We start from the raw sequence: 69,397 nt of genomic DNA on the forward strand, positions 1-69,397 counted from the left end.
TCTCTGCATTGAGTCATAGTTGTTATTAACTTCTGTCTCTCTTCCACAGCATGTCTTTATCCTCTCTAATTTCTCTCACCCCAACCAATCACAGTCGATGGCCCCGCCCCTCCCTGAGCCTGGTTCTGTTGGAGGTTTCTTCCTGTTAAAAGGGAGTTTTTCCTTCCCACTGTCGCCAAAGTGCTTGCTCATAGGGGGTCATATGATTGTTGGGCTTTTCTCTGTATCTATGAAGCGCCTTGAGGCGACTTTTGTTGTGATTTGGCGCTATATAAATAAAATTGAATTGAACTGAATTGAATTGTACTGATGATCTGACTTTGTTTTTGGAAGCGGACCTACACAATCGATGATTATGTGTTTTCCACTGACCTGGCAAATGTGGCAAGAACGGCAGTACTTAGTTACATCAGACTTCAAACCTGGCCAGAAAAAGTGACGCAGAATACGATGGTAACAACTACCTGTTGAGATACATTCCAGCTAAGATCACTAGATGAGGGAGGATGCCATTTGCGCATTAACACGTCATTTTCAATGCTGTAGACACGGGGATTCTGATCGTAAACATTTGGCTCATTTGGGTTGGGTTGAGTTGGATCATTCTGTTGCACATGAACAAAATCTGTTCTGTTTATCTCAAAAGACAGGTCAGGTGTAGCAGGTAGCAGGCTGTCAGACACACATTTTTCAGCTTTTTCCACAGGCAGTTCAGCTTTCTCAGGAACAGCTTTAGAACATAGAAAAGAATCAGACAAGTCAACATCACCGTATTTGTGCTTGTGGGCGCACGTGACAACACAAGCAGGAAAAACAGAGGGCAGACTGTCAGCTGCACATTCAGAAACAAAAACAGAATCATCGGCGGGCTTTTCAATTACCTCAGGGATTGGGAAAACTTTCCTGTTGGCTAGATCATTCCCCAGAATCACAGTAACCCCCTCCACGGGCAAGCGAGCACCCCCACTGTTACCGGGCCCGAAAAGAGAGGTGACTGTAGGAAAACTGTGCAGCGGAGCTCGTAACACACTCATTTTCACTCCCCACATAAGAGCATCAGCACCACAAAATGAATTACTAGAAAAAGGCAGCGCGCTTTCCAAAATGAGAGACTGGGCAGCCCCAGTGTCACACAAAATTACAATTGGCACACCATCCTCCTCTTTCCCAGTCAGTGAGACGAACCCTTTTGAAATGAAAGGTCAGTAACTGCTGTCAAGACCGTCATTTCCTGGTTCATCACTGACGGGATTAGGAGTAGAGACCAACCGAACGAAACCAACACTTTTTGGTTTTTTCGATGTTTGAGTTTGCTCTTTGCGATGAAGTGACGGACATTTGGCAATGAGATGGCCAGTATCATGGCAATAAAAGCATTGTCGGACGGTCATGGGAACCGGATCAGGGCGTGTTTGACGCTTAGGAGAAACCCTCAAACTCCTCGCAGGTTTAGACAACGGAGCACATTCACGGCACACAGCTGAAAACGTAGCACGATGGGTCAACACAAACTCATCTGCGAGAACAGCAGCTTTAGACAACAAATCCACCTTTTGCTCATTGAGATGCACAACAACACTTTCTGGAAGACGCGTTTTGAATTCTTCCAACAGAACCAATTCTCTTAGCTGAGCAAAGTCCTTCACTTTACTTGCAGCTAACCACTTATCAAACAAGAGAGTCTTCTCCCTGGCAAACTCTACATGTGTTTGGTTGGCAGATTTTTCACATGACCAAAACCTCTGGTGAATTGTCTCAGGAACTAGCTCATAAGCCCTTAAAATAGTGGATTTCACAATTTCATAATCCAGACTGTCATCAATGGATAAGCTTGCACACACTTCCTGTGCTTTCCCCACCAATTTACACTGCAGCAACAAACTCCACACATCCTTGGGCCATTTTAAAGTGGTTGCGATGCGTTTAAAGGCATTATAGTAAGAGTCAACCTCACTTTCTCTGAAAGGTGGCACTAAAGCAATCTGCTTGCTTGCATCAAACTGGTCAGAGGAGAATGAATCACAAGTTTTACTGACAATTTTACTCACTGTAATAGAGGTAACATTACGTTGTCAGGAGGGATCCAGCTCCATAGCCCTTATACGGAGATGCATAAGCTCAACTTCTTTGGCTTTAGCCTCAAGCTCCACCTCTTTCAGGCGAAGGGCGAGCCTAAGATGTTGAAATTGTCCGGCTGGGCTAACATTTGGGACCTGAATGGCAGCAGGAGCCTCTGCCCCTGGTGTCACCCGTCCACTGGCAGCTTGTGGTATGGTTGCAGCCAGAGCGTTCTCACTCCCGAGGCGTAACATGTCGACGTTTTGTCACGTCCCGCGGCGTTCCTGAGGAACGCGAAAGGAGACCTTCGGCGTTCTTATGGTACGCGGCGGGTTATTGCTGGAATCCAGTGCAATGACGCTCCCGCGGTAGTAGACGTTCCAGCCCTGTATTTCAGCCCTAAACCTAACCTTATCCCTAGCCCTGACCATAACCTTATTCCTGACCTTAACCAGGACTTTAATGATGTTAAATAGCGTGTTTCTAAGCGATTTGAAGAAAAAGAGCGAACATGTGTAGGTTCAGTCCAGACGGTTCTCATATTTCCTATTTTTCCGAGGTCGTCATTTAGGAACGTGGTGGGTAGCCGAAAACGTAATATGGTGACGATTTGTCACCTAGCGTAAAATGTTACGCTTTGGGAGTGAGAACGGGTTGTTGCAGCAGCTTCTGCTCCCACATCCACCACCAAACCTCCAGTCGCATCAATCGGCCGAGGTTTCAACTTCGTAATTAACCCCTTTATCCAACAGCTGTGCTGTCAGACACTGCTTAGTTTCTAGCTTTTTAGTATTCAAAGGTTCACTAACATTAAACAACTTTGCCACCAACAACAAATCTGCCTTTGTGCATTGATCCAACTTATCCATGGTGGGTTGCAGTGCAAAATCATCCATGTCAAAAGTCATTGCGGCTAGTCTACCCCCAACACTACAAGAAAACTGCCAACCAAAAACTGTAGGCAACCTAAAAAATACAATGAGCAAAAAGAATGGCAAAAGAAAAGAGCGGACGAGCCCCCACTTTATGTTACGCCCCAGTCTAGGTGTACAGGAACGTAGCATAAGAGTTAAAGAAGGAAGTGACCCCGCCCTGGTCCCCAAAACCATACACAGAAAAAACAATTTCTTAGTGAACGGTGGTTTATTTGTCTACACTGAAAAAGAAGCTCCGGGGTGAACAAAGGCCAAAATAACAAACAAAATAAGCTAAGTCAGGAAAGGAGGTGTTGTCTAAAACCCTATGTGAAACAAAAACCAAACAAAAGACAAGCGCTACACCTAACTACCTAACTAAAATAAACAGGAGAAAACAGTACAAGGAAAAATAATAAGGCAGCTCACCCCTTCTGTTTCAGTGCTATTTACAAGTGAAAACTAATGTACACGCTATATACAAAGCTCGGTAAGTCACGAGAAGCTCAAACAGAATGATACAGGTTTTGGAAACCAGGGTCAGGTCTGCTGCTGCTGTCAGTGGCTCAACTGCTGGTAACAGATTTTCAAAGCAACCACATGATCAGGGGACCAATCAGCAGCCGTCAGCTTATCCAATCAGGGACCTGCAGAGACTTAAAGACACAGACACAAGAAACAGCCACCAAGACACATTATGACCAGGGCCGTAACAACATCTTTCAGTAAAAACTTGCTTCAGTAGCCAGCCTCTTTCAGTAAAAACCTATTTCAATAACAAACCTGTTTCAGTAAAAAATAAAAACATGTTTCAGTAAAAACGTGTTTCAAAAACAAACCTGTTTCAGTAAAAACCTGTTTCAATAACAAACCTGTTTCAGTAAAAACATGTTTCAGTAAAAACGTGTTTCAATAACAAACCTGTTTCAGTAAAAACATTTTTCAGTAAAAACATGTTTCAGTAAAAACGTGTTTCAGTAAAAACATGTTTCAGTAAAAACATGTTTCAGTAAAAACGTGTTTCAATAACAAACCTGTTTCAGTAAAAACATGTTTCGGTTAAAACGTCTTTCAATAACAAACCTGTTTCAGTAAAAACGTGTTTCAGTAAAAACCTGTTTCAGTAAAAACCTGTTTCAATAACAAACCTGTTTCAGTAAAAACCTGTTTCAGTAAAAACCTGTTTCAATAACAAACCTGTTTCAGTAAAAACCTGTTTCAGTAAAAACCTGTTTCAATAACAAACCTGTTTCAGTAAAAACCTGTTTCAATAACAAACCTGTTTCAGTAAAAACCTGTTTCAGTAAAAACCTGTTTCAGTAAAAACCTGTTTCAATAACAAACCTGTTTCAGTAAAAACCTGTTTCAGTAAAAACCTGTTTCAATAACAAACCTGTTTCAGTAAAAACCTGTTTCAGTAAAAACCTGTTTCAATAACAAACCTGTTTCAGTAAAAACCTGTTTCAATAACAAACCTGTTTCAGTAAAAACCTGTTTCAGTAAAAACCTGTTTCAGTAAAAACCTGTTTCAATAACAAACCTGTTTCAGTAAAAATAAAAACATGTTTCAGTAAAAACGTGTTTCAATAACAAACCTGTTTCAGTAAAAACCTGTTTCAGTAAAAACCTGTTTCAATAACAAACCTGTTTCAGTAAAAACCTGTTTCAATAACAAACCTGTTTCAGTAAAAACCTGTTTCAGTAAAAACCTGTTTCAGTAAAAACCTGTTTCAATAACAAACCTGTTTCAGTAAAAATAAAAACATGTTTCAGTAAAAACGTGTTTCAATAACAAACCTGTTTCAGTAAAAACCTGTTTCAGTAAAAACATGTTTCAGTAAAAACCTGTTTCAATAACAAACCTGTTTCAGTAAAAACATGTTTCGGTTAAAACATGCTTCAGTAGCCAACCTGTTCCAGGACTGCTAGAAAAGTTTAACATAACTAACTGTCTGTGCTGAATCAGTCTTATTAGGTAATGTTCAAATAATGTGATCATCCCAGTGTTTCCAGTGTGGGAGAAAGTACTCAGGGCCTTCAAGTTACACACTATGAAAGGCAGCAACAAGGTTAATGTTCAGAAACCTAAAGTCTGTATCAGCAGCAGAATAGAGCTAAAATAAATGTTGGTTTCAGTTCTATGAAGCTTTGAGTATTTTGGATCAGTAGCTGCTGTGTTTGTTGCATCATATTGCTGTAACTGTTTATATGCTTTATATATTCTGAGCTAAGTTGATCTATAGTGTTACATCATATTCTATAAGGATGTTATGTGTTTGTAGACTTTCTGCCCAGTTTGACCCATTTAGCAGACGTCAGCCTGTTTAAGGCTCTGATGTCTATTCTGTGTGACTTACAGCAGTTATGACATGGTCTGATTTTCTCACCCAATAAAGGAACATTTCATATATCAGTCTACTCTTCATTCTATCAGACACAGTTATCACAGCTCCTACATTTGCTTTTTACACATATATGTAAGCATTGAGCCAAATTTAGTAATGCCAACATATTAAAAGAACAATATTTGTCTCCTATATATAAAACATCTATATACACACTGTCACAGATGCTTGTGTTTGAGTGAAGATTTAAGGTGACAGGAAATATAAATAACTGCAACTTGAATCTTTGACACAGAGTTCAAGCTCACTGCTGTAATAACTAATAATGATTAATATACTAACTATAATATTGGCCATATTATATTTACCTTACCACAGTGAGATGATTTTAGTCTCATGAACAACATCAGCTAATTGTTATTTACTAGCTAATCTTATATGACTGTTCAGTACAGAAATGAAACCCAACAATCATGTTTCACAGTCCTGTGGTCTCAGATACTCAACTAATCACACAAAGCTCATGTAAAACAAACAAACAAATGGACAAACGATTTTCTCCGTCATTTCTGTCACACAAAGCTGTATGAAACGTTTCCAGCGGTTAGTATCATGGTTGCTAGGCAACCTGGGCAGCGTGATGGAGGCTAGACCGTCCCATTTCACTTCCGGCTTTAGCAGTCTTTGAGTACGTGACCGTTGTAGACTCTGAGGCTGCAGGCCCTGAATTGGGACACAGCCTCATTGATCTGTAGTTCACGGTAGAGGAAATGTAAACATTTTGAATTTATGGTTTACCAGGAGACAATGATAGTCCACATGACTAAATGTCTGAATTGAGCCAATTATAGTTCAGATACAGTGATACAGACTGTGGATGCACAACTGTCATAGGTCATTATTAGACCCCTCAAAAATGTGATTAACTGACGTTAGCTTCCTAACACAACTCATAGCTTCGATGATAACAGGATGTTGATGTATGTTAGCTAGGATGAATTAGAGACAGAGCGAGAAAGAGAAACATATCAAGTAGAAAACCCCATATCAAGAGGTCATGTGACATGTCATGTGACTGATGATGGTGTCAGGAGGTGAGTGGGTGACAAAGAGTCAAAGTCATCTTCATTCACACAAACTTTATTCATATCTGTTTGGGCCCTGATCACATGACACTAATACACAACAGATCTACACACACACACACTCTCTTTTGTACACACACACACACACACACTACAGTGTTGGCCGCTGCATATTTAGTTTAGCTTTTTGCTCACATATATATGGTACATTTCTATATCGTCATATTCGCTGCACATAGATTCATATTGAGAGCATACACAGGTAACTATGCACAAGCACAGGTGTGGGAGGGGCCGAGGTGTGTGGAGTGTGCCGCTGCAGAGCAAAGTGTAACACTTTACTGATTGATAAACTCATACGACAAGCATGCAGACGTTAATGTAGACAACGACGACACGGCACAGCTAATGCCCCGCGGCGGTGGCGGCGCTGAACGCTGCTCGGAGCTTAACTAACTCTACAAAATCACCACAACATGAAGAACAAACACAACACAGTGAGGAGATCAGCTGGTACATCCAAACAGGAAACACGATCACTTGACACTTTGCTCGCATGAGCAGCACAAAACCAACCCCACCTCCAGAGAAACCGGGCCACCTCCACAAACATTATCTCCTCATCGCTTCAGTCACAGTTTCCTCTGATCTTCACATCAGAGGAAGCTCACGGTAAACCAATGAGGAAATGAAGAAGAACAAAAAACATGTCAACCCTGCTGGCGTTAGATGAAGAGGTAGAACCAGCTGGAACCAGGAAAGGGAAGGAGGAACCACAACGATCCATTTGGAACCAGCTGGTAGCTTCGTGGTCCATGCAATAGCTACACTGGACAAACATTTGTGGAACAGATGTAGATCAGAGGTAAGACGGGACGGTTAGCTGAAGGTGGGTGAGCTCAGCGAGCACTGTGCTGCTTTTCAATCTTTTCTCTCTCTGATGTAGATGTGATAACAGCTCTCTACCTCTAACAGCCCGATTACTATGTGAAGGGTTCAGGATATCGGACCGAATTTGACCTTTAACGGAAACCGCATCAGCAGGATTTGATTTGTGGAGGGATCAAATTTGACCTTAAGCTACCTTTATTCTAGCTAACTCACAGCTAACTATCCCACCTTAAAGACGGTATAAAAGATGGACATAGCTTCTGGGTCTGAAACGTGACGCACTAAAGCTGCAATCTTTGTAATGGCCACCAGGGGGCATTAGCTGTGGTAGACTTGCCAGTCCCACAGAAGTCTGAAAAACCACCCTGGCCGTGACCTCTGTTAACACTTCCTGGTGAGTTTTTGGTCCCTGCTGCTCGTCTCAGTTCGAACCCAATAACAGATCGAGTCAATTTCAAACATTTTGATCGTTGTATGTTTCTGAAAAACTCATCGGGCCTCTTGGCTCCACCCCTCAATCGTCACACATGTGTCAACACACTGAGATGGCCATGGTGAGAGAAGCTCGTCTCATGGCTTCATACTGGCATTCAAAAATATAAAACATCACGGCAGCTACGTCCATCTGTTACACCGTCTTTGCTGAACCGCTCATAAAGTCTGAGCACAGACTGATTGAGTCCCTGGATCCAGCTGAGAGGTCACAGCCCATCTCTGGAAACATCTGGATTCAGTACTGTCCATAACTTTGACAGTTACAAACGCACAAACTGAGCCAGTTACATGACCGTTCACGAGGCCTGTGTACAGCTGGTTTCAGCCTATGTTTGTGCTTAGAGGATGGTGCATGGTGATCCACACATGTCACATGTTCAGTGCAGCTACAGGTGGAAGGACAGACGCCAGCAGAAACAAACGTGGAATTCCAGCAGAGTAAAATAAATAATACAATAAATAGATAAATACACAAGTTAAAACTGTAAACTTTACACTGTAAAGAAACGGCACCATGGATCAGAACAGGAAGTGAACATGAAGATGATCTCAGCCGGGACATTCAGAGCAGAGACCTCCTCCTCGCCTCGTCTCCTCCGGAGTCGTCTACAGTACTGACCGACCTGCTGAGGTCACATGTTTCTGTCTGCGGCGTGACCGAACGTCATATTTACACACAATGTATTGCTGATCAGCTGCTATACAGTCAGAATAAGTGCTGATAATAATCAATATGTTTATTACTAGGAAGGTTCACAGTAACACAGCTTCAGTGAGACACAAACACACACTCCGTTCAGCTTAACCCTCAATCGAAGACTGGGGACTCTCTCCGTGGGCGGGGCTACCTTTACTGGGACGACTGGGAAAAAAATGACAGAAAACAAAAGAGGAGAAGAGTAAATGAGGAGAAAGGCCAACTGGTACAGGGGTCAGAGGTCACATGAGTACAAACAGAACTGGCTAGAACCAGCAGTGATCCTCATGATCACGGTAGATCTTGATGGAACCAGATGGTACCAATAAGCAGGGCGTTCGGTGAGCAGCTTATACATTTAAACCAGTTAGAAGATCCAACAGACTAGAACCAGCAGAAACTTGTTAGATGTAAAGAAACCAGTTGCTGAAACTTACCGGAGCCAACCAGAACTGGCTAAAACAGCTGGTACTAGCATGTTGGGCAACCAGTCTGTTCAAACCAACCAGCCCGGTCTACATCAGGGCTGGATTTCTCAAGAACCAGTTGGTACCGGTATATCGGAACAACTGGCAGGAACCAGTGAAACCAGTAGATGGACCCAAACAAGGAGCAGGTTTGGAAAGCAGTCCATTCAAATATGGCTGAGTTAGAACTACTGTGAACCACTGAAGCCGAGTTTAAAACAAAAACCATCAGGACCCGCTCGGATCATCCTGCTGGTACCAGTAACCCATCCATCAATATCAAGCTGGAATTAGAACCAGTTAGAACCAGTTTAAGCAGGTTGGAATAAGTCTGAGGTTTGAACCAGTCAGAGCTGGTCTGGTGCAGCATGTGACCAAAGGGAAATCTGAGTAAAGTGTCCATGCTGTGAAACCACATATGGAGCACTGATGGAACGGCCGTTTCACACGGGTCACGTGTTTCGTATGCTTGTGTGTGTGACTGTCAGGGGGCGGAGTCAGAGGCTGGTCTGGATGGTCGGGATGGAGATGCAGGAGCCCTCCGACTGGAGACAGACAGACAGACAGAGAGACAGACAGTCAGTCACGGGCCGATGGAGCTGGTAGTCACACTGATGCTAGGAAAATGGGCGGTACCACACGGTGAGCGCAACAGTTTGATTGGGCGATGAGACAAACACACAGGGTGGAAACAGTAACATCACACAGACATCTGACGTACCATTGGTGAACTCCTCACTGGTCACTGATAGAGATTCTGAAAGAATAACCAAATATGGTCAACATGAGGGAGGCGGAGCTACCTGCTCTGACGCTGAGAGATTCCTCCCAAACACTGAAGGTTTGTGAGTATGTTTCAACATTTCTGCATAAATCTGATCAAATTTTCTAAAAGTCCAAACATAGAACCAAACAGTGGTGACTATCACTCATTCACTAAACTGATCCAACATGAGTGAGGCTCCCGCGTCCTGTACTGGACTGCTAACACGTCCTATTTCAGCCACACATGCTCTGTGGGTATCAGTGAGGACCAGAACTAGCTGGAACCGTTACGATCCCTCTGGCAGGGGCAGCTCAGACATTATTCAGTCTGTTGCAGCCGGATGATTATGTTAGTTTAAATGAATCAACACCCCCGAGTCATTCTAACTACCAGAAACCTCGAAGCACAGGCCGAGGGGGAGGTGTGGCAGCAATTTTTCACACCAGCCTATTAATCAACCAAAGACCCAGACAGACTTTTAATTCATTTGAAAGCCTGATGCTTAGCCTCGTCCACCCCAGCTGTGAAACTCAGAAACCAGTCTTACTTGTTATCATCTATCGTCCACCTGGGCCTTACACAGAGTTTGTCTGATTTCTCAGACTTTATATCTAATTCAGTTCTGAGCTCAGATAAAATAATTATTGTGGGTGATTTTAACATCCATGTAGATGCTAAAAACGACAGCCTCAACATGGCATTTAATCTGTTATTAGACTCAATTGGCTTCTCTCAAAATGTAAAAGAACCCACCCACCACTTTAATCACACTCTAGATCTTGTTTTAACATATGGCATCGAACCTGAACATTTAACAGTGTTTCCTGAAAACCCTCTGCTGTCTGATCATTTCCTGATAACATTTACATTTACAATAATTGATTACACAGCGGTGGAGAGTAGACTTTATCACAGTAGATGTCTTTCTGAAAGCACTGTAACTAAGTTTAAGAATATAATCCACCCACTGTTATCATCTTCAATGCCCTGTACCAACACAGAGCAGAGCAGCTACCTGAACGCTGCTCCAACAGAGGTCGATTATCTTGTTAATAATTTCACCTCCTCACTACGTACGACTCTGGATACTGTAGCTCCTGTGAAAACTAAGGTCTCTAATCAGAAGTACCTGACTCCATGGTATAATTCTCAAACACGTAGCCTAAAGCAGATGACTCGTAATCTGGAGAGGAAATGGCGTGTCACAAATTTAGAGGATCATCATTTAGCCTGGAGAAATAGTTTGCTGCTTTATAAGAAAGCCCTCCACAAAGCCAGAACATCTTACTATTCATCACTGATTGAAGAAAATAAGAACAACCCCAGGTTTCTCTTCAGCTCTGTAGCCAGGCTGACAAACAGTCAGAGCTCTGTTGAGCCAACCATCCCTTTAACGTTAACTAGTAATGACTTCATGAACTTCTTCACAAATAAAATTTTTATCATTAGAGAAAAAATTACCAATAATCATCCCACAGATGTAATATTATCTACAGCTACTCTTAGTACCATTGATGTTAAGTTAGACTCTTTTTCTCCAACTGATCTTTCTGAGTTAACTTCAATAATTACTTCCTCCAAACCATCAACCTGTCTTTTAGACCCCATTCCTACAAAACTGCTCAAAGAAGTCCTGCCATTAATTAATTCTTCGATCTTAAATATGATCAACCTATCTCTAATGATCAGCTATGTACCACAGGCCTTCAAGCTGGCTGTAGTTAAACCTTTACTCAAAAAGCATCTCTAGACCCAGCAGTCTTAGCTAATTACAGGCCAATCTCCAACCTTCCTTTATATCAAACATCCTTGAAAGAGCTAACAGATCATCATTGACAGAGTGTCCACTGGCCTGTAGGTGTGAATAGACTGAGTCCTGGCACTTATTGTCGTATGTGTTTACTTTGTTATTTTCCTTTTTACATCAAATTTATGCAAAAACATAGAAAATCATAAGAAACTGTCAAACACCTCTGAAAGGTACTGTTAGAACAGGATCACACAAACACAAGAGACGAACGGACAGAAAGACAGGAAAACACACACAGACACACACACACACACACAGACACACACACACGCACAGACACGCACAGACAGGAGGACAGACAGACAGGAGGACAGACAGACATGGCTCCGTGGGCTGTGTGGGAGTGGGCAGGTGCGCAGACCTCATGCTGGGCTAACAGACACACAGGTGGGGACGGAGAGTCTGAGGAAAGAAAGACAGTCTTTCTTTTTCATGTCTGTGCAGGTTGTTTGTTGATCGCTGCTTTTTGTTCTACAGTACCAACGAAGAAGAAAGTTGCTCTCAGCTAGTTTTTGATAAAACATCATCCGGGTCACACAAACACAAACTCTCTGCTTCAGGTTCAAACACTTTCACAGGTAATGCTCTTTTTAACGACTGATGTCTTTTACTGTAGCTCTGCTGAAGCCAGCTGCACACACTGATGACAATCCCTGGAAACATCTGGATGTTCATGGTACAGTTTAGAAACAGCATTCCAGGATACAGTCATCTGTTTGATGCTCCTGTACACTGCACGCTGAGACCGTCTTACACTGTCACACACACCCGTCAACCAACACCTGCAGTTCCTCCACCATCCAGCCGAAGCAGCAGTGAGTCAGTCCCACAGATTTCCATGTAAAACTTTACGTGTTTGGTGTCTGTGGATCATTTATTGGAGGATACGTTATTACGCACCTGGATTAAAGTTTCCATTATTAGGGGCGTGGCCTCTTTGACTGACAGGTGGATGATGAAACAGGTGGCTGCAGCTGATGGCTGTCTGCTGGGCTTCAGCTCAGCTCATGTCCCTGAACTGGACCTGTGGACCGTGTGCGTGCTGCCGGAGCTTTTTTAATGACATGGCCAATAACACTGCTGCTGTGACGTTACTGTGAGAGACCATGTGACATCACAGGCTCCTTTCATCTTTTATGTACAGTCTGCCTCCAGAAACTCACCTGTCCTGACTGCATTTGAACTCAGCACACGCTAGGAGCCTGTGACCGTGCTGCTGATCACCTGACCTCTGTGACCTCAGGTTTCCTGTTATAAACATGGATTAGGAGGAGCGTTACCTGGGAACTCCAGGTGGTGGCGCTCTGTTGGGTCGTGAGGGAATAGAGGGTGGGGGTCCAGGATCAGGTGACACCGCCGGACGGGAGGGGGGACCCGGGGCGGCACGACCACCTGGACGAGGAGGGCCAGGAGGGGCCCGGCGCTGGGGGGTCGGACTGGACATGGGGGACCTGCAGAGACCAGCCGAGTGTCAGCGATGCCGCCCATGGTCTGTTACGCAGCACGGCCCATCTGTTAGCGGCATACCTGCGTCCTGACGGCATCCCCGTCACCTGCAGCCACGAGTCGTCAACAGGCGGAGGCATCGCTGTGGTGATGGTGGAGGTGCTGATGTCACCGATGATGCTGAGGCCCTCGCGCAGCGCGTGGTACATCCTGAGCATCTCATCGCGGTGCTGAGCCTGGACGAGAGCAGGAAGAAGCAGAGTCTGAGTCTGATTGGCTTAAAACCCGAGCCCCTCCCACCTCCACCTGCTGCCTCACCTGTTCCTGGGACTCCTCCATCAGGGTGTTCTGGTCTCCACAAGAGTACAGCTGAGCCAGCAGGTCAGCGTGGATGAAGTCCTTCGTCTGAGGAGCAGAGAGGAGGTCACGTGACTCACAATATGACTTCCTGTACGGCCTTGTGCAGCGCCCCCCTGCCCTCCATCCAGGATCTGTACCTCTCAAGAACCAGGAAACGGGCAGGGAAAATCATCGCAGACCCCTCACACCCTGCACACAGACTTTTTGATCTGCTGCCCTCTGGCAGACGGTACAGAAGCCTGCAGACCAGGACCACCCGATACAGGAACAGTTTCTTTCCCCTCGCCATCTCCCTTCTTAACAGTTGACCTGTCACACTGCTCCCACTGCCAGACTGCAGCTGCACCTTATGTACACTTTGTAGTATTCATTCCACCTCATTCATTTCTGTATTTTATGTATATAAGTTTAGATTCGTTATTTATAGTTGGTTTACACAGCTTTGTGTATGCATGTGTAATGTGTATATATAGACACGTGTGTGTGTGTGTGTGTGTGTGTGTGTGTGTGTGTGTCGTACATTGTTGACCATTAGGTGCATGATGGTCTTGGGGATCAGGTCCCTGATGGTACGGTGGATGATGGCAAGGTACGAGTCCACCAGGTTCCTGACGATCTCCACCTGCCGCTCCAGCTGAGGGTCCAGACTGTGGATCTGCCCGTCGCCACTCGACTCCTCGACCTCCACCTGCACACGCTGACCGTTAAACACACACACACCACCTCCACCTGAAGTGCATCATGAGGCACTCACCTTCTCTTTATCCTGATGGAGGGTGTGGAGAGGACAGAATAAAGTATTTACATGTAATTGTACTGCAGTAATAAGTAATAACATCAGTAATAATATTGTTATAACACAGTACAAATTGGGCGTACCACGCTGCGTTCAGGGTACACTCCAGCACGTAGGAAGGACGCCTTCCAGCCGTCGACCTCGTCCTGAGACTCGCTGGCCAGCTCCAGCTGACGGTAGTCCTTGTACACGTTCCTACAGACACAAATCACAGGATCATCATCAGAACCAACGACACACACATATCTCATCTGCTGCTGAAAAACAAATCTCCATTTTCCATGTCTACTTCCTGTCACGTGACGGCGTTTGTCTGCGCCATCAGAGAGCCTAAACTTTGACTGAGAACAGTTTAACATCCTCCTCCTTCACCGGAAACATCTGCGCTGATGTGTTTCGAGCCGCTGCAGCTGGCACATCGCTGTGTGTCCAAATGGCGCTCCGTTTAGTTTCCATCTTCGCTGACCTTCAGATTTTTAACCACACGCTTTCATTCTCGGTTCGATCACAGCACATCACACTCAGATGGAAACTAACTCGTTGTTAAACGTTAGCGTAGGAGCTGGACGCTCGGAGCACCTCTCAGTGTGTGGACGTGGCTGATCACACTGACCTGTGCTCAGTGTTGAACAGGGCGAAGATGTGTTTGCTGGACATGAAGCTCTTCTCAATGTCCTTCAGTTTCAGGTTGTCTACAGGCAGCATGTACTTCTTCTCTTTCTCCTGTAGGAGGTGCAATGAAAGCAGTGAGATAAATAGCATAAAGCCTTTCGGGCTTCTGCCCTCTCAGTAAACCTTTATTTAACTAGATTTAACTTTAAATAGAAATAAAAGGTTTGTGCTGGATCCATGTGACACCTTCCTTTGGTATCAAAAAACCTGCTGATGGAAATGAGCAACAACGTGTTTACATGTGTGTGTTTGTCACGGTTTCCTCCTGCAGACTGTGAGGTGTTGAAATGACTCGTCCAGCCGCGGTTTGTACTGCAGATTGTGACAGTTTTGAAATACATGTCTGATGTGTAATGGCACGGCTCACCGGCAAAGCTCTGCACACAAACAAAACCAGCTGGTACATAAAAACATGCTCTGCCACACAGCGCTGCACGGTGCAGGTGTGAGCATGCGTGTGCGTTTGTGCAGGTGTCTGTGCCAGTGTGTGTTACCTCGTCATCTTTGTACCAGGACAGCGTCTCAGCAGTCAGGACGAACCAGTACTCTTTGGCTCCGCCCTTCATGATGCTGATGTTGTTGATGGTGAGCCAGCCTTTACGGATCACCTGCGCACGGCATCAGTAAAACATGTGACTGCTGATGATGTCACTAATCGCTAAAATGTGAAAACATCTGATGTTGGGCTGCAGTCTCCGCAGAAACCTGGACGTTTGGTATCAGGTAAAGATCAAATAACACCTGGACCAACATCACGAACCACCTCAGGAGGAGGATTCAAATCCAGATCAAAGGTCAAAGGTTGCTTTAAACCTGCATTTCACAGGTCAATGACACCAGTGTTTCCAGTAAACCAGCTCCAACACAGGTGCACCCTCACCCTTCCCATTACGCTACACATGAACACACACACTCACCATGATCTCATCCTGGTTGCCGTGGCAACAGAGGCGTTGGAGACAGAGGAAGAAAAAGAGGTTAAAGATGGCGTCCTCCCACACTTCATCGTGTTGCTCCTCCTTTCCCAGGATACCTGCACACACTCACCTGGTTTCCTGCTGCCTTCTTCTTGTTCATCTGACTGCTTTTCTGCTGAGCGCTGACACACACACACACACACACACACACACACACACACACACACACACACACACACACAGACACACGCACACACACACACACACACACACACACACACAGACACACACACACACACCCCAGGTGAGTGTTCACACAGCTCAGGTGGTGTATCAGACAGCTGACACACCTGTACCTGTGTATCAGGGATACAGGTGAGCCTGACAGGAAGTCGGTTTAAGGGTCTTACTTTGCGAAGCCGATGAAGTCCTCGTGGTTTGTGTTCACGTAGGCCAACTCGATGTCGATCAGCAGCATCACCTGAGGAGGGAGACGGACAGCCATCAGCGGCATGTGACACAGGTGATGTCCATGTATCCTGCAAATCTTCTATGACTTGGTGGCGGTGAAGAGGACGGCCCTGTCACAGCCTGCCCACCTGCTAAGGTGAGCCCCGCCTCTCACCCAATGACAGCTGGAATAGGCCACGACTCTCCAGTGCCTGAACTGCGATGGTCAGGATCATACCAAGATGGCGACGGTGTCATGTGACCAACCTGCTCTTTGGAGCGGCTCTCTCGGTCTCTGATGTGCTGAGTGACGATCCTCTCCATCTCCTCTCTGAGCATCGGATACTGAGCCAGCTGCAGGCAGGAGGAGGTCAAAGGTCACTGTAGTCAGTACTGTGTATTAGCGCTTAGTACTGTGCGATGATAGTACTCGTAGTATGTGTAGTACCTTCTGCGTGCACTGCCTGACGGTGTTGACGAGCTCGCTGATCACCATGTCGACACATTTCTGACACGGCTCTTTGAGCTGAGCGATCAGACGCTTCACGATCGTCTCGAATGCCATGTCAGGGGTGAACAGACCCGTCCTGAGCACAGGTGAGCGCACAGGTGAGCGCATTCACACTCACCCCTGTATTCAGTTTTCCATTTCACACTACAACCTAGGTTTGCCACTTATCTGTACTCTAATTTTAATAACTGTACAGTACTCTGCTTTGCTATTGTCCAAGATGTAAATATGTAAAAATTGTGTTTCTGTTTCTAGTCTGTTTGTGTGTTTTTGCTGCTGATACAACCAAAGTTCCCCCTTTGTGGGACAATTAAAGGATTAGAATTCTGCGAGCGCAGCGACACACACTCATTAACCTCTGTCTCTCTTCCACAGCATGTCTTTTATCCTGTCTTCCTTCTCTCTCCCCAACCAATCACAGCAGATGGCCCCGCCCCTCCCTGAGCCTGGTTCTTCCTGTTCAAAGGGAGTTTTTCCTTCCCACTGTCGCCAAAGTGCTTGCTCGTAGGGGGTCATATGATTGTTGGGATTTTCTCTGTATCTATTATTATAGGATATACTGTACAATATAAAGCACCTTGAGGCGACTGTTGTTGTGATTTGGCGCTGTGTAAATTAAATTGAACTGAATAGAAAAAAGATCAAAGCTATGCAGCACTTGTTACAGTAAGCTGCAGGGACGCACGTCTGCTGTCTGAGCACAGTTAGTGTAACTGTTTCTCTGTAACAGCGTCTCACACACACACACGTTCCCAGGATAACATTGGCAGATGTTTATGGATGAAACTCGTACTCTAATGTCGATTATTCAGCGGATGAAGACATCTTTGAGTGGCAGCGCCCTCAAAGATGACAAGCTAATAATCCATGAATACATCTGGATCCATAAACAGGAAGAACGTGCCGAGAGAAAATGTTCAAACCCAAATAAATGAACAGGTAGCATGCGCACTGCACCCCCTGCTGTACAGTGGAGGTACTGCAGACAGAATAAACGGATTTTTTACCGAGGTTTGATATTACAATCAGGCAGGACTTTAGAAACAAACCCACCTTATCCCGTGGATGTTCTTGATGGCGTAGCTGATCTCCTTACGAAGAGTCTTCTCATCACTCTCCAGCTGCACAAACACATTTATGACATCACTCGCCTGCCACAGGAAGTCCTGCTGCACACTGAACCGGCATGATGTCGCACATGGTGCGATGATGTCACCTGAGCGGAACGGTTACCTTGACCAGTTCGAAGGGGAAGCGTTCGTGGAAGATGCGGTTGATCTTCGCCCCTCCCGACAGCTCGTAGGTGTCCACCTGATCCCCGGACCCTTCGATGCGCTTCTCAAAGTCCACAGCGAACTGCTGCACCATCCTGCCGTGAATGTACAGCGCTGGTTATACCCAACCGACATCTGACACTTAGATCTCACACCTGTAGGCTCATCTAGTCGTGCTCCCTTCACCTGAAATCACACTCGTGACTCTACTGTCACCTCGACCCTTGGTCCTCTCTAGCTTACCAACACAGCCCCTCCTTCAGCTCCCTTCATAGAACTGTGGTCAGAGATTTCCGCTCGTCACAGGCAGGAATGTCGTTTTGGGCGTTTCTAACGAGTTCTTCGAACTCTTCCTTTTCCAGGGTGGACTCACTGCAGAGCACGACTTCTACATATATAGTGTCTCATAAATCTAATGATGGTGAGTCCCAGATTCAAGTCCTAATGGGACCCAAGAGGGTCGTTGACCCACTATTGATCATGTGCCTCATCGCATGTTCAAAGATGGTCGTTCACAGTGGACACAGATTTACTCCACTGTGAACGACCATCCTGGAACAGAGGGCGGGGCTTACGACACCAACTGCCATCTATAATCCAGTTTTGAGATCCTTCACACACCCACTCACATCCTGGGTCATCTGACCTCAGTGAGTCACATGATAGGGTGGGGCTAGGTTTCACAGTGGGTTCACCTGGAGCCTCTGCTGATAATGACCCACACCTGTTTTCACACCTTGCCTCATATGATGAGGCACTACGGTCAATATTTTGTCAACGATCTCATTAAGGGACACTCCCATAGGGCTAAAATCTGGGACTCTCCACCCTTTGGTCTGGAACTGGAGAAGCTTCTCGGAAGAAAATTTCTTTCCAAGCTCCTCAGATGTTCTGCGATATCTTTTTACATGACGAGGCTTGTTAACATCTCGTTAGTGATAAAAAGGATGTGTTTGATGCACTCGGGGTCACTCGGGGTCTAAAATCGGTCCAAGAGGTAAAGCTGAGGCTTTCAAACGCAGGAGCACTGCAGCAGCGAGCACGCATAGTGGAGGCAGCATCGTGCTGTTTGGTGCCAGTGGTACATTACACAAATTTGTTCAAGTAATGGAGTAACCTTCAATCAGTAACTACAGGGTTGAAACGTGGACACAGTTGGGGACAAACACACATTAACACTAGATCTGGAATGGATAAAGCGGGCTAACATTAACTGACTTCAACCCTGTTGAAAATGGGAGACCTTAAAAGCCGGCTGTGTAAAGGAACCAAGTTTAAATGAACTCTACCAAGAAGAGATGTCAAATATCATCTGGTAGCCTGTTGATACCAAAAGTGTCTGCTTGATGAGCAACTTGCTAAGAGATAACCAAATATCAGTGTGTATGTGTATACTTGAGTCTGTAAGTATACTGTAGACCCTGTGTGTCCAAAGTAAACTCAGACGTGTTCATTAGTCCTTAAACATATGCTGTGAAATCATTCATGCCAAGCTATGCGTTTTCTCTACACTCTACCAGTGTAGAGAAAACGCATAGCTTGGCATGATGCATGTTGAATCTTGACACGTTGAATCGTTGTAACTGCGTGTTAAAGAGAGCCGTAGGTGAATATCTGTGCTGGTCCTTACTGCAGCAAAGCCTTGGTCTTGCGGCTCGGGTCATCCGGTCTGAAGTTCTTGTACTCCTCCACCTCCTTCTCGATGGAAAGCAGCTGACTCTGCAGTTTACTGCGCAACGCCGGCAACGTGTCCCGAATGTGATTGGTCAGTTGCTGGAGGTAGCAGAGAGGTGCTCTGTTATTTATCACTGACATCAGAACATAGGTGGAATTAAAGGCAGGGGTTTGTATCATATCTATCTAATAGACTCCAGTTTGTGCATGTAAATGGAGAGTCCTCTTCACACACTGAGGTTAATTATGGAGTTCCACAGGGTTCAGTGCTAGGACCAATTCTGTTTACATTATACATGCTTCCCTTAGGTAGCATCATTAGAAGACATAGCATACATTTACACTGCTATGCAGATGACACCCAGCTCTATCTGTCCATGAAGCCAGATAACACACACCAATGAGTTAAACTGCAGGAATGTCTTGAAGACATAAAGACCTGGATGGCCGCTAACTTTCTGCTTCTTAATTCAGATCAAACTGAGGTTATTGTACTCGGCCCTGAAAATCTTAGAAATATGGTATCTAACCAGATTCTTACTCTGGATGGCATTACCTTGGCCTCCAGTAACGCTGTGAGGAACCTTGGAGTCATTTCTGACCAGGACATGTCCTTCAATGCACATATTAAACAAATATGTAAGACTGCTTTCTTCCATTTGCAGTTAATCCAAAATGCTGCAGCAAGAGTCCTGACAGGGACAGGGAGCAGATTTCTCCTGTATCGCCGTCCCTTCATTGGCTCCCTGTTAAATCCAGAATCCTGCTCCTCATAACTTCCTCAAAAATCAGACAGTGTTTTGGAAATGTTCTGGGGAAATTCAAAGAGTATTTATACAGTGAGGACCTTTAGCTGTGCCAGTGTTTGTGCTAAGCTAACAGAACTCACTGCCCAGCCCTGTGGAAAGACAGATTTGAAATCCTTGCAGTCAGAAGACTTGGGAGAGATCTTGTGCATTTACCTGGTTGAGAATCTTCTGCAGGTAGGCGGTGCCCATGCGGTCTGCCAGGTGACGGTAAGCTGGGTGAGATAGGAAGAACTTCCTCTCGGCCTGCAGGGCTGCGGTGATGTCTTTCTTCCCATCGATGTCTTTCTGACTGCGATTCACGACCCCGATGTAACCTGACACAGTGAAAGTCTCATATTGTCTCTGTCTGCTCAGCTGTAGCCTGTTCTGTCTCTTCACCTCCACATTGAGTGAAATTTGAAATGAAAGTGTTTGAGGTGACTTCAAATCTGACTGAGCAGGCAGCTGACCACCAACCAGTGAGAGGGTTTGGTGTAATGTCATGCATCTGTACCTCTTCGTAGCGGCAGCAGTTTGTTCTCCAGGATGTCTCTGGCGTCGGTCCCTTCATCCATCAGATCCAGTTTGGTGATGACCCCGATGGTCCTCAGACCTGCGCGACATTACCGAAACACTTTATTTAGTCCAGGAAAGAACAGTACAGGTGAAAGATGCAGGTGGAGCTGTCAGGAGCCTTACCTTGTGGGTCAACCTCCTTAGCGATCTTCAGGGCGTCAGAGTTAGCAAGGTCAGAGTTGGCTGGGGAAACAGCCAATAGGAGGCAGTTTTCCTTAGTAACGAACTGCATGATCATGTCTCTGATCTGGTGCTCGATGTCGGGTGGCTGGTCGCCCACTGCGACCTTCGTCATCCCAGGAAGATCCACCAGAGTCAGGTTCAGGACTGAGGACAGACAGCAGAGTCAGGACCAGGACAGGTGTGTATGTGTGTGTGTGTGTGTGTGTGTGTGTGTGTTACCATTGGGGGAGTAGACTCTGAGGTTGATGGGGACCGGACTGATGCCTTTGTTCTGCCCCGTCACTCGATCCGTTTCAGCTTCAATCTCCTGACGAACTTCATCAAAGTCCGTGAACTTCTTCCCTTTGCAGTGCAGGAACTCGGCATACTCTGATCAATATACATCACACGATCAGATCAGACACCGCACGGACGAACCACGTGTCTCTGCACTGTGAGTCTCACCTGTGGGACAGTTGATGAGCTGCAGCACGAGGGGACGCCGAGTGACGATGCCGGATCCACGAGGGAGGAAGTCCCTGAGAGGAGGAACAAAGATACGAGCTAGTAACAAAGGACACGACTGTACATAATTTTATTGATCATTAGATTCTGAACGATGTCTGTAAGCCTCTGGCTGTCTGATCGACTTTGCGAAGGACAGGCTGAGCCGTGTCTTTGGTACCACCAAAGTGCTTTTTCAGAGGTCGTGTTATTCACACTCGTTCTGGCCTTAAACCAGGCCCAGTTGTCCTTGGGAGACCCTACCAAGGGCAGGCTGAGCCCAACAACGCCGCTGATTTATTTGATATTTGTATTAATAATAAATCTGCACCTTTCTGCAGATGACGCTGTACCGTAGGCCGACTCACTCGACTCTGAATCATCCTGTTGAGGTGCTTTAAACTGCATTGCAGTGGCTGCAGACTTTATTGTGCAGCTTAAAGTTAGTTATTAATGCTAATAAAACCAAATTCATCCTGTTTTCCAGAAATCACTCACAGATTGTTTTTTATAAACTGGGAGATTGTATTGAAAGTGTGTAATCCTATAAATATTTGAGTGTTCGGTTGGACAACAAAGTTCAGACGGAGCACTGAGTGCAAACTTTAGATTTGACTTTATTATGAAAAGTTTTGGTTTACCAGTCAGCAGTTAGTAAAAACGTGCACAGGTTATATTCTTAACCTTGATTATAGTGATATTATTGATGTGCACGCTGCCTCCTCTGTCAGACTCTGCAGATCACAGCTCTTCACATGTCCCATCAAACTCATTGCACACATCACTGGACCGCTTCAGTTTAAATATGAACTCTGAATATCTTCAAACAGCTGCTATGATCTGAGCTTCTCTGACTGGGTCTTTTTTAGCCCTCTCTAATTTTGCACCTTGGCTGCTGACAGACACTAGCTCTGCTTTTAAGATTCAAACTTTCCTTTTTGGATCAGGTGACCCTGAATCCTCCCTTAGTTATGCTGCCAGGTGTAGGCTGCTGGGGGATTCCCATGATGCACTGGGTGTTTCTTCTTCACTCACTATATCAGGGGTGTCAAACATACGGCCCAGGGGCTCGATGTTTGTTAACTGTAAAGACTCCCCGAGGAATGAAATAACAGAAAGTTTATGTTTTCTTTTGTTTTGATTTTTTTTTTACAATAGATTCAATAGAATACAATTGAATACGTGCTTTCCCACGTCGTCTTCTACGTTGAGAGACACAGGAGACCCTCAAGGAGAGAGCGGGTAGGGGACCCGGTCCTTGTTAAAAGATACCTGAGCCACTGGGAGAAGCTGGTTCTCAACAACGGTGTGTTGTACAGAGTCTCCAGAGACCAGATATCAGGTAACAGACGACTGCAGTTCGTGGTTCCTGACTCGTTGAAGGCCGAGGTCCTCAGAGGGATCCATGATGATGCTGGTCACCAGGGCCAGTTCAGGAGTTTAGACCTGGCTAGAAAGAGATTTCTCAGGTTGAACCTTGGGCGTGACGTGAGAGGCCATGTACGGGGATGCCAGCGCTGCGTAGTCAGTAAGACCATCTAACCAGAGGGTCGTGCTCTTTTGCTCAGCATGTCCTTGTCCAGACTGTTGGAGTTGGTCTGCATCAACTTTTGGTCGGCTGAGGCTTCACACAAGTCTGTGGACGTCTTGGTCATCACAGACCACTTCACTGGATGGGCGCAGGCCTTCCCATACAAGGACCAGTCGGCTAAACAGCTTGCAAGGCTTCTCTGGAACAGGTACTTCTGTGTGTTCGGCTTTCTGGAAAGGATGCACAGCGACCAGGGTGCTAATTTTGAGAGTCAATCGATAAGTGAGCTCCTCAGAGTCTCTGGTGTGGGCTGCGTATAGGGAGGGAGATTTGAATGCCCCTGCTGTGAGCTGTGTTGGTGCTGATGGTGACTGCTCACCCGATGCCATGGATGGGACAGCTGACCTGGAGGTTGTCTCTGAACCTTTGGACCCTGAAGAGAGGACAATTGCATGGGTGTCGCAGTTGACGGAGTCCAGCCGGTCTCAGGGAGATGTTACTGATGTTTCAAGCATGGATTCAGTCCTGCCAGCCGCATCGGGCTTGTCTGTTGAAGTGGACTTTGACCAAGCTGGTTCTAGCACGGCATCCCAAGAGGTCAATATTGCTACGAGCTGTGGGGAGGGTGTACAAGTATGCTCTACTACACCTGAGGTAGCGGTGGATATAGTTGCTCATGCCATTGCTCAGTCCCCAAAGGTTGACTATGGCCAAACCGGGGATGCTTCCCAGATCAGAACCAGACTTGGGCGACTTGTCAAACCAGTGAATAGACTGATCCAAATGTTTTGTTTATATGTCTACCTGAGTGATGGGATTTGTACTTGCTGTTACGTACTCTGCATTTTTGTTGTTTTTTTCCCTGTTGAGCCGTGGTACACACCTTGTAAAGGGTTATTGGTAGGGTGTATTTCGGGCACTCTGCTGCCAGTTGCTGGGTTGGGAGTTTAGCGCTGCTCCAATCCCACTTCATCCTTAGGGATACGTTTAGTTGGTGTTTGTGATTTTTGACCTCTGTTTGGTTGGTGTGTACCAGTGTGGGTGCCTTTGGTACCTGAGGCTCAAATTTGATCAAATTCAGTGGGGCTGAGTATAACAGAGTTAAAAATACATCTGGAAAAACATGTACTTACCTGGTCTTAATTATTATTTTAAGTGTGAATTTTATCATCTTTGTTGTATTTTATTTTGAAAATCCTTCAACCGGATCTCGCTCTGGCGTTTAGAAGCTTCTAAGGCTTCTGTTCCTCACAAGGCCCATTTGCACTGTGAGGGTAAGTTCTGTAATGAAAGGCTCTGGCATCTTTATGGTTTCTGGTGTAAATGTTGTTACATAGGTTGTACATGTTGGTGTATATAGATTTGTATTGATGTTAGAACGCTACTGTGTAACTGAAACAAAGGTTGGTTGCTGTTAAACAGTGTTTCTGCCGTATCTATGCTCTTTTGCAGTAAGCTTTTGCCGGCCCCCTAGTGGTTGCTGCGCATAGCTGGACTTACTGTTTTTCTGCGCTTTTTTGTGACGTTTGCTTTACATTGCAGGAGCTACAATTGCTGGTGAGGGACCAGACAAAGAGCGATTCATAAGACCCTTATGAAAAGGACACCGAGGGAACAGTTTACCCTGCCCGGGATAGGGTTACCGGGGCCCCGCCCTGGAGCCAGGCCCGGGGAGGGTGCCCGAGGGCGAGCATCTGGTGGCCAGGCCTTAGTCCATGGGGCCCGGCCGGGCACAGCCCGAAGAGGAGACATGGGCCCATCCTCCCGCAGGCCCACCACCCGCAGGAGGCGCCATAGGGGTCGGGTGCATTGTGTGCCGGGTGGCGGCCAGGAGCGGAGGCCCTGGCGGACTGACCCCCGGCTGCCAAGACTGGCAATAGGGACATGGAATGTCACCTCTCTGGTGGGAAGGAGCCTGAGTTAGTGCGTGAGGTTGAGAGGTAAGATAAGATAAGATAACCTTTATTAGTCCCACACGTGGGAAATTTGTTTTGTCACAGCAGGAAGTGGACAGTGCAAAAGTTATGAGGCAAAAATTAGAATACAATAAGAATAAATACAGTACACAACTGTACAGAATAGAATAAAATAAAATACTATATACAGTAGAATAAAATAAAATAAATATACAATAAGATAAAAATAGAATACAAATACAAATACTATATACAACTGAGTAAAAATACAACGATGACAGAAAGGATTATTGCACTTAGTATTATTGCATATGTATGGATGTGTGTGCTTGATCAGTTAAAGTCTTTATTATGGAGTCTGACAGCAGTGGGGAGGAAAGACCTGCGAAATCTCTCCGTCCCACACCGTGGGTGCCGCAGTCTCCCACTGAAGGAGCTGCTCAGTGCTGTCACAGTCTGCTGCATGGGGTGGGAGATATTGTCCAACAGGGATGACAGCTTAGCCGCCGTTCTCCTGTCACTCACCACCTCCACTGGGTCCAGAGGGCATCCTAGAACAGAGCTGGCCCTTCGGATCACCCTGTTCAGTCGCTTCCTGTCCCCAGCAGAGATGCTTTAACTGAACAAACACACACATCCACACATGTGCAATAACACTAAGTGCAATAATCTTTTCTGGCATCGTTGTATTTTTACTCAGTTGTATATAGCATTCGTATTCTATTTTTATCTTATTGTATATTTTTATTCTATTTTATTCTACTGTATATAGTATATTATTTTATTCTATTCTGTACAGCTGTGTACTGTATTTATTCTTATTGTATTCTAATTTTTGCGTCATAACTTTTGCACTGTCCACTTCCTGCTGTGACAAAACAAATTTCCCACGTGTGGGACTAATAAAGGTTATCTTATCTTATCTTATGCTGCCGCCCCAGCAGACCACGCCATAAAAGATAGCAGAAGCCACAACAGAGTCATAGAATTTCTTCAGGAGTGGGCTCTCCACTCCAAACGACCTGAGTCTCCGCAGCAGGTACAGCCTGCTCTGCCCTTTCCTGTAGAGGGCGTCTGAGTTATGAGTCCAGTCCAGTCTATTGTTCAGATGAACACCAAGGTACCTGTAGCTGTCCACAGCCTCAATGTCCATACCTTGGATGTTCAGTGGTTGCAGTGGAGAATGCTTGTGCCTGCGGAAGTCTACCACCAGTTCCTTGGTTTTACTGGCGTTGATCTGGAGGTAGTTCAGCTGGCACCAGTCCACAAAGTCTTGGGTCAGACCTCTGTACTCCTTGTCGTCCCCATCAGTGATGAGGCCGACTATTGCAGAGTCATCAGAGAACTTCTGCAGGAAGCACTGGGTGGAATTGTGGGAGAAGTCTGCAGTGTAGATGGTGAAGAGGAACGGAGCCAGAACCGTTCCCTGTGGGGCCCCCGTACTGCAGACGACCCTGTCCGACACACAGCCCTGAGTCCTCACATACTGTGGTCGGTCGGTGAGGTAGTCCAGGATCCAGGTAGTGAGGTGATGGTCCACTCCAGAGTTCACCAGCTTGTCCTTTAGAACCGAGGGAAGAATGGTGTTGAAGGCACTGGAGAAATCAAAGAAGGGTTAGGGGTTAGGGATCTTCAACGCACACCTCCGGCAGAGCTTCAACAGCATTCCGAGGGAGACTGGGGACATTGAGTCCGAATGGACCATGTTCAGCGTCTCCATTGCCGAAGCTGCTGCATTGAGCTGCGGCCGCAAGGTGGTTGGTGCCTGCCGTGGTGGTAATCCCCGAACCAAATGGTGGACACCAGAGGTGAAGGGAGCCACCAGGCTGAAGAAGGAGTCCTATCGGGCTTGGTTAGCCTGTGGGACTTCGGAGGCAGCCGACAGGTATCGACAGGCCAAGCGGAATGCGGCTCGGGCAGTGGTTGAAAGCGGTGCTCTACCTGCACTGTGTATAGTGCTGGCGGAGCGCTGCTGACGTCGACTGAGAAAATTGTCAGGCGGTGGAAGGAATACTTCGAGGACCTCCTTAATCCCACTGACACGTCTTCCGAGGAGGAAGCAGAGTCTGGGGATGAGGGGAATGACCCGCCAATTTCCGGGGGCGAGGTCACTGAGGCAGTTAAACAACTCCTTGGTGGCAGAGCCCCTGGTGTTGATGAGGTCCGCCCCGAGTTCCTGAAGGCTCTGGACGTTGTAGGGCTGTCCTGGTTGACACGCCTCTGCAATGTTGCGTGGAGATCAGGGGCAGTACCTGTGGACTGGCAGACCGGGGTGGTGGTCCCCATCTTTAAGAAGGGGGACCGGAGGGTGTGTTCCAACTACAGGGGGATCACACTCCTCAGCCTCCCTGGGAAAGTCTATGCCAGGGTGCTGGAAAGGAGAGTTTGTCCGTTAGTCGAACCTCGGATACAGGAGGAACAATGCGGTTTTCGTCCTGGTCGCGGAACACTGGACCAGCTCTTTATCCTCTCGAGGATACTTGAGGGTGCATGGGAGTTTGCCCAACCAGTCTACATGTGTTTTGTGGACTTGGAGAAGGCATTCGACCGTGTCCCTCGGGGTGTCCTGTGGGAGGTGTTGCGGGAATATGGGGTGTCTGGCCCATTGCTACGGGCCATTCGATCCCTATACAACCGTTGCAAGAGCTTGGTTCGCATTGCCGGCAATAAGTCGGACTCGTTCCCGGTGGGTGATGGGCTCCGCCAGGGCTGCCCTTTGTCTCCGGTTCTGTTCATAATTTATATGGACAGGATTTCTAGGCGCAGCCAAGTGGCGGAGGGCTTTCGCTTTGGTGGCCTCAGAATCTCATCTCTGATTTTTGCAGATGATGTGGTTCTGTTGGCTTCATCGGGTGAGGGCCTCCAGCTCGCACTGGAACGGTTCGCAGCCGAGTGTGAAGCAGCGGGAATGAGGATCAGCACCTCCAAATCTGAGGCCATGGTTCTCAGCCGGAAAAGGGTGGAGTGCCCACTCCGGGTCGGGGATGAGTTCCTGCCCCAAGTGGAGGAGTTCAAGTATCTCGGGGTCTTGTTCGCGAGTGATGGGAGAAGGGAGCCGGAGATCGACAGACAGATTGGGGCTGCGGCTGCAGTAATGCGGACGCTGCACCGGTCCGTCGTGGTGAAGAGGGAGCTGAGTGTAAAAGCGAAGCTCTCAATTTACCGGTCGATCTACGTCCCTACCCTCACCTATGGCCACGAGCTGTGGGTAGTGACCGAAAGAACGAGATCGCGGATACAAGCGGCAGAAATGAGCTTCCTCCGAAGGGTGGCTGGCCTCTCCCTTAGAGATAGGGTGAGAAGTTCGGCCATCCGGGAGGGGCTCAGAGTAGAGCAGCTGCTGCTCCACATCGAAAGGAGCCAGCTGAGGTGGTTCGGGCATCTGACAAGGATGCCCCCTGGGCGCCTCCTGGGTGAGGTGTTCCAGGCATGTCCCACCGGGAGGAGGCCCCGGGGCAGACCCAGGACACGCTGGAGAGATTATATCTCTCGGCTGGCCTGGGAACGCCTTGGTATTCCCCCGGATAAGCTGGAGGAGGTGGCTGGGGAGAGGGAGGTCTGGGCCTCTTTGCTTAGGCTGCTGCCCCCGCGACCCGGCCCCGGACAAAGCGGATGAAGATGGATGGATGGATGGACAATTGCTGGTACCTTCAGAAGACACATGTTGAGTGTGTTTTGTCTGCTGCAGCTACGTGAGCTTGTTAACGGTCATTTTGTGTGTAAAGCTCAAGCATGCGAAAATGTAGTGCTCTACCGTAATTTGTCCACTAGAGGGAAATGTTGAGCCGGTGATACTGTTTACTGAGACTTCTGTTATCCTGTTATTTTGTTTTATACGGTTGTGAAATGTATTTTTATGGGTTATAAGATTTCTTTTTGTATACAAGTTCAGTGTGACAGACTGTAAAATGGGAGAAATGATTATTTTCCAACTTTTCTTTATTAAGAAGCAAATTGTAAGTCTGTCAACACAAGGTGCGTTTGCACTGTGAGGGAGCTACAATTGCTGGTACCATCAGAAGACACATGTTGAGTGTTTTTTATGTCTTCTGCAGAATAAACCACGAAAAGCCAACCTTTCTGAGCGTCTGTGATTTATGAAGAGCCGGAGGCATTACACCTGCAGGTGATGGGGGAGTTGTGTTCAGTGAAGGAGAGGCAAGGCAGAGTAACGTTGCGTCGAGAGAAAAGTGGACGAAAGAGAGGCAAACTTGCGGCTCCACAACTATAATTGTAACGTAACGCAGTAACATATTGTCACATCTCACATCTCGTATAAAAAAAAATATATCGATATATTTAAAAACACGATATATCGCCCAGCCCTAATATTTACTTTCGTTTTCTCATATCTTGGAGTTTAAAGTGCAGTTTCACTGGTTAACAGTGACAGAAAGGGGAAGTCACTGGTCTGCTCACACAGACGTCTGTGACTGAAGAGTGTAATGCTGTGCCTTCTAACTTGGCTCTGCCTTGAAAAAGACATGTTGATGTCAGGGACGTGCTGGTTAAATGACATAAGAGAGTTCAAACACACGAGTTGGATGATGCCCCGCAGGAAGCGGCTTCACGGACCCCGGAGGTGGCAGGGAGAGGGAGGTGCTACGCTGGGATGGATGGTTTTCTTTTGTCGTGCTGCATCACATCCCCTTCACTTACGTAACTGAAGGAAATGTGTTATAGAGGAGGCAGGACAGAGATGGTTCCACTGTGGCCCACTCAAGTCTGCATTCAATGAAACACACTGTGAGCTGTGTGATGGGATCCCTCCGAGAGGCTTGAAGAAAAGCATCGTCACGACATCCTCACAGTGTGATTGTGTGTGTCTCTGTGTGTGTGCGTGTGTATGTGTCTGTGTGTGTGTCTGTGTGTCTGTGTGTGTCTGTGTGTGTGTGTCTGTGTGTGTGTGTGTGTCTGTGTGTGTGTGTGTCTGTGTGTGTGTGTGTCTGTGTGCTGCAGTGTGAGTCCTCTGCAGTCAGCTCACACACATCACGCTGATATTGTCATACGATGCTGCCCTGACCAAAAGCCTCCTGACTCATGTGACCTGAAGCAACCAATAAGAGCAGAGATGCAGACAGAGACACCCCCACCCCCCACCCATTCTCAGAGTGAAGATAAAAATATTCAGCCAATCACATGCCATCTTCCAGCAGGACTCAAACTACAGACCTCAGAGACACACACAGTTTCTATATGCACAGATCCTCCACCCTGCTGCCACCTCCTCCTCTGCAGCTTACAAGTGCCTTCTTCAGTCTCAGCTGACTGCAGGTTTCCCCAATCTTATAAACAGGACGTTTGCATAATGACTGAAACCAGCCCACTGAAGAAACAATGGGCTGGGAGGTCAGTTCGTTATGTTACATCTCTCTTCACTTGCATCCCATTCACAGAAGCGTTGGAGTTAGTCCGTAAGAGATTACAGGATGACCCCAACCTCAGCAGCAGGACCACTCTCAGCATCCACCAAGTGTGTTTGAACTGTGTCTTCACTCCACCTACTTCACATACAAGGCTCAGTTCTACAGGCAGAAACATGGGTGTGCCGTGGGCTCCCCAGTTTCACCCATCGTGGCCAATTTGTACATGGAAGAAGTGGAAAAGAGGGCTTTGTGATCCTACCCTGGAACACCAACGGTGATCAATGGTCATGGAATTTGCATAATTATGATTAAGGAACTGACCTCCCAGCCCTTTGTTCCTTCAGTGGGCTGGTTTCAGTCATTATGCAAATGTCCTGTATATAAGATTGAAACCTGCAGTCAGCTGAGACTGAAGACGTCACCTGGATGATGACAAAACGTTTCTCCCACAAAACGCTACGTCCAGATGAACAGAATCAGCTTTTGGAGATTTACTTCCCTGGATGATTGAGATGCATCAAGACATATGACGACATAGCCTCTGTGACATCACGCAGAGCAGGAGTAGAAAAAGTGTGCCAAACAGAGTGTTGGGAACAGAGGCATGGCTCATTTCTGACGTTTTTCTTTTTAGGTAGGTCAGAATTTTATCTCAGGAAGTGTTTTCTGAAATATTACTGTCGCCTCTCACACGCTCTGGGCTTTCCATTCATCTCTTTCCACCTTCTTAGCAACAGGGTAATCAGGGCATTCCAGATGTCTTTCCTCCAGTTTTCCAGGTCCTGCTGTGGGATCTTTAGGCGCTCTCGGGCCAGACAAATTATATAATCTCTGTGAGTCGTGATCTGGGATCAGCGCCACAGACAAACACATCCTGCAGATGATGAGGTGAAGGTAGAGCAGGTCATCTACTGATCAGAAGGTTGGTGGTTCGATCCCAGGCTCCCCCAGTCTGCCAGCCAAATATCTTCGGGCAAGATACGGGGCGATCGTGGCTCAAGAGTTGGGAGTTCGCCTTGTAATCGGAAAGTTGCCAGTTCGAGCCCCGGCTTGGACAGTCTTAGTCGTTGTGTCCTTGGGCAAGACACTTCACCCGTTGCCTACTGGTGGTGGTCAGAGGGCCCGGTGGCGCCAGTGTCCGGCAGCCTCGCCTCTGTCAGTGCGCCCCAGGGTGGCTGTGGCTACAATGTAGCTGCCATCACCAGTGTGTGGATGTGTGTGTGAATGGGTGGATGTGTAAAGCGCTATATAAATACAGGCCATTTACCAAGATACTAACCACAAGTATGTCTGCGATGCATCCATCAGAGCGAATGTTACCTAGTTAGCACCTAAAGCATAGAAGAAAGTGCTTGTGTGGTTGCACGGGTGTTGGTGGAGGGATGGGGGGGTGTAGCATGTTTGAGCGTAGAAAAGCGCTGTGTAAGAATCAGTCCATTTACCAGCTCATGAGCGGGTCGGTAACTCTGCTCCACCGCCGTGACACCTCCACCTGAACATCACTCCACCTCCAACCAAATGTCACACCTCCACCTGAATGTGTTTTAAAGGGCTGAACAGAAGAAGAAGAATCTCCACCCCCAGCTCAAACAGACAGGTGGGCACACACGCATTCTCTTTTTCATATCTTAATGAGAGCCTCTAAGCTTTCCCAGCTGCTTACCGAACCATCAAAAAGAACCTAACCATAACAAGCACAGGAACGTTCCCATTTTTAGTACCCACAAAGATGTCTAAACAGGTACACACGCACACACACACACACAGGGGGACTCACTTGCCCACGAAGTTCTCGAGCACCGAGCTCTTGCCGGCGCTCTGACCGCCCACCACCGCGATCTGCGGCAGGTCGAGGCTGGAGTTCTGGCCGATGGCGGAGAAGGCATCCTGCAGCCGGTTCACCAGCGGGATCAGCTCCTCCATCCCCCGGTTCCCCATGGCGGAGAGGCGGGCGGAGACAGGCGGAGGCTGCTGGTGTGTCTCGCTGCTGCTGTGACCGATCAGCGGCCGATGATCGATCACAGGATCGATCGATGCTGATGATGCTGCTCCAGCTGTGACCTTCAGCTCGTTCTCCTCCTCCTCCTCTCTGCTCCGCTGCAGGGAGGCTCCAAGCACGCTCGCAACCACACACTTCCGGTGCAGCCCTTCACAATAAAACCCCAGCCAGACAGGTTTGTAAGTTCTGACCCGGAGTCCTGAAAGTTGATTAACGCCAGCGAGTGTTCGCTCTTCACCTGCTAAATCCCCATGGTAACGGATGCTGAGCACATCACCTGGTCAGGTGAAGGCCAGCTTTATAGCTCTAGCAGGTCTCACTGCATGTGTATTCATGTTCACATTGCCATGCTGATGCAGGGGAGGATTCTTACCTACTGCTGCAAACACAGAACACACACCTGAACACCTGATCAACCAATCACATTCATTCTCTCTGATCTGATTTCATGTCTCCTTCATTGGGCGGGACAGGAAGCTGTAATGTTTCCATGGATAGAGTCTCTAAAGTCTTGCAGCCGTCACCTATGACAGCAGCTCTGAGCGCTCAGACAAAGTCATTGTCTGCCATTCAAATCTGTATTATAGCACTCGGTCACAAATCACCAGATTAACGATACTCTGCTTGTTCTTCTGTCAGATCATTTACCTGGTACAGATTTTCAGGTTTGATCATCAGTGTTGTCTCATAACGTGTCCGACTGGAGTAGGGGGCGCTCGCAGGGATTGCTGCAGAGACTAAAACCCACTGGAGGCGCTGTTCGCACCTCTGTGGGTGGTAAACCCAGGCTAGCTTTCTGACAATGAACTAGAACAGATTTTGTGTGATCAAAGGTGTGCACGCTGTGCTTCTTTTTCAGGCTTCTGATTGGCCAGTATTACTGCAGGCTGGGTTGGGGTTATATCGCCCCCTGCTGATTTCTCTGAGGCACCTGTCCAGGTGTGACTTTGCCTCTCAACGCTGGGTTTTCTTCAACTGAGCAAACGACACATTAGTGGAAACAACGAGCTGCAGACATGACAGGAAGTGACACGTGCTCTGCTTCTTACCTTTGCTTGCCTCGCTGTCATTGTCAGTTTACAGACTTTTCTTGTCACAGATTCAGATTTTTGGATTTGTGTCAGGATTTTTACGTATATTTAACAACACGTTCAGACTGCTGTACTTTTACTGTGAAAGAACCAGGCCTGACGTCCTGTACTACCTGCAGCAGTTTGCAGTTCCCCGGTGGGACGACAGGGGCGCTGCAGATGATCTGTTCAATGAAACCAAAACTGATCAATAACGATCAGCAGGAGCAGCTCTGATGATGAAACACATTACTTACTGATTATGGATACAAGGAGCCAATCAGATTTTATTTTATTTTTATTTAGGACAGTGCATGTTAATGAACATACATGTAAAAAAAATTACAATGTATGTAAACATACCAGATTATTATATTTCCATCTGTTGTCCATAAAACATAAAAAAATAGACATAATGCTGTCCGTCTGTGGGGTATAAACACGTCTCTGTGGGTTGTAGCTCGAGTGGTCCGGTCTGAGCTTTCTTTACGCCTAATGAACTGCTTCAGTGGTGGTGGAGCAAGGGAGTGTAAGACTTTATATATTAAACACACTCTTTTAAGTTTCACTAAGTTATTGAAGTTCAGTAATTTTTGTTTTTGGTGGTGGGAAGTCGGTTTTTTGTCAAGTAGTTTTAAACGTCTTTTATAAATGTTTTCAATAGTTTTAAGTGTTGTTGGACAAGCAAGTGACCAGGACGTCAAACAATAGTCCATATGAGAGATGATCATTGAGTAAAAATAAGTTTTTGCTACATTCATATTTAAATTATTACGTATATGATTAAAATTTCGATTATTAAATTTAAGTACCTGGGACACTTTATTTATGTGACTCTTGAAGGATAATGTTGGGTCTAGAATGACCACAAGATATTTAAATTCTGGAGCTAATTCAAGCTCTGCTCCATCCAGGAATACGTTTGACTGCTTCAAGTTTCAGGGGCGTTTTGAAAAATATATGCAGACAGTTTTTGAGGTGTTCAACATTAGGCATGAGTCCTCCAGCCAGCTCTGCATTAATGCTAAAGCAGCTGTAAGATCTTTTGCCACCTGCTGGACACTATTTGCTTGCGTATATATAACTGCATCGTCCGCATACATTTGAGTAAATATATTTGGAAAGACTTCAGGTAAGTTATTGATAAAAAGAGAGAACAATAAGGGCCCAAGAACAGATCCTTGAGGAACCCCTGTATCACAGTCTAAATATGGAGATTTAACCCCGTCCAACACCACACACTGTTTCCTGTGTGAGAGATATGAGGCAAACCACTGAAGAGCCTGACTGGAGATATTAAACTGAGTCAATCTGGACAACAATATCTGCTGGTTTACAGAGTCGAAAGCCTTCTTCAGATCTAAAAATACAGCTCCAATACAGGGACTCTTGTCCAGCAAGCTCTTCAAGTTCTCCACTAACATACACAGGGCAGTATCTGTGGAGTGATGTGCCCGAAAGCCAAACTGCAATGGATGTAATGAGGGTTGGGTGTTTTCTAGGTGTGCAGTGAGGAGTTTAACCACCCACTTCTCAGCTATTTTAGATACGACCGGGAGTATGCTTATGGGGCGATAATTAGCCATGTCAGTCTTCACACCTGCTTTGAAAATTGGTGTAACTGCAGCAATTTTCCAATCTGTTGGAACAATGGAGTGTTTGAAAGACATATTCAAAACATGAGCTGTTGGACGTACGAGCAGATCCAGATGTTCCTTTAGGAAATTTGTGTTAATACCAAATACATCAAGTGCTTTTGATTGTTTTAAACCTGTAATTAGTTTAGCAACTTCAGTGTCTGAAATATGAGTGATGGTGAACAAAATCCTGTGTGGATGAATCTGCGCTGGGATCAGTGACACACACACACACACACACACTCTCTCTCTCTCTCTCTCACACACACACACACACTCTCTCTCTCTCACTCACACACACACTCTCTCTCTCTCACTCACACACACTCACTCTCTCTCTCTCACTCACACACACACACACTCTCTCTCTCTCACTCACACACACACACACTCTCTCTCTCTCACTCACACACACACACACTCTCTCTCTCTCACTCACACACACACACACTCTCTCTCTCTCACTCACACACACACACACTCTCTCTCTCTCACTCACACACACACTCTCTCTCTCTCACTCACACACACACTCTCTCTCTCTCACTCACACACACACTCTCTCTCTCTCACTCACACACACACTCTCTCTCTCTCACTCACACACACACTCTCTCTCTCTCACTCACACACACACTCTCTCTCTCTCACTCACACACACACTCTCTCTCTCTCACTCACACACACACTCTCTCTCTCTCACTCACACACACACTCTCTCTCTCTCACTCACACACACACTCTCTCTCTCTCACTCACACACACACTCACTCTCTCTCACTCACACACACACTCTCTCTCACTCACACACACACTCTCTCTCACTCACACACACACTCTCTCTCACTCTCACTCACACACACACACACACACACACACACACACACACACACACACACACACACACACACACACACACACACCCACCCTTTCTTTGGTGAAACTTTCAAGGACACCACGACAGACGGCTGTCAGCACTTTTATTGTCTCACACATGAAACTCTTCATCATCATCATCAATTATTCAAAGCTTTTTCATACTGTTTGCTCAGTGGACCAAAAGTATGTGGACAGGTGTTCCCGCCAAAGGGAGGAGTGACTTCGATGTGACACTCGCCATGTGAAAGCAGCAGGAAGTCCATCAGGCAGTAAAGTTTCATCCAGTGAAGCTGATAAACAGTTGCTCTCTTTCACCAGAAACTAAGCAACATGGTTGCACGGTGATTGACAACATTTAGGGCGGGGCTAATGATGAATGAGGACTCGGCCCCATGAGGGTTTCTCTGTATTTAAATGCGTGTTCAGCCAATCAGACGGCTCATTAACCCTGGCTCCATTCATCAAACCGCGCCCACACAGTCAGAGATTCACTGACATGTCACATGACAGGCATTGCTCGCTTTGACAGTGTGTTTAATCGCAGTTTCTAAGTGTAACGTGCTGACATCACTCCATGTGATCGTCCAATGGGAACGTCTCACTGACATGTGACACATTCAAAACTGGACTCTGACACCACTTCCTGTTTGTTTAAAATCAGCTAAAGACTAAAACCATAAATAAACGTGCTGACCAATCAAACGCAGAGTGACGCCGAGGTGTTCAGGTCGCCTCAGAAACGGCACCAAGACATCGGCCAGTTTTTCGCTATACAAGAAGAACTTAAAAAATCACTTGAAGACTCTGAATCTGCTTCTTCCTCCCAGGTGCACCTGCAGCAGGTGAGCCAATGTTTACATGTTGATCTGTAATCCAAAGTTCCAGGTGACTCAGTCCTGGTCCTGGGGCAGCTTGACGAAGGCGATGGCAGCAAGCTCCTTGCAGAACTCCTCGAGGACGATGACTCCTTTGAGCAGGGTCAGGTGATCCAGTCTGTGGACACACCCACAGGAGAACTCAGGTGAACACAGGACCAGCAGCGCTCACAGTCAAAACAGCTGAGTTCAGTACAGGTGGAGTCTGGAGTACGACGGCAGACTGCACAGGGCTGCAGCTACTGATCACCGAGTAATCGAGTAAGAACATTTTTGTCTTATTAATGAGCGATAATAAACACACAAAGAGAGAAAACTTCTTATTTGTAAGCACTTGAAACAGTTTTTATATCATTTCAAAGCCTTGTAATAAATCTAGGGCTCCTCGCGCCCCCCTCTAGACTCACGCCTGTACACTTCCATGTAAAACGTGACGGCTGCCGTCAGCCTGGAGCGAACTGTGGGGTTAAAACATGCCTCAGATTATCTGGAGAGCTGTGTGTGTGTGTGTGACACAAGCGGCGGTGGGTGGAGCCTACTTCACATCACGGTTTGTTGAGGCTCCGACTCCTGCAGCTCTTTCCCAGTCAAGGTTCTAATGGTGGACACCATGTTTCCTGTCACGCTACCGTCTCCCTAACGGCTCCGCCTCTATGCTCTTCCCGCCTCGTTTCTACTGCAGCAGCTTTCACTCGAAACGCTCGTGTTTCCGTCATTAACACATTAAACAAGCATCAAAGAAGAATTTGTGCAGAGACATTTTATAATCGAGTCACTCGATGAGTCGCTGCAGCCCTGGTAAGTGTGTTTACGGCGCCAGGCGTGGCTGGAGTGAGGTGTTACAGCAGGTAGTTACCCGGGGTCGTGCGGCAGGCCCAGCAGCGCTCTCCTGGTGTTCAGCAGTCGCTCGCTCAGGTTAGAGACCTGCTGGATCCTCTGCATCAGCTCTCCCATCACCTGGCACACACACAGGTGATAAAACAGACATGCCCTAACTTAAAAACAAATGCATGGCCCCGCCCTCCTCTGGAGAACGTGTCTCACCCTGATGAGGACAGAGAAGAGTGACCTGGAGGACTGAGACAGGTGTATGTAGGGGTTGAGCAGGTACTCGTGCAGCAGAGGGTGGCTGAACGCCGACAGCCTGGAGAGAACAGCCGTCAGCTGCAGGTTCAACTCGTACGGCTGCAAACACACGACATCATCGTCATCACCTGCACAGGTGAGCCAGGGGGAACCACGCAGGGCACAGGTGTGTGTCTGTGTACCTGCTCCAGGAGGCGTCCCAGACGGTCAAAGAGAACTTTTAGCAGGTGACCTTCAAAGAAGGAGGCGGAGTCTTTACCTGACGACAGGGAAAGGGGGGGGGGAGTAAGCGGCCAATCCCAGGACAGCGAGAGAACCTGACACTCGGTCACCTGAGGAAATGGGAGGAGTCAGACAGGGTTTGACTGTAGGGTCAGAGACCAGTGACAGCTGTGTGTGTGTGTGTCTTCTGACCAGTGTGTGAGCGTCGTGGACGTACGTCTCGTATCCTCCTTCCTGCAGCAGCTGAGACGACCGCACCTGAACAGGAACCAAACACAGGAAACTACACACACACACACACACACACACACACACACACACACACACACACACACACACACACAGTCGTGTTTTGTTCCTCGGGTTAACTCGTTACTCTCTGTGCGGCGCAGCTTCAGGTGCGTTACCTGTTGATGACATCATCAGCTGTCTGGGGTCCGGGTGGAGGAGGCGGAGGGGGGTGGGGACTGTCTGAGAAGGTCAGGCTGTCGGAAAAGAAGGGGTCGTCCTCTGGGTCTCTGACACACAGGAAACGCATCATCAGCCGCGGACAGCTAAGACACAGGCCAACCCGCCACACATGAAGCACCTACTCGCTGTCCTCGCCACTCTCCGTCTGCCGCTCCTCCTGTGCCGAGGCCGGTGGACTCAGGTAACTCTGAGTGTGCAGGAAACTCAGCACCAGCACGTCCAACACGTCCCTGTGAGGCTTCTGGAGCAGCTCCTCCACCAGACAGAGCGACACCATGCTGATCTGAGGACACACAGTCGTTTCTATGCTTCCCGTCTCTGCACTCTAGCTAGCTGCAGGTGTCAGCTCGAGTGGGCGTGCTCTCACCTGGTCAGAGATGTGGTCGCAGCGGCGCAGCAGCGGCTGAGCGGCGTCGCTCCGCAGCAGGAAGTGGACGAGCTGATCCAGCAGGGATGAGGACTGGACGAGCCTGACAGTGGCACAGAGGACGGAGGTGGAGCCCAGCACCACCTGCTCACACCTAAACACACACAAACACACACCTAAGATCTGATAGGACCCCCACTTCCTGTGAGGAGGATGACGATGGATGATGAAGGACTCACGTGTCCAACAGCTGAGGCTGAAGAAGCTCCACCAACCAGAGCTGATGAACACACACAGCCAACTTCACTGACAACACCTGCAGACACACACACACACAGACACACGCACACACAGAGTGAGGTGTGAGTGGAGATTAGATGGTTTTGTTAGCATTAGTGATAGCTTAGCAGCAGTGTTAGCATTAGCACTATCAAATGTATCTTGATGCAATCACCCAGGCACGGAAACGAGTTGGTTCTGTTCATCTGGCAACAACGTAGCAACAACCACTGATTGATGATCACACACACACACACACACACACACACACACACACACCTGTTTATGCTAATGATCATAAACTGAGCTGTTCACCAGTGCTGCTCGTGTCAGCTATTGTGCAGATGTCCTGCTTACGAGGTTGGAGACCTGCAGTCAGCTGATGATGAAACCTTTTCTACGTCCAGATGAACAGAAGCAGCCTTTGGGAACCATCAGCTGTACTACAGCGCTGAGGATCATGACATCATCAGCTTGACGCATCATGGGACCGTGGTTAACACGAGCTGGCGATGGAGCAGACGCAGGTAGAAGCTGTGTTTACTGTGAAAGTTAAATCGAGGACATTGCCCAATATGTGCAAATAAAGAATAGTAAGTCACCCCATCTTCACTGTACACGAGGCATCCCTCAGTTCAAGTCTAGGCCCCTGGTTATGTTCACCCTATGACTTGCTCAGTGTGTGCAAAAATGTAGACAATTATTTATGCTGATGATACGGTAATTGTTACACAAGCCAAACTGCTGATGATGCAGCCCATCAGCTTTCATTGGCATTACATGATTTACAAAAATGGCGGAAGGACTCATGTCTGTGCCTTAATATGGTAAATGGTAAATGGCCTGTATTTATATAGCGCTTTACTAGTCCCTAAGGACCCCAAAGCGCTTTACATATCCAGTCATCCACCCATTCACCCATAATGTTAAAAAGACCGTATCAGTGATCTTTAGTAAAACTATAACAACCGTGGCTGCAGTGAAAGTTCGCTTGGGTGCACAAGAACTAATTATTGTTGAGGAATTTAAGTATTTGGGAGTGCTGCTAGACTCAAAATGATCCTTTTAAAGAACACAAACAAAGTAGTGAAAACTGTAAATGTTAACATACAGAACTTTAGACATATCCGCACATCATTAACAGACACAGCAGCGACTACATTGCTGCACTCTATGACACTGGCTCATATTGAATTTATATAGAGAGATATAGATAGAGAGATAGATATATTGAATCATATTGGTAATTTACAAAGTTATACATGCTCTGGCGCCTCCACCAATGAGTGATTTTATTAAAAGTCTAGCAGTGTTGCCTCGACTGACTCGAGCCACTGTGAGAGGGGATTGTGAATCTGCATTTAGACCTTTTCACAGATGCTCTGTCATATCAGGGAGTGAGCTTCTGGAATAGTCTTCCTTTGCTAGCGAGGGAAAGTTTCCCTCTCTGTAAGAGTCACTTAAAGGGCGGCTGAGGGACACAATAACATGTGATCATGGTTAGTAATCATGCTTCATATTGGACGTGAAAAAGAGTTAGTGTATTACAAAAAGGGAAACCACTATTAGTGTAATGTGTGAGTGCAATATCAGCACAGTCAGGGCATGTGCAACACTGTGCAATATAACTGATGTGTTTCCGTTCTCTATACTGTCCTCTGTTGTGCATTCTTGTTGTCATTGTTTGTTCTAATATGATGTGATCACTTTTTTTGTCCTTGTCACATGACCACTAAAAAGTGTCTCTGTATGTTTTTCCTAATGTGTGTGTAACAGCAGCCTGCCAGAGGGTCTGCAGATGGAAATAAGCCCAAGGCTGCAATCTGGCATAATTACATTTGTTAGAATGTTCATTAAAAAAAACAGCGGGCTGCTGTAGCAGCGCGGTGTGAGCGGTCTATCAGCTGGACAGAGGACGTCTCAAAGGACGTGCTGACGGTGCAGGTGAGCTCGCGAACATTTAGCTGTTTACAGCCTTTGACACACGGCGAGGACAACACGGAGAAAGAGCCTGCAGACTGGAAGCATCCTTTGGTCACATGACACTAAAGCTTTCTGCCCACAGACAGTGAGCTGTGTAATGTGAGGCTACAACCCAAAGACCGGCCTCTTCCACAGTCAGCTCACAGTCGGCCCACAGCGAGCCCACGGTCAGCTCACAGCGAGCCCACGGTCAGCTCACAGCGAGCCCACGGTCACGGTCCCTGCCAGGAGAGCGTCACACCTGGAGGACCTGAGACGGTCCAAAGATTGCTCAGGTCATGAGTGTGAGCAGCACGGCGAGTCGTTCGCACCCTGGATGCTGCAGGAGAAATTCATCGCTCTGTTTAGCGGCACGCAGGAAAAACTGAAGAGCTCGTCACAGTCGCACACACCCGAGTGTGAGCTTGAACCTGTTGGATGTGCGCACCTTTGCAGGAGCTCATTTAGACGAGTCTTCCTCCGTATCACCTGTTGGTTTCTCTGTTTACATTTTGCGTGGACAGCATGGCAGCAGCTACCCACAAAGCACTGGCATCCCTGAGCATTATTAGCATTACTAGCAGCTGTGTACCTGTCATGGTAGTATTACCTGTGGTGCCTGTCTCATCAGGTGATCCAGGAAGTCCAGCCAGCAGAAGAAATTGATCATGTGACCCACAGACTGTGAGCTGGGGTCAGTGCTGAGGTGAGAGAACTGAGAGCTGAGGGGAAGAGGAAATGCTGCAGTACACCAGTCTGCATCGTGCACTACTGTGTGTGTGTGTGTGTGTGCGCGTGTGTGTTCTTACCTCCAGGGCGTGTGAGGCCAGCTCTGCAGCTCTGCAGCGTCCTCCATAGGCAGCAGGGAGTAGAGGTCCTGCAGCCTCACAGCCAGCAGCTCTCCCAGCTGGGTGTGAGTGCTCAGCAGCTCCCCTGAGAACCCAGCCTGCAGCCCGCAGAGCAGCAGGAGGCTCTCGTGGGCCTTCAGACACACTGAGGTGCTCTGTGAAGGGACAGTGATGAAGCGCTCCGTCATTAGTGCAACACACAGGGTCGCTGCCGCTGACTGCGATTGGTCAGAGCTCACAGTGCTGCGTGCTGACGTCTCTGCTCGTCAAAACTTTCTGTCATCTTTCATTTTCCAGTTATTCAGACGGCACCTGAATGCACCGCGAGATGTTCGGGTTACTGACCTGGCTCTTAGTGAGACCCAGCAGGGCCCTCAGCAGACAGCTCTCTGATTGGATGGGGCCGCAGGGCAGCGGAGGATCTGTCCCCCGACTGGATGCCTGCATGCTGCTCTCTGATTGGTCAGAGCTCAGTGTACTGCTTACTGGTTGGTCTGGAAGCTGAAAACAAAGATAAAAGTCATGTGATAATGAGCTCACATCACGTGACAGGAAGTGGACCTAAGACCTTCTGAGGTTACCTGTAAGACGTATCTGAGCGTGTGGGGATCCTGCTTCACTCTGGAGCAGACGACCAATAGGAACTGAGCTTCCTCCTTTTCAGTCTGGGAACCAGGAAGCGCACAGAGGCAAATCAGCTTCTATGGGGCGGAGCACATAGTGACATCATCAGCACAGGCAGTGGTAGAGAGAAAGTGAAGAACGGTTAGCTTTATTGGGAAGATTTAAATAAAAATAAGCAGCTTGAGCTTAGCAGCATCAGTGTCCTTAGGTGTCCTCAGGTGTCCAGGCTTCAGGTCTGTCCCCTGCGGGCTGTCCCCCAGGTGGCTGAGAGATAAAACGCTGCCTTGTTTCCTCTGTGCTGTGCTCAGGTGGAGTGTCTCACCTGCCTACGCTCTGACGACCTCACTACACTGTCTGTAACCTAAACTTCCTGCTGTGTGCGTGTCACTGTAAGCTGTGTGAGGACTGACAACACCTGCAGACACACAAAGGACTGACAGGCACAGATGAGCCTCTGCAGTGTGCTGTAGATGTTCCACCTGGTTTACCTGCACAGGTCTGTAGACGTTCACCAGCTGCAGCAGAGGCTTCTGCACCTGAGACAGGAGCTTGGAGAAGAAGAGGAGCACCTGCTGGGACATCCCTGGAGGATACTGAGAGAGGACAGAAGAGTTACAGTGTTAGCTCACAGTTCACCGCGTTTCTGCTCTGAAGCTAAAACTGGATTCAGCACAGAGACCCTCACCTGGAGACAGGTGTTCCTACAGACTGTAAACAAACAATGGCTGCTTCGGACTAAAGCTGCAGTCTTTGTAAAGCAGACTATTCTTGCTGTAAAACCTGATCTCTGAGCTCTAAATCAGGACTTCACCAGCTGATGTCACAATGTCTGCTTCCATTGTTCATATACAGTCTGTGGGTTACACAGGAAAGATCCACCAATCAGAGCTGTGAGCTCCTAACGCTACAAGCCATAAAACCTGACCACGCAGCTCAGTCTCAGTGCCAGGTACTAAAACAGGAAGTAAACAGCGAGCTGGTCCTCTAAGATGGGCACATTAGCCTTTCAGACAGGAAGTGAACTCATCAACCTGAACATTTATGACTGAAGAGCAGGATCATCATCATCATCCTAGCCTGCAGCTTTCACTGTATCAGTGAGTGTGCAGCACCATTACCTGAGCCTTCCCCAGTGTGCACAGAGTCTCCAACAGCTTGTGCTGCAGCAGGTACTCCATACAGGCTCCTGTGTCCTCCACGGCCTGATCAATACAGACAGGACATTCAATACTCTGATGGATATGCTGATCAATACAGCTCTGAGTCACACTGACGCACCTGCTGCTTCTCCTCGTACACCAGGATGTCCAACATCTGTCTGAGATGCCAGGGGATGTCCGTCTGTCTGACAGGACGACTGTCATCTACACACACACACACACACACACACACACACAAGAGGAATTCAATTGGCTGGTTGTGTGGCTGTGGTAACAACTAGCTGCAGGTTAAAGAGCCTCACCTGTCGTATCGATATAATAATTGGTGATTGATTTCCAGTGATCGACAAACGAGTCAAACAGCTCCACCGTGGGCTCCCTCTGACAGACAGGTGAGATGTGAGGCGGAGTCAAAATGAGTTTAAGAATACTTAACAGACAGGAAGTCCAAAAAAAGCCACAGAGATGTGGTGTTTAGAAAAACTGTGTCTCAGCTGTTGTCCCCCATTATGGATGGAGATCTCACAGTCCAGGAAGGCTAACCAAGACCTTGGTGGTGTTCCAGGGTAGGACAGCAAAGCCCTGTGTTCCACTTCTTCCATGTACAAGTTGGACACACTGGGTGAAACTGGGGAACCCATGGCACACCCATGTTTCTACCTGGAGCACCTTGTATGTGAAACATGTGGAATGAAGACACAGTTCCAAGAGCAAACACATGTCAGCTGAGACTGAAGAAGTCACCCGGACAAAACGTTTCTCCCACTGAAACGCTACGTCCAGATGAAGACAAATTTTGAGGGGCATTTCTTTACCTGGATCATTAAGCATGCATCAAGCCAGGGAACCAATCAGAGTGCTTCATCAGCCCTGACCTAAACCAGCTGAGTACAGATCCATAAAGCTGATCGGTGCCTTCATGTTCTCTGTACTCACTGGTTGCTTTGCCTTCAAACGGCTTGGTTCCGATCAGAACTTGTTAGCTGATTCAGCCAATTACAAGTGAGCTCCTGTCAGCCCCTCCCACGGCGGCTGACATCACAGCTCTGAGCACAGCAGCTTCTGTTTTGGTTCCAGCAGCTGTAGAACTTCATGTCCTGACCAGGTCACCTGTCTCGATCAGTTCACTAGGTTTATTTATAAAGCTGGTTTTAATTAATTTCAAAAAGCTTTACTGGTATACTCATTAGGTGACAGTGAAGTACAGTAACAGCTGGCACACATACCTGTCTGTCCTGTCTCTACCTGTGCGAGTTCCTGAGCCCTGACACAAACCCATCTCCAGCAGGTAAACACCTGGAGTACTCTGAAGCTAACGTTAGCGCCTGTTAGCTTCTGTGTTTACGTTTCGGTGACAGCAGATTGGTCAGGGTCAGCAGTGACAAACAGCTCATCCGAGTGACTAACTTTGTCCAACTTTTCACGGAGCTAACAGCAGCTAACTAACTGCTAACTCACCGTCTCCAGCGCGTGCAGCAGCATGCTCGTGAACCTGCCGAACGTCTCCATTTTCCCGCCTAAACCGAGCGACCCCAGCCGACCGTCAGCCCGATTATTCCCGTTTATTCCCGGTTTTCTGCGACATGTCGACCAGCTGTGCTAACAGCTGAGCGCTCCGTGTCAAACGGAAACCTCCACGTAAACACATCCGATCGAAACTTTCACAATAAGACAACGTCAACGTAACGTATGCTGAGATTTCAGAATAAGCGCTTCAATAATAGTTAAAAACAATCAATTCGAGAGTCGTCGGCTTTAATTAGTTTTAGTAATCAAATTAATTCTAAAAAGTTCAGCATTAAAGTCAGTGTTAGAAAGCATGATGACCTGCCTCTATCAGTCAGACAGTCTGACGTGAACTTTCAGTTAAATACGAAATTTTAAGGAATCACTGATTATTGTGTGAACCGCAGCATCGTAAATAAAATATGTTTAGTTATAAATAAAGTTTTTGAGTAGTTTGAATTCCGATTTCGTCACAGGTCACATGTGGATCAACCAGAGACACGCTTCTAATGCATTCTGTTCATTTCTGTATGAAAACATGTAGAAGTATGCAGAAGACTAAAACAACCTAATTGCACCTGGAGCCGCACGGACAGCATCAGAGGGACGCTCAGCTGGTCTGAGCATTTGCATCGTCACAGGTGAGGTGAGGGAGGGGCTTCCTAGGTAAAAGGCGCTGCAGCCCCGCCCTCTTCTGTCAGAGACTCAGGTGGAGCTCAGTGAGAACGTCCAGGTGAGTTCCTCTGTTTCAGGTAAGTTTCTGTGACATCATTTCGAGCCTGTCATCAAGGTGATGTTTGTTTTTCCGCAGAAGCTCTTCATCCTCCTCGTCATCCTCATCTTTCCTTTCCACAGTCAGTCTTGCTTCTCAGTAACTGCTCAGGTGTGTTTCCTCTGCGTTACCTGTGATCAGTGAGGAGGCATTCGCTGTCTGTCGGGTTTTCCTCTTCCTGCTTTTAAACTTCTTGATTTCAAATGTTTAAATATAGAAAACCTTCACTTACTGTTTCTGTGAATGCCACAGAGGTGACACACACACACACACACACACACACACACACACCATGCTAAAACATGCATGTCAAAACCAACTGTGTGTGTTGATGCAACCTGAACAGGTTGAAACTTGATAGATGTTTTCATACAGCCTCAGGGTTGGATGACCTGTGAGCTGTCAGGTGTGTTAGCTCATGTTTGCAGGTGTGTCAGAATTGGCACAGGTGTGAAAAAGGAAGTGCACACAATGAACCAGCTACTGCAAGAGGAACACAACGCTGTTAATACGACACACACATCTGTGCTATGGGAGCTGCAGTGAAATTCATCATCCAACAGCTCTGAGCTTTACGTGTGTTTTCGATTTTGATTGGGCTACAGCACGCACCTGTTTGTTGTCCTGTGACTGATTTTAATGTTTTCATGACTTAGGGTTAGCCAGAGTAAGTAAATCTGATATTGTGGGTGGGGATTACATACACGCCACTGGTTAATGCTTCTGCCACGCCCCTTTCAGTGAAACATTTTCAGGTTGGACTGTTTTCTTTTCTGTGGCTCCGCCCCTTGTAGGTGACATCATGGTATCCCATTCAGAGTTTAAGCGTGCAGGGAAGGAGGCGGGGCTTCAGGTGTGGCGGGTGGAGAACATGGAGCTGGTTCCTGTTCCTGAGAGCCTGTATGGCCGGTTCTACATCGGCGATGCGTACCTGATCCTGAAGAGCACGAGCAACCGCAGCGGTGCCTTGCAGTACGACCTGCACTACTGGCAGGGTACTGCAGTATTTCACGTACTGATACTACTGCCACTAATACTGCTGGAGAACATGTCGTAGTGACAGTCGAAATAAATGCAAACGGGAAGTGGTGTAGCACTGTGACTCGTGATACTGCAGTACTTGGTGGTGGTTGCAGCTGACCAGCTGTTCTGCTCTCTGATTGGCCGACTGTCTCACAGGTTCAGCGTGTTCTCAGGATGAGAGCGGAGCAGCGGCTATTCTCACTGTTCAGATGGACGACTTCCTGCAGGGGGCGCCGGTCCAGTACCGCGAAGTACAGGGCTACGAGTCTGGTACCTTCACCGGGTACTTCAAATCTGGTCTCACATACATGGTAACTACAACACAAGTACTACTATTACTACTAGTAGTGCAACGATATTGAACCGTTCGATACAGTGCTTTCGGTTCGGTACGCATATGTATCGAACAATACAAAATCTTTAATTTATTTTATCAACTTTCCTTCTGACGATGCTGTCTGTGTTGAGCGCTCAGTGGATCTGCGCTCGACAGTGCAGCCTAGGCGGAGTAGTCGAACGCAGATTCACTGAGTGCAGGGCAAGCTAGCAGACAGAAGTTAAGCTCCTTGCAACATGGCAAATTGAACCTCCCCCACCCTCATTCAGATCTGGCGTTTGGAATTATTTTGGTTTTCATGTGACGTATGACCCTGAAGGTAAGCGAGTCATGGACTAAAGTAAAACAGTATGTTGGATGTGCCACGCAATGCTCAATTACATGGGTGGGAACTAGTGCGTTAGCGCAGTTAGCTCGTTAACGTGTTGGCCGTCTAGCCCCACGCACGGGGCGATCCGCGGTAGCTCTTTAACGGAGATTTGCCGTGTTGTGGCGTTAACGTCATTTCAGATTTACGCTGACAGCACTAGTGTGAACACAACGAATATGACTGCACATTTACTCCGACAGCATCCTAGTGCAAAGACAAGTGGAAGCAGACAAAAACAACAAGCACGCATGCTACAAACTTTACCCGAGTCATTTAGACAGCCGTTAGCACATGATTCTCCTTATTGGGACCTGATATGTTTAATATGCTGCTGAGAATATAGCCCAGAAGAAGCGTATAGTAGAGCTTTTATTTTGGAAAGAGCCATTTCTCTGTAATGAACTCTCTTTTCCAAACATGAGTGATTTCTCCATCAGATTTATTATTTTATTACTTTGTTGTTTCAGCAACATAAAATTTAAAAACTGAACGTTTGAGTTAAAATATATATTTATAATTTTAATAAATGACAAATTAAAAAGGCATGAACATTTTTTTGTATCGAACTGTGAATTTTGTGTATCGTTGCACCCCTAATTACTATGTGTACTTATGCTGATTCTGTGCTCATTAATGAGCTCATTCTAAATGACATCACTTCCTGCCTGTCTGGATACAGAAAGGGGGCGTGGCCTCAGGGTTCAAGCACGTGGTGACCAGTGATGTTGGTGATGTTAAGCGACTGCTGCATGTCAGAGGTCGGCGCGCTGTCAGGGCGACGGAGGTTCCTGTCAGTTGGGACAGCTTCAACCAGTCAGATAGCTTCATTCTGGACCTGGGACAGGTGAGGCAGGGGCGGGACAGGTGAGAGAGGGTGGTACAGCTGTAAACCTGTTTTTCTCTACAGGAAATTATTCAGTGGTCTGGTTCCCACAGCAACCACTTTGAGAAGCTGAAGGCAACCATGGTGAGTACTGACATCACCTAATTACGTCATCATTTTATGATGTCACAAAGCAGAATACCTGATTAATTAAATCTTCGACAGGTGTCTAAGGGTATCCGTGACAATGAGAGGTGTGGGCGGGCTGAGCTCCAGGTCTGCGATGAAGGGGCGGAGCCAGAGAAGATGGTAGAGGTATGCAAATCGTGTGTAATGATTTCATCACAGACTCCTTAGCAGTACAGAAACGCACCACAGCTCAGTTCCTCTGGCGTCCAGCAGAAGCAGCAGTGAGGCACAATAGGCACATTTACAGCCTGATACAGAAACCGTTCTGCTGTTTAAGCTGCAGTGCATGATGGGACGTTCAGCTGACCTTTCACTGCTCTCTGTTGTGTTCAGGTTCTCGGGGAGAAGCCGGAGCTTTCCGAGTCTCAGGCTGACGACACCGAGACAGATGCTTCCAACAGGAAAGCGGCTCGTCTCTACAAGGTAACAAACTCTGGTGTTTCTCACCTGGATCGTCATCCAATCAGCTCTCCGTGGCTGCCCATGATGTCTGAAGATTTACACGTGACTCGTCTCAGGTGTCGAATGCAGGCGGAGACCTGGAGGTCACTGTGGTGGCCGAGGAGAGCCCGTTCTCCCAGAATACTTTGGTGTCCAGCGAGTGTTTCATTCTTGACAACGGAGCCAACGGACACATCTTCATCTGGAAAGGTGAGCACAACAGGTGTGAAACCAGCAAGACCCATCTGACAGGCCGGGAACTGGTCATGGAGAGGGAGCACTCGTTTATTCACAGGTGGAAAAACTGAACGTCCGGAGGTCGCCTGTCTGGATGAGCCTGAACAGAATGTAACACCTGCTGGTCCAAATTAACGGCGTGCGTGCGTGTATGCAGGTAAAGATGCAAACTCGGAGGAGCGTCACGCTGTCCTGAACACCGCAGAGTCGTTCATCTCAAAAATGAACTACCCCAGTTTCACACGGGTAGAGACAGACACACACACACACACACACACACACTTACAGTCTCACCTGAGATGAGCTGCATCAGGAAACAGGTGATCCGATTTTCCTGTCCTACCTGTGTTCCCGCCCCCCAGGTCCAGGTCCTTCCTGAGCACGGGGAGGGGCCGCTCTTCAAACAGTTCTTTAAGGACTGGAGGGGCCCCAGTGACACGGTCGGCATGGGAACCGCCTACGTGTCCAATAAGATTGCAAAGATGGAAAAGGTAAGCCAATCAGCTTCCAGGACTAAACTGTGCCGAGCCAGACCAAAGCTGACTCCTGTGATTGGACAGGTGCCGTTTGATGCATCTACGCTCCACCAATCAGAAGGCATGGCGGCGCAGTATGGCATGGTCGACTGCGGGGACGGAGAAAAACAGGTGAGAACACCTGAATGTCGGCAGCTCAGGTACACGGTCACCTGACAAGCATGATGTTACTCAGGGCAGGTTTTCAGCCCTGAGTAACATCTGCAGGTTTCAGCTCAACAACGACAAGCTGAGAGGCTCCTGACTGACGAAACCCGGGGCAGTAAAGCTCCAGCGTGTGACTGACCTCACTGTAAGGCTGGCTCACCTGCAGCTGACCGATCCACCCGCCCACCTCTGTCACCTGTGTGTGCAGGCACACGTCGCTGCTGCAGAAGAAAGGACTCTCAGAAAATCGGCGACCATCTACCGCTTCATAACGCCTTTCTGACTCTTCGCTGTGTTCTGTTTGTATTTAATCGAGCTGATACCGGGGAGAAGCAAAGACCACCTCGTAAAGCATAACATGTGATGTTGCAGAGCTCTGTGTGTGCTGAGCAATGATGCATGAGCAGGCTTTTGGTGCTTATTCTCTGGACTGACGCTGAACAAGCAGAAACCTGTAACGTGCCCTGCTCACCAGCACGGTTTGAAGTACCCGAAAGGCTGGTTCTGCTCAGCTGGACGTTTTCAGTGGGAGAAAATAATCCTCCCCCTCCCCCTCCTTCAGTGTCAGCTGACTGCAGGTTTCAACATTATAAACGGGACATCTGCACAATGACTGAAACTAGCACCAATGACTAACAATGGTGAGGTCAGTTTATGATCATTAAAGGGTGCATTTTTTTTAAGGGCCTACCAGGTGTTAATGTGCAGACTGTCATGACCACTGGTCACAGACAGTAAGGTAGAAACCTGCAGTCAGCTGAGACTGAAGGAGTCACCTGATGATGATGATGATGATGATGATGATGATGATGATGAAACGTTTCTCGCACTGAAAACGTCCAGATGAGCAGAACCAGCCTGTTTCCTTACCTGGATGACTGAGCGCCCATCAACAGGGTTTGAAGTACAGTACAAAGTAACTGTCACGCCTCCCTGACAGCCACATTATGACAGAACTAGCACTAATATTACTGAAGAACAAACGTATCAGGCTGTAAACATGCAGGATTGAGCCAAAGCGATGATCACCAGCAGCTACCATCATTGGTTGTTTCATTCATTTAAATATCCTCCACCAAATCTGTGCACTGAAAGGTGAAACAAATGCATGTGAAACTGTCCACACACAGTTGTGCCTCTTTTGGTGGTTTTCCCCTCACACTGGTCGACCTTCAGATTGTGTCACAGCAGGTTTTCTTTCAAGCTGGAGAGATATGATCCAAAGTGCACATTTCACATAGCGAGACCTCATTTGCAAATTTCAAATGTCATAAAACCTCAAAGATGACGAAGACTGCAGATGATGCGTTCACCTGTAGTGTCTCCTGTTTTGTAACTGAGAGGTCTGTTAAGGGTTCAATATTGAGGAAGGGTACAAGAGGTGATCGAAGAATAACCACACTGATCCGGCCGGGTGAAGTCAAACGATTTTAATGAATACACGCGTCTGTGAAAATATGGCACTTGTGACGTTCACACAGCTTCACAGCGAAGTGCCTTGAGGGCACTATTTGGAAAAAACTGAACCGAATGGAAATGTGGCCGTTTTTCTTCCTCCAGTCGTACTCGTACTCCAGCAGACTAACCGAGCTGAAAGCTTGAACGCCACATCATCCCTCCTGTCTGATGGAAAACCGTCTCCATTGGTGCCAGGAGAGTTAGCAGCTGTGTTCACAGGTGTGCTGATAAAACATTTGCATGTAAGTCAGACACACTAGATTATCACCCGGCTGCACTCATTACTGTCTACACCAGGGGTGTCAAACTCAAATACACAGTGGGCCAAAATTCAAAACTGGAACAAAGTCGCGGGCTAACGTTAATATTTATTGAAATATATTTGTTCCTCCAGATATAAGAATGAATCTTATGGACTCAAACATGTTTTGCTGAAAGACTGAATATGGAACAAGCAAAGCTTAATACTAAAATATATAGATAAGCTGTGTAATACCAGTAGGCCGGCTCTAATAGTAATTTGGTATGGCTTCGCGGGCCAAATGTAAATAGGCTGCGGGCCAAATTTTGCCCGCGGGCCAGAGTTTGACACCTGTGATCTACACAGAAAGGACTCAGGACCTTCCTGTCACTGAGCAGGACGAAGCCAAAACATAAGAGTTCGTCACACGCAGCAAAAACAGGCTGGTGTCAGCCTTGGTCACATGAAGCACTCTGATTGGCTCGTTAAATTTTGAATGTTCATGTGTAACAGAGGCAGGTTACACGCGCCTCTGTTTGGATTGGACATGTGTTTCTCAGGATCTCGATACAAACTCAAACATGTAAGTCAGTGACTTCACTTACACGAGGTGATATTTTAATTGTTTTCCAGCTTTTGGGTTTTTGATTTTAAAAAGCAATCTCCTTTTGAAAGCTGTGACGTCCGTGGCCGCAGAGCCGCCAGGCTTTACAAACAAGTCCGTCTCTGTCGTAGATTTGGAGGGTCGAAGGCTCGGAGAAGGTTCCCGTGGACTCGGCGTCCTACGGTCAGTTCTATGGAGGAGACAGTTATATCATCCTGTATCGCTACCAGCACAGCGACCGAAGCGGTCAGATCATCTACATGTGGTGAGGCGCTGCATGCGTGCTGGGATCCTCGGTCATGTCTCTCCACAGCAGGGTGCCATCTAGTGCTGGAAAACTTGCTTCTAATGTAGATGTTTTTATTCCCTCTATAGGCAGGGAGCGGAGTCTACCCAGGACGAGGTTGCGGCATCGGCCTTCTTGGCTGTTGAGGTGGATGATGAGCTGGAAGGAAGTGCTGTCCAGGTAAACCAGCTGGGAACGCTGAGCCCAGTCTGTTAACCCAACCCACTGAGCAGGAAAGGCTCTTACTCTTACCTGTGTGCAGGTGCGGGTCATTCAAGGAAAAGAGCCCGCCCACCTCATGAGTCTGTTTGGCGACAAACCACTGGTGGTGTACAAGGGCGGGACTTCTAGAGAGAACGGCCAATCGGAAGCTGCAGACACTCGCCTGTTCCAGATAAGAGCCAATCCAGCAGGAAACACCAGAACTCTGGAGGTGAGGCGAGAACTGGAGCCCAGTGAAGACGGGTTCTTTCCTTTTAGAGTTTTAGTCCAGAAAATCAAAGTTCCTTTGGTTCAAAGAACGTCCCAGACTTCTGGTTGATAGACTTTGAGTCCAGAGAACTCTGAGGGCTCAGCATTTGAGTCCAGAACTTTAGTTTTAGCTCAGGAATATTTTGGTCCAAAAGGTTTTGGTTCAGATCTTCACGCCTTGCGACTGTCACGTCGTCTGAGCCTGCATTGGTTAGTCCAGGTGGAGCCTGACTCCTCTGCTCTTGTCAGGTGGAGCCGTCCTCCTCCCGTCTGAACTCCAACGATGTTTTCCTCCTGGTTTTGCCCTCTGGATCCTGGATGTGGAAAGGCAGTAGAAGCAACCCAGACGAACTGAAGGGAGCCGAGCAGCTGGCTGAGATCCTGCATGTGACCCCCACCCTTCTGGACGAGGGGGAGGAGCAAGGTGGGGAGGACAGGTGAAATATTTACCAATGTGCACATACTAGAACCATAAACTGACCATCCGCGGTTACAGATGGATTCTGGGATACGCTGGGGGGGCAGCAGGACTACTGTCGGTCTGCTCGGCTGAAGAACCAGATGGAAGCTCATCCTCCCCGGCTGTTTGCCTGCTCCAACAAGACTGGAAATTTCAAGGTCTGTCAGTTCGTCACATGATTGGTTCTCCAGGAGCAAGGCCAACGTCACCATCATCGTTTACTACAAAGTTCTAGCAAAGCCAGTTTCATTTATACAAGATTAATCGGTCAACAATCAGCTCGATAGTTTCAGTTTCCACCTGAAGCTGAAACTAACTTCTAAATCCAGAGACACCTGGAGGCTAGACTTTATTATATCCTCTTTCAATTCAGTTTTAATTACAGTGCACAAAATCACAACAATAGTCTCCTAAATACACTTTAGACTGTAAAGTAAAGACAATAAAACAGAAAAGCAGAGGGCCGGCCGTCTGCTGTCACTGGCTGGGGGTGAGGGGAGGAGTGCGGGACAAAGACGCGCTGTGGAAGAGGCTGAATGTTGGTGACCAGGCTCGGTGCTAAACAAATCTTCACAGGTGAATCTGTGTTTCAGGTAGATGAAGTTCCAGGTGAGCTGACGCAGGATGATCTCGCTCCTGATGATGTCATGATCTTGGATACCTGGGACCAGGTGGGCGTCTCCTTCTGTTCATACAGTTAAAGATGTCTGCATCTCTTCGGTGTCCTCACGTCCTGCGTCCTGCTGCAGGTGTTCGTTTGGATTGGAAACGAAGCTCAGGAGGAGGAGAAGACTCGGGCAGTGACATCAGGTGAGACCGACAGGAGGCTAAAGTGGGCGTTACCTGGCCGTGTGTCCGATGTCCTCTGCTCTGAACTCGTCTAATATCTCGAAGGATCGGTTCAGTTGTAATTTAAAGTCTAAACTCGTAACTTTTGAGGCGTTTGAAATTAAAAAAAAAAAAATTTCCCTGCAGCTGAGCGCTACATCGAGAGTGACCCAGCCAATCGTGACCCTCGAACCCCCATTGTGACGGTGAAGCAGGGATTCGAACCGCCAACCTTCACCGGCTGGTTTCTGGGCTGGGAGTACGAATACTGGTCCATTAGCCCACTCCAGCGCTATCTCCAGGCCCTGTGACCTCACTTCCTGTTTACCATTGACCTTTGAGCTGTCTGCATGAATAAAAGCTTTTTATCGACATGCACGTCTCTGTGTGTGATGAGCAGGTAGACGGTGTATTAGTTTATTGGAGCGTCTCTATAAGTACCAACGTGGATAAATAACAATAAGAGGAAACATAAACACGGAGACAGAAGCCACAGTGAGCACAGCAGAGACAGTCTGAGAGAGTCTGAGTGTGCACGTGTTCACAAACTATTCATCACAATTTAAAGTTTGGACCGCTTTACAATAAAATCTGGTGTTTACATTAAAATCAGAATTCTCTGAAACAACAAACTAGCATCTCTAACTCTCCCACACCTCACCCATGTGACCAAAATATTCAAAGCTACGGAAGCCCTGAGGGGCCAACACAATCACTTGGAGTTGTGGTGCTGCTTCTAGTCTTTGTGCTAAGCTAGGCTAACCGGGATGAGGAAGTTTCCGTGAGGCAGCTCGGACACAAAGGTCGGACTGTTCCTTTAAAATACAATCGAAAGTCAAAGCGTCTAAAACAATTAATATGTTCCTCCAGCCTGGAGCCACGTACAGGTGGGGTTGCTTCATGTCTTGTCATAAAATGTCCATTTTGGTTTCGGGACCGTTTTTCTGATTTGTAACAGGAAGTACCAAAACGTAAACGGGATATGATGTCATACTCTAACTAGTTCAAAGAGAAAACGTGCAAAACAGGAAATGAGTTGGATTAAGGTCAGAGGTTCATCTGTAAAAGTCTATGGGTTAGCCCCGCCTCTATGGGCCTCGTAAGGCTAAGCACCTCCCTCTCCTTGCAGTACAGCCAGTTAGAGCTCAGCAGTTGCCAGAGTTGCGGAACTCTCCGTTCTCGGTGATCTGCAGCGATGACGTGTTGCTCGGAGACAGGCCGTTCCTCTGTGATGTCACGGCATAACGCTCCTTCAGCTGAGTTAGAGCCGCCATCAGACGAGTGTTCGCTGCGTCAAGACTCGCAATCCTCTTCTCCTGAGAGTCAGACAGGTGAGACGGGCAGGTGAGACAGTAAGCTCAAAACAAACCTGCAGGTCCACTTATGTCCACCTGGGATCTTTAGTCAGCTGTCACAGGGAGGCGGGATTTTACATTTGTTCCTGTTTGTGCTGCTAATACGCTTTAAATATGAAGAACATTAAATGTTTTTCACTAACATATTTCACCTAATTATGATGTCGTACGCATAAAATGGTTTTACAGACATGCATCAAAACTCAGCTATGCTAGCTACTGTTAGCTTCATTCCGGGATGGAGAACAGCTCGAGACGTCTTTTAAGACGCCATAATGACGCTGGAGTAGCTTATGAGCACTTCCACCTGTTTCCACCATCACTGGGCAAAATATGGTCACTTCTACAGTCGTAAACTCTGAAGCTTCAAATACAGATTTCAGGTGATGGAGACGTACCTGTGCCTCTATAATCTTCTGCTTCGAGTCAACCACAGCCTGCATGTCAGAGTGATCCTTCTTTAACTCTTCCTCCACCGCCATCAACCTGCAGGTGATCAGACAGAGAGAGAGACAGGTGATCAGACAGAGAGAGAGACAGGTGATCAGACAGACAGACAAACAGAGAGACAGACAGACAGGTGATCAGACAGACAGACAGACAAATGGAGAGACAGACAGACAGGTGATCAGACAGACAGGTGATCAGACAGAGAGAGAGACAGGTGATCAGACAGACAGGTGATCAGACAGAGAGAGAGACAGGTGATCAGACAGAGAGAGAGACAGGTGATCAGACAGACAGACAAATGGAGAGACAGACAGACAGGTGATCAGACAGACAGGTGATCAGAAGAGGAAGAGGAAAAGAGGGAGACGTGGAGGTGTTAAATTGCGTATGAGGAGACAACAGGTCAGTCGGTTTCCCCTGCCGTCTGTTATCCTTGGAAATGTTCAGTCTCTTAGGAACAAACTAGATGAACTCCAGGGAAACGTCAGGTTCCAGAAAGACTTCAGGGACAGCTGTGTGATGGCTTTTTCCGAGACATGGCTGACGGAGATGGATCAGGACGCCGATTTTTCAATCGACGGTTTTGGAGCTCCCTTCCGCCGGGATCGAGATGCACGGGTAACAGGGAAATCTCAAGGAGGGGGAGTATGCTTGTATGTGAACAAACGTTACTGTAGCGCTGTGACTGTTAGAGAATGTATTTGTACACCAGATGTTGAACTTTTATCTGTGTCACTGCGCCCTTTTTATCTCCCTCGTGAGTTTCCACAACTTTTTATAACCGTAGTTTACATTCACCCGAAGGCTCACCCCGCCTCCACTTGCAGCATCATTTCAGACGTAGTGCAGAAGCTGCAGGCGCTTTCTCCTGATGCCCCAAACTTTATAATGGGGGATTTTAACCATGTCTCCCTTAAATCAACTTTGGGCAATCTGTATCAATATGTATCCTGTCCTACCAGACGGGATAAAATGTTGGACCTTTGTTACGGATCGGTGAAGAATGCTTATAAATCCCTCCCGCTTCCTCCTCTGGGATCTTCTGACCATAACTGTGTGCATCTTCTGCCCATCTATAAAACTGTCTTAAAACGAGAGAAGACAAAGACTAAGGATGTTGACATATGGTCAGAAGAATCTGTGCTTACCTTGCAGGAATGTTTTAAGTGTACAGATTGGGAAGTTTTTATTCAGTCTTGTGGAGATGATCTCGACGCTTTGGTGGATGTTACTAGCTCTTATGCAGTATTTTGTAAAGACATGATTATACCCCGTAAGCGCGTTAAAATTTACGCTAACAATAAGCCGTGGGTCACTAAAAGTGTCAAATCCTGTTTAAGGAAAAAGAGACAGGCCTTTAAAGAGGGGGCTGTTACCGATTTTCAGACAGCCACCAAGGAAATGAAAATCGAGATCTTGAAAGCAAAACAGAGCTACAAAAACCTTCTTGAAAGCAAATTTGCTGCAAAAAATTTGGGGTCTGCCTGGACTTGTATGAAAACCATAGCAGGGTTCCAAAATCCCCAGAGCAGCAGTCAGATCATTTTAGATGGTTTTAATTCAGACAGAGATTTTGCAAATGCTTTAAACATGTTTTATGCTCGTTTTAGTTCTTCTGATTTTAGCGAGGATATTTCTGAACTGAAACAGAAACTGAGAGATACTCAGCACTTTATCATTGAACTCAGCGATGTTAAAAAGGCCTTTCATACAGTCAATGTGAACAAGAGCCAGGGTCCTGATAATATTAGTGGCCGCCTAATTAAATCTTGTGCTGATGAACTCAGTCCTATATTTCAGGTTATTTTTAACAAATCCTTGCAAACACAACACGTGCCCTCTCTTTGGAAAGAAGCAGTCGTGGTTCCTGTCCCTAAATCTAGTCGTCCAAAAATTCTAAACGACTTCAGGCCTGTTGCTCTCACTTCAGTTGTCATGAAAGTCTTTGAAAAAATCATCAGAAATGTGATTATGAAAGAGACTGAAAGTCAGCTGGATCCAATGCAGTTTGCATACAGGCCCAACAGAGGAGTGGAGGACGCACTTTTGACTTTACTAAATCTGATTCTTAAACATGTAGAGAGTAAAGGGACTTTTGCAAGACTTCTTTTCATTGATTTTTCTTCGGCTTTTAATACAATACAGCCCCATATTTTAATTAAAAGACTTTTAGAACAGTTTGAAATCAGGAAAAACCTGGTGGGCTGGATTTTAGATTTTCTAACTGACAGGTCACAAAGAGTGAGAATAAATGGGGTTCTGTCTGACCCAGTGTTCTCCTCCACAGGTTCTCCTCAAGGGTGCGTCCTATCGCCCTTATTATTCACTCTCTATACAAATATGTGTCAGGGCAGACATGAAAACAGGGTCATTATTAAATATGCAGATGACTCTGTTATTGTCAGCTTACTGAAAGAGGGTGAAACTAACCACGGTCCAGTCATTGATGACTTTGTTCAGTGGTGTGAGGAGTCTTATCTCCAGCTGAACATATCTAAAACAAAAGACATGGTTGTTGATTTTAGGAAACAACAAAATGGGCACGGAGTCACTTTAATTAAAGGTCAGAAAATAGAGCAAGTACAATCATATAAATATCTTGGGACCATAATCAATGAAAAACTGAACTTTGATCAAAATTGCAAATCAGTTTGTAAAAAGGGTCACCAGCACCTTTATTGCCTTAGGAAACTTGTTCATTTCCACATTGACCAAAAAATTTTAACTTTGTTTTATCGTTCTTTTATTGAGTCTGTTTTATCCTTTTGTTTGGTGGCATGGTTTGGTCAGACCTCTGTCACAGAGAAAAACTCTCTAAATCAGATAGTGAGATGGTCCAGTCGTCTGATAGGTGAGCCACAGTCTTGTTTAGCCTCCCTGTACTCTGAGCAGGTACAGAGGATGGCTTTATCAATCCTTAATAATGGTTCCCATCCTCTAAGGGGTGAATTTCAGCTTCTTCCCTCAGGACGGAGGTTTCTATTTCCGAGATGCAGGACAAAGCGTTATAAAAATAGCTTTGTCCCCGTTGCTGTCACTGAATTAAATAAGAACTGTTTTTGATTCGAAATATTAAAGTATGTGTTACAGTGAGTTTTATATATTTACTAGGTATGTGTGTTTTTAAAGGGATGTCAAATGCTGTCATTTTTCTGTAAAGCAAATTTACCTTGCCTTTAGGTATAAATAAAGTTACCTTACCTTACCTTACAGAGAGAGAGACAGGTGATCAGACAGACAGACAAACAGAGAGACAGACAGACAGGTGATCAGACAGACAGACAAATGGAGAGACAGACAGACAAGTGATCAGACAGACAGGCGATCAGACAGAGAGAGAGACAGGTGATCAGACAGACAGAGAGACAGGTGATCAGACAGAGAGAGAGACAGGTAATCAGACAGACAGACAGACAAACAGAGAGACAGACAGACAGGTGATCAGACGGAGAGACAAGTGATCAGACAGACAGGCGATCAGACAGACAGAGAGACAGGTGATCAGACGGACAGACAAACAGGCAATCAGACAGAGAGAGACAGACAGACAGGTAATCAGACAGACAGAGAGACAGGTGATCAGACAGACAGACAAACAGAGAGACAGACAGACAGGTGATCAGATAGACAGACAAATGGAGAGACAAGTGATCAGACAGACAGAGAGACAGACAAATGGAGAGACAAGTGATCAGACAGACAGAGAGACAGACAAATGGAGAGACAAGTGATCAGACAGACAGAGAGACAGACAAATGGAGAGACAAGTGATCAGACAGACAGAGAGACAGACAAATGGAGAGACAAGTGATCAGACAGACAGAGAGACAGACAAATGGAGAGACAAGTGATCAGACAGACAGAGAGACAGACAAAAGGACAGACAAGTGATCAGACAGACAGAGAGACAGACAAAAGGACAGACAGACAAAAGGACGGACAGACAGACAGACAAACAGAGAGACAGACAGGGAGACAGGTGATCAGACAGACAGATAAAAAGAGAGACAGACTGACAGGTGATCAGACAGACATTTGCTAAGACAGAGAGACAGACGGGCAGACAGACGGACAGACAGACAGACAGACAGAGAGAAAGATGGACAGATGAATAGACAGAGAGACAAATAGACAGACAGGCAGGCAGAGAGACAGAAAGAGAGGCAGACAGACAGAGAGAAAGACGGACAGACAGAGAGACAGACGGGCAGACAGACGGACAGAGAGACAGGCACCTGACAGGTGTCAGGTGAAGTTGATTATTTCTGACATCTGAATCGGTCGAGCTCAGTGGAGCTGGTGCTGCAGTTCACAGTTCAACCTCTAGGTGGCTGCTGAGAAGTCTTTTTCCTTGTTGTCTGTTTGCTAAGGTGAACAAGCACAACCCTCAAGTACTGTTTCTATGGTAATGCACACAGGTGTTCCCACCTGCTGATGATGCTGTTCATCTGCAGGTCTTTGTCGTCCTGCAGTCTCCTTAGCCGACTCTCTGTGTCCTCCAAACGAGCCTAAAACACACGCACACTGCTATTGGTCTTGCTGTGTCATGTGACTGAGCTTCTCTGCAGGTGGGTCACAGACCTGGTACTCCTGCAGCATGCGCTGATTCTGCTGATCCTGGACCATCAGACGTGCTTCACACTCCTCCTGACGCAGTGCAGCAATGCGCAACTTCTCCTGCAGCAACGCAATCTCCTGCTGGTACTGCACACACACACATACCGTCAGAACCAGCAGGACCAGTAGAACCAGTGTTGACCCAGAACTTTGAGAACCTTACCTTCTCCACGAGGCTGTCATCATGGCGATCATCCTCAGCCTCACCATAGGAGGAGGTGGAGTTCATGTTGAGCAGCCAGGCTGCCGTACGGTCTAACGCGCAGGGAGACGGAGCCTGGACACACAAACACACCTGAACAGGTACCGCCCACGACCTTAGACAGTCCAGGTACGTCCTCTGGGTGGGTCACTTCAGAAAAAGCTTTAAACAAGTATGGAGGACCGCCTCCTTGCATCTGATCATTAAATCAGGAAAGCCTGAACAAAATGACTCCATGGTACCGTGGTAACAGCCTAGTTACCTTGGCAGCCGGCCGCTGCTTCTCAGGGCTATCTCCTTTGGACGATGACGACATCTGTCTGAGCCGCGACTGGCTGCTGGTTGGCCAATCAGGGCTCGATGACATCATGCTGCCAGAGGTGGGACGTGGGGGGTAGGCGGATCCTGCACCACTGCCGCCGCTGAGCATGCTGGGAGGCGTCCGGCCTCGAGGAGGTCCGGGTGGAGCTGAGGACGGAGGAGGAGGCTGATCAATTCGTCTCTGGGGGCCCGAGGAGTTCTGCCGAGGTGGGACGGAGCTACCTGAAAGGTGGGAGCAATCAAAGGTAAATCAGACCTGATCCTCAAACTTCAGGCCTCGTCCAAAAATATAAAGCAATTTGCTGGTTGTGAGTGTGATTGTAGCTAATGGCAAAAACCCACCCACCACTTTAATCACACTCTAGATCTTGGTTTCGGTTTTACCCAGCAGTCTTAGCTAATTATAGGCCAATCTCCAACCTTCCTTTATATCAAACATCCTTGAAAGAGTAGTTGTCAAACAGCTAACAGATCATCTGCAGAGGTTTATTTGAAGAGTTTCAGTCAGGTTTCAGAGCTCATCACAGCACAGAAACAGCTTTAGTGAAGGTTACAAATGATCTTCTTATGGCCTCTGACAGTGGACTCATCTCTGTGCTTGTCCTGCTAGACCTCAGTGCAGCGTTCGATACTGTCGACCATAATATCCTATTACAGCGATTAGAACATTCCACAGAAGAATTTTGAATTTTTCTAACAGGAAGCCAAAACAGGAGAAATCTGCTCTCTCTTTCTAGTCCCTGTCAGGACTTTTGCTGCAGCATTTTGGATCAGCTGAAGGCTTTTCAGGGAGTTTCTAGGACTTCCTGATAATAATGAATTACAGTCGTCCAGCCTGGAAGTAATAAATGCATGAACTAGTTTTTCAGCGTCACTCTGAGACAGGATATTTCTAACTTTAGAGATGTTGCACAAATGGAAGAACGCAGTCTTACATATTTGTTTAATATGTGCATTGAAGGACATGTCCTGGTCAAAAATGACTCCAAGGTTCCTCACAGAGTTACTGGAGGCCAAGGTAATGCCATCCAGAGTAAGAATCTGCTTAGATACCATATTTCTAAGATTTTCAGGGCCGAGTACAATAACCTCAGTTTGATCTGAATTAAGAAGCAGAAAGTTAGCGGCCATCCAGGTCTTTATGTCTTTAAGACATTCCTGCAGTTTAACTCATTGGTGTGTGTTATCTGGCTTCATGGACAGATAGAGCTGGGTGTCATCTGCATAGCAGTGTAAATGTATGCTATGTCTTCTAATGATGCTGCCTAAGGGAAGCATGTATACAGGGAGTGCAGAATTATTAGGCAAGTTGTATTTTTGAGGAATAATTTTATTATTGAACAACAAGCATGTTCTCAATGAACCCAAAAAACTCATTAATATCAAAGCTGAATGTTTTTGGAAGTAGTTTTTAGTTTGTTTTTAGTTTTAGCTATTTTAGGGGGATATCTGTGTGTGCAGGTGACTATTACTGTGCATAATTATTAGACAACTTAACAAAAAACAAATATATACCCATTTCAATTATTTCTTTTTACCAGTGACACCAATATAACATCTCCACATTCACAAATATACATTTCTGACATTCAAAAACAAAACAAAAACAAATCAGCGCCCAATATAGCCACCTTTCTTTGCAAGGACACTCAAAAGCCTGCCATCCATGGATTCTGTCAGTGTTTTGATCTGTTCACCATCAACATTGCGTGCAGCAGCAACCACAGCCTCCCAGACACTGTTCAGAGAGGTGTACTGTTTTCCCTCCTTGTAAATCTCACATTTGATGATGGACCACAGGTTCTCAATGGGGTTCAGATCAGGTGAACAAGGAGGCCATGTCATTAGTTTTTCTTCTTTTATACCCTTTCTTGCCAGCCACGCTGTGGAGTACTTGGACGCGTGTGATGGAGCATTGTCCTGCATGAAAATCATGTTTTTCTTGAAGGATGCAGACTTCTTCCTGTACCACTGCTTGAAGAAGGTGTCTTCCAGAAACTGGCAGTAGGACTGGGAGTTGAGCTTGACTCCATCCTCAACCCGAAAAGGCCCCACAAGCTCATCTTTGATGATACCAGCCCAAACCAGTACTCCACCTCCACCTTGCTGGCGTCTGAGTGGGACTGGAGCTCTCTGCCCTTTACCAATCCAGCCACGGGCCCATCCATCTGGCCCATCAAGACTCACTCTCATTTCATCAGTCCATAAAACCTTAGAAAAACCAGTCTTGAGATATTTCTTGGCCCAGTCTTGACGTTTCAGCTTGTGTGTCTTGTTCAGTGGTGGTCGTCTTTCAGCCTTTCTTACCTTGGCCATGTCTCTGAGTATTGCACACCTTGTGCTTTTGGGCACTCCAGTGATGTTGCAGCTCTGAAATATGGCCAAACTGGTGGCAAGTGGCATCTTGGCAGCTGCACGCTTGACTTTTCTCAGTTCATGGGCAGTTATTTTGCGCCTTGGTTTTTCCACACGCTTCTTGCGACCCTGTTGACTATTTTGAATGAAACGCTTGATTGTTCGATGATCACGCTTCAGAAGCTTTGCAATTTTGAGACTGCTGCATCCCTCTGCAAGATATCTCACTATTTTTGACTTTTCTGAGCCTGTCAAGTCCTTCTTTTGACCCATTTTGCCAAAGGAAAGGACGTTGCCTAATAATTATGCACACCTGATATAGGGTGTTGATGTCATTAGACCACACCCCTTCTCATTACAGAGATGCACATCACCTAATATGCTTAATTGGTAGTAGGCTTTCGAGCCTATACAGCTTGGAGTAAGACAACATGCATGAAGAGGATGATGTGGACAAAATACTCATTTGCCTAATAACTCTGCACTCCCTGTAATGTAAACAGAATTGGTCCTAGCACTGACACACACAAACACTTCCTGTTGCTTCTGACCCCCGACCCTGGACTCTACCTGTGAGTGTCTCGCTGAGGGACAGCGCTCGCCGCGAGTACTCCTCGCCACTGCTGCTGCTCGACATAGCAGACATCCTCTCCCCCCTCTCCCCCCCTGTCAGTCCCACTGACATCTGGGTAAGAAACGCCGGTTTGGTCACCATGGTGTTCCTGTCGTCTGCATTTCCCTGCGACCCCACCGAGCCGTCTGAGGGTGTGGCGTCGGCCTGCTGCTGCTGCTGTGGCTGCCGCGGTGATGTGGTGGTCATGTGATAGACGGGATTCTGGAAGGAGAGGGGGAGGAGCCCCGTCCTGCGCTGCCACTGACCATCGTCGAGGCCGTCGCCAGGGGAGGTGTCATGCAGGTCCACCAGAGACAAGCTGCGGCTCTCGTTGTTCAGCTCGGACCCCTCTCTCCGACCTCCATTGGTCATTTCAAACGCTGCCTCATTCTCATTGGACTCTGAGTAGGATGAGCTTGGTGCTGGAGAACCCTGCATGCCTGGAGAAAGTGACATCACAGGAAGAGTCAGGGGTGACAGAGTGGTGGAGAAATGGGAAAGTGGATAAAGAAGAGAGGTGAAAGGTCACCTGATGCAGGCTGTAGGCTCGACCCTTTAGTGACGAAAAACAAGTCTTTGTTCTCAGGAGTCGGCGAGGGGAGTCTGGTGAAATCCACCAATCTACACACACACACACACACACACACAGATAACACGTCAGATATTTAAGCCATGCATCAGCCAGACTCTTCCTGCGCTGGCATGCACAGACAACTGTGAGCATGTGCAGAAGGTCCATGTGAGAACCCTCTCTGTTTACCACTGGGGATGCTAATGCTAACAGGAAACACAGGATGCTAACCCTCCATCAAGTCCCATGCTGCCCTGCAGGCCAACAGAGGGATTACAGGTCGCCAGAGGTGGAGAAAGGGGCGGAGACAGGGGGGCTGGGGAGAGAGGGGGCGGAGACACTACACGTTGAGGCTCTGGGGAAGAAACGGATACGCCCCCTGCACTGGCCACACCCCCTGGATTGGCAAGCGCTGCCGATACGTCTCTGAGGATTCGAGGAAGAGGGCCGAGCTTCGACAGGCACGACTGGAGAAAACAGAGAGAGAGAGCAGTCAGGGAGTTACCTGGGCAGGCAGGTGAGTCATCTGCCAAGACAGGTGCATTACCTGGTCGAGCTCAGTCAGCAGGGTGTGCAGGCTGGACAGCTCACGGCCGAGGTCGATGTACCCGTCAAAGCCGGCGGTGTGGTTCAGCCCGTCGGGGTTCGAGATCTCCTGCAGGAAGCGCTGCATGCTGCTCCACTGCCGCTCCACAAAGTCATTCATGAACAGCATGTACTCCTCCTTAGTGCCGAACCTGCGCGACAGGTAAGACCGCCAGCGTCAGCAGGTCAGCATGCACGCACGCATACAGTTGGCAGGTAGCCGTGCACAGTGCAGGTACAAAGACTTCAAAGTAAAAGCTCTGCACTACTTCAGAACAGGCTTGGTACGTCACAATAAAAGCCCTGGGCTTCTTCCAGAATACTGGTCCTGAACTCCTTTCAGAACTAAAAGCCTTCCACTCCTTCACCATAAATACTCATCACTCCTTCAGAATAAAAGTCCTTTAAAAAAAGCCCTAAACTGCTTTCAAAATAAATTCTTTTTAAAATTCTTTGCTCCTTTAGAATAAAAGCCTTGGAGTCCTTTCAAAATAAAAACCCTGTATTCCATCAAAATAAAAGGCCTACACCCCGTTAGAAAAAAGGCTGCTGTCCTTTCCAAATAAAAGCCCTGTATTGTTTCACAATAAAAGCCGTGGCGTACTTGCTGAAGTTGGCAAGGTTCTGAATCACTTTGGCGATCAGCGTCAGGGTTCTCGCTGTGCGTTCATCAGGGTATTCCTGCATCAGGTCGAATAGTGATGGCGACATCACGGCCGGACACAGGAAGCGCAAGAACAGCGAGGCGCTGATGAGGCGCTCGCTGATGTCTGGCCGTCCTCGGTTGCCGCATTCCTGCCGCCATGACCCAAACACCTCCTTCAGCTCCCGGGGGAAGACCCTGAGTGACAATCGGCAAGAGTCAGCGTGTGCCGGCCTGGAGCGTCAGTGGTGTGCGTGATCTTGTGTGCGTACCTGTATGAGTCAAGAATTTTGCAAAATGCCAGCTCGCAGCACATCCTCAGGTTGGCCTGATGCTCCGCGAGGTCAGAGGTCGCACAGCGAGACGGGTCCACCTCACAGTTCTCATCAGACTCGTACAGAGCTTTGATGAACTCACCTGGACACACACACACACACACACACACACACACAGCTGATCAATAAATATCACAATAAGCACACAGGGGGGCTTGTGTGTGTGTGTGTGTGTGTGTGTGTGTGTGTGTGTGTGTGTACCAAGTGCATCCTGTAGGTATTTCTGTCCAATCAGCTTCAGGTATTCCTCAATGCTTTTGGTCGCCAATGTGTTCTCTCTAAAGATCAGCTGGTCGTTGTCACGGCAACGGTCCACCTCTGACATCATCAGGTCGGTCAGGAAGTCCTGCAGTGAGGGGTGAAAGGTCACTGGGCTGAAAGAAGAACAGGTGGTGGTGGCAGGCCAGGTGTAGAGTTCAGGTGTGGTGGGCGGGGTTACCTTGGCCTTGCCCGTGCTGTGCAGGATGTGCACGAGTGCAGCAGCGAGCTCCTCCTTCGCTCTCAGGCTGATTGAGGCCTCCAAGGTGGAGCAGAGCAGCAGGTAGTTGGAACTGATGTACTCCGCAAACTCTTTGTACTGCTCCATCGGCAGGATGACGATACTCTGGTAACGTGCTTTGACCCTCACTGTTGGCACAGACGACTTACCTGAAATCGGGTGGGACAGGTTAAGAGGGTGACACAAATGAGACACCTCAGCGCACGAGCCCGAGTGGATCTACATACCTCGGATTGTACTGGGCGTGCTCAGTGTGTACCACTTCTCCACCAGCTGTCTGCCAGTCACCGTGGCGACCGGGATGTTGACTAACCCGACGTAGCTGCTTTTGTCCTTCTTCCTCTTCCGGTCGGTGTCCTTGTACAGGTGCAGCGTGATGGAGGCGACAGGTGGGAGGCTGCTGAAATCGAAGCGCTCGCCCCAGAAGATGTTGTCAGTTTTCAGCTTACAGGACGTCCGAGCGTAGAGGCTATCGTCCAGACACAGCTCGCAGAAGTACCTGCAGTACATGTACTGTGATTAGTGGTCGGGTCGTGTGAAATGTCGTCCTCATGGATCGAAGGTGCAAACTGTAAAACTACACATAAACTAAGAATAAGTACAGCAGTACTGTGTTTGAATACAAATAAACAGATTCAGTAGTACACAGAATAAATAAATAAATAAATACCTACAGTACTACAACTACTATCTGCAGCACACTTCAGCAATCTACAATATAAGTACTGCAATAGCTGTTTGCAGTAAAAGTACTACCATTATTATCTGCAGCACAAGTCCTGCAGTTATTATATGCAGTACAAGTACTATGATTACTGCAAGTGGTTTGAATCACAGTAATCTAATAGAAACATTATTCATTTCGATTGCAGCAGTTTCCTGCTGCGTCAAGCAAAGTGCACGCCAGCGAGGGCGCGCGCACGCCGTGCTCATAGTACAACTGCTTTGAGTAAGTCATTTGTTTCATGTCTCTGTGGACCTCGGCAGGAGAGCTGTGCTGTGGAAACGTCACTAACTAAACAAAGTCAGAGATACGTGTTTGGAAATGACAGGAAGCGGGCGCATCTCGTACACGTACAGCAGCTGTAAAAATTGACTGCAGCACCCAGCGCGACACAGATGTTGGGTCCTTCGCTCTAGCTAGCGCCAGCACAGTGCGAGCCACGTCCACCTTTAGAAGGCGTAACATACATTTACACTGCTATGCAGATGACACCCAACTTTATGTGTCCACACACACTATCCAGTCGTTAAGTCTGACGTCACTAGCCGTGTCTGGGCCTAAACTCTGCTGCAGGTCCATATATCAAACGATCACTATGGCATTACTGAGAGTTGAAAAACTGTCTAAAGTCTTTCATCTTTAATAAAATGATCAGCGTTCTGCTCTACCAGGTGTAACAATTGAGTTTAACATCCAGGCATCCATGAAAACGGAATTTATGACATTTAATGGAGTTAGAAGTTAGCAGGGAGTTAGCTCGCTAGCTTCTATCTAAATACAATATAGCATGTCCTGACTGTGGGGTTTTGGAAACAAATGCAAACGTACAGCTCTGTTATCACTTCCAACATAAATGAAGACAGAAAACTAAACAGCAGGGACGTTTGTAGGGTTACTGAAGTTGGGCTAGCTGGTATATAATGATGTGCTACGTGACCGCTAGCGACACAGCTATGTTAGCATAATATAAACAAGCTAACTTTTTTTCCACTCGATAAAAGTTAACGTGAGTGTTCTCGGTGGTCAGGAACAAATGTAATCGCATGGCAGGATGCTGTAAAAGGACCAAACTTCAGCCAGGAGAACAACTGAGATAATCCATCCACAATACGAGGTTAGTCATTCATATACTGCTGCATGGGCTGGGCTGTAGCTACATCCTAAGGTTTTAAAAACTGAGCTTAAATAAATGATTAGCGGTAATAAAAGCCGAGGGAGGTCAACAGGGACCACTGACTGTTTTAGGAGCTTTTTGAGATCAAATAGAAGAAAATACAAAACATTAAACATGTTAACAACACAAAAGCCATATTAACCGCAGACTACTTTAGACCCGGAAGTAGGATTCGTCACGTCATCACTTAACGACCGGATTAGTTAAACTGCAGGAATGTCTGCGATACTCTAATTACTGCCGGTAGCACAAATGCTCTGATTACTACATGTAG

The 69,397-nt window shown here is 47.2% G+C and overlaps 4 protein-coding genes across 26 annotated transcripts in view; 1 reads left to right on the plus strand and 3 right to left on the minus strand.

Moving 5' to 3' along the window:
- Positions 1-6,441: 6,441 nt before the first annotated feature.
- Positions 6,442-32,606, minus strand: LOC147318255 (dynamin-1-like). Of its 2 annotated transcripts, XM_086257905.1 has the most exons (24): positions 32,249-32,606; positions 31,914-32,004; positions 21,620-21,693; positions 21,395-21,544; positions 21,116-21,319; positions 20,931-21,029; positions 20,591-20,751; positions 19,585-19,727; positions 17,914-18,049; positions 17,734-17,801; positions 16,618-16,756; positions 16,437-16,523; positions 16,130-16,200; positions 15,850-15,901; positions 15,720-15,731; positions 15,297-15,410; positions 14,744-14,853; positions 14,214-14,325; positions 14,089-14,100; positions 13,855-14,022; positions 13,293-13,379; positions 13,056-13,210; positions 12,809-12,979; positions 6,442-8,650 (listed from the first exon to the last, which is right to left on the minus strand). In XM_086257905.1, exons 1-24 carry the CDS (start codon positions 32,355-32,357, stop codon positions 8,590-8,592), a joined length of 2,586 nt encoding a protein of 861 aa, XP_086114031.1. In that variant the 5' UTR covers positions 32,358-32,606; the 3' UTR covers positions 6,442-8,589. The 2 variants fall into 2 exon arrangements, with proteins under 2 accessions (XP_086114031.1, XP_086114030.1); XM_086257904.1 differs by lacking the exon at positions 31,914-32,004 and having other exon boundaries at positions 32,249-32,605.
- A 3,535-nt stretch (positions 32,607-36,141) lies between these two features.
- fhip2b (FHF complex subunit HOOK interacting protein 2B) lies at positions 36,142-45,759 on the minus strand. Of its 8 annotated transcripts, none has more exons than XM_086257925.1 (19): positions 45,177-45,755; positions 44,766-45,060; positions 44,253-44,331; positions 44,069-44,154; positions 43,909-43,992; positions 43,279-43,383; positions 42,748-42,867; positions 42,512-42,667; positions 42,128-42,321; positions 41,929-42,040; positions 39,317-39,393; positions 39,078-39,231; positions 38,833-38,993; positions 38,647-38,757; positions 38,432-38,522; positions 38,200-38,349; positions 37,976-38,116; positions 37,788-37,888; positions 36,142-37,049 (listed from the first exon to the last, which is right to left on the minus strand). In XM_086257925.1, exons 2-19 carry the CDS (start codon positions 44,772-44,774, stop codon positions 36,947-36,949), a joined length of 2,034 nt encoding a protein of 677 aa, XP_086114051.1. In that variant the 5' UTR covers positions 44,775-45,060; positions 45,177-45,755; the 3' UTR covers positions 36,142-36,946. The 8 variants fall into 8 exon arrangements, with proteins under 8 accessions (XP_086114051.1, XP_086114052.1, XP_086114050.1 ...); XM_086257926.1 differs by having other exon boundaries at positions 44,766-45,077; XM_086257924.1 differs by lacking the exon at positions 44,766-45,060 and having other exon boundaries at positions 41,929-42,019; positions 45,409-45,759.
- LOC147318257 (gelsolin-like) lies at positions 45,001-55,064 on the plus strand. 12 transcript variants are annotated; one of them, XM_086257914.1, is made up of 21 exons: positions 45,002-45,238; positions 46,001-46,189; positions 46,268-46,339; positions 47,023-47,223; positions 47,408-47,562; positions 48,638-48,802; positions 48,866-48,925; positions 49,007-49,096; positions 49,304-49,393; positions 49,489-49,621; positions 49,806-49,894; positions 50,011-50,139; positions 50,209-50,295; positions 52,766-52,899; positions 53,010-53,100; positions 53,183-53,353; positions 53,641-53,815; positions 53,888-54,009; positions 54,445-54,522; positions 54,601-54,661; positions 54,827-55,063. In XM_086257914.1, exons 4-21 carry the CDS (start codon positions 47,031-47,033, stop codon positions 54,988-54,990), a joined length of 2,187 nt encoding a protein of 728 aa, XP_086114040.1. In that variant the 5' UTR covers positions 45,002-45,238; positions 46,001-46,189; positions 46,268-46,339; positions 47,023-47,030; the 3' UTR covers positions 54,991-55,063. The 12 variants fall into 12 exon arrangements, 11 of the variants coding, with proteins under 11 accessions (XP_086114046.1, XP_086114040.1, XP_086114041.1 ...); XM_086257915.1 differs by having other exon boundaries at positions 46,271-46,339; XM_086257919.1 differs by lacking the exon at positions 46,268-46,339 and having other exon boundaries at positions 45,002-45,637; positions 46,001-46,097.
- An 18-nt stretch (positions 55,065-55,082) lies between these two features.
- Positions 55,083-69,397, minus strand: part of LOC147318258 (disabled homolog 2-interacting protein-like) — a 39,059-nt gene continuing 24,744 nt past the window's right edge. For all 4 annotated transcript variants that reach the window (XM_086257907.1, XM_086257906.1, XM_086257908.1 and 1 more), the window contains 15 exons: positions 67,453-67,724; positions 67,166-67,374; positions 66,928-67,072; positions 66,664-66,808; positions 66,353-66,589; positions 65,711-65,900; positions 65,395-65,630; positions 65,122-65,213; positions 64,550-65,032; positions 61,566-61,846; positions 61,265-61,378; positions 61,066-61,188; positions 60,913-60,992; positions 56,433-56,520; positions 55,083-55,995 (listed from right to left, as the gene is read on the minus strand). In XM_086257907.1, coding sequence (XP_086114033.1) covers positions 55,825-55,995; positions 56,433-56,520; positions 60,913-60,992; positions 61,066-61,188; positions 61,265-61,378; positions 61,566-61,846; positions 64,550-65,032; positions 65,122-65,213; positions 65,395-65,630; positions 65,711-65,900; positions 66,353-66,589; positions 66,664-66,808; positions 66,928-67,072; positions 67,166-67,374; positions 67,453-67,724 — 2,866 coding nt within the window. In that variant the 3' untranslated portion in view covers positions 55,083-55,824. The remainder of the gene's footprint in view (positions 55,996-56,432; positions 56,521-60,912; positions 60,993-61,065; positions 61,189-61,264; positions 61,379-61,565; positions 61,847-64,549; positions 65,033-65,121; positions 65,214-65,394; positions 65,631-65,710; positions 65,901-66,352; positions 66,590-66,663; positions 66,809-66,927; positions 67,073-67,165; positions 67,375-67,452; positions 67,725-69,397) is intronic.

This window comes from Aulonocara sp. 'chitande type north' Nkhata Bay, linkage group LG12, assembly GCF_057382095.1.
Source record: "Aulonocara sp. 'chitande type north' Nkhata Bay isolate Kocher_YH1m ecotype deep benthic linkage group LG12, A_spYH_male_GT1.1, whole genome shotgun sequence".
Classification (NCBI taxonomy): Eukaryota; Metazoa; Chordata; class Actinopteri; order Cichliformes; family Cichlidae; genus Aulonocara; species Aulonocara sp. 'chitande type north' Nkhata Bay.

What these genes read in the sequence shown, in the direction of transcription:
- LOC147318257 (XM_086257912.1), top strand. Translation starts at nt 47,031, where the DNA reads ATGGTATCCCATTCAGAGTTTAAGCGTGCAGGGAAGGAGGCGGGGCTT. An exon ending in AATCTGGTCTCACATACATG is followed by an intron (nt 47,563 to 48,637) that starts GTAACTACAACA and finishes GTCTGGATACAG; the next exon opens with AAAGGGGGCGTGGCCTCAGG. An exon ending in GGTCAGATCATCTACATGTG is followed by an intron (nt 52,900 to 53,009) that starts GTGAGGCGCTGC and finishes TTCCCTCTATAG; the next exon opens with GCAGGGAGCGGAGTCTACCC.
- LOC147318255 (XM_086257905.1), bottom strand. Translation starts at nt 32,357, where the DNA reads ATGCCTTCTCCGCCATCGGCCAGAACTCCAGCCTCGACCTGCCGCAGA. An exon ending in TCAGGCAGTGCACGCAGAAG is followed by an intron (nt 16,524 to 16,617) that starts GTACTACACATA and finishes TCCTGCCTGCAG; the next exon opens with CTGGCTCAGTATCCGATGCT. An exon ending in TGGAGGAGTCCCAGGAACAG is followed by an intron (nt 13,211 to 13,292) that starts GTGAGGCAGCAG and finishes GCTCTCGTCCAG; the next exon opens with GCTCAGCACCGCGATGAGAT.
- fhip2b (XM_086257923.1), bottom strand. Translation starts at nt 45,459, where the DNA reads ATGGAGACGTTCGGCAGGTTCACGAGCATGCTGCTGCACGCGCTGGAG. An exon ending in TTATTATATCGATACGACAG is followed by an intron (nt 44,155 to 44,252) that starts GTGAGGCTCTTT and finishes GTGTGTGTGTAG; the next exon opens with ATGACAGTCGTCCTGTCAGA. An exon ending in TGTACGAGGAGAAGCAGCAG is followed by an intron (nt 43,993 to 44,068) that starts GTGCGTCAGTGT and finishes TGTATTGATCAG; the next exon opens with GCCGTGGAGGACACAGGAGC.